This window comes from Enhydra lutris, unplaced genomic scaffold (genome assembly GCF_002288905.1).
Source record: "Enhydra lutris kenyoni isolate GAN:26980312 unplaced genomic scaffold, ASM228890v2 scaffoldscaffold4, whole genome shotgun sequence".
Taxonomy (NCBI): Eukaryota; Metazoa; Chordata; class Mammalia; order Carnivora; family Mustelidae; genus Enhydra; species Enhydra lutris.
This window is the reverse complement of record NW_019154088.1, coordinates 26,556,920-26,629,008: the sequence shown is the minus strand read 5'-3', so window position 1 is coordinate 26,629,008 and position 72,089 is coordinate 26,556,920.

Below are 72,089 nucleotides of genomic sequence, written 5' to 3'. Positions count from 1 at the left end.
CTGATACCCAGACTACATAACACAGGAATGAATCAAATGATACAATAATAAGTATTTTTTTTTTAAGTTCCCCTTTCCTTGATGTGGTTGTATTTCAGGGATACACAGAAACCCATGATTATCAAGAACAATATTCCATCACTATCATGTGTTTCAGATTGATAAGATTCCACTATTTAATTTTTTAAAAATGAAAATGTCTAATATTATTCAAAACATCTAACACTTTAATAATTATCAATAATTTTCAATATAATTATCAATTATCAATATCAATTATCAATAAATATCAATATAATTATCAATATAATTATCAATAAAAATCAACATTTTCTTTTCTAGTGTCCTCAAGTCCAGCATAGTTAGTGATTTAGAAACTTTGTTCTCTCTACTTCTGAAGTAAAATGAAGAATATGTGACCACTATTTGTAATATTTAAAAAAAATTATGGCCATTTTTAAATTATTATTATTCATATTACCACAATCCTATAGTAGTACTTCAGTAGCACTCATACTAAAATTGGAAAGATACAGAGAGGTTTAGCATGTCCCCTGCACAAAGACAATGTGCAAATTTCTGAAGTATTCCACAAATGCATGCACATATGCCCCCATACAGTGCACACACACACAGGAGCAACTATATAATACCCTGGTTCCCATAATGAAAAAAACTTGATACATCTTTGAAGTCATATGCTTATGACCATAATTTACAAATACAGACATATTTTGAAATTTTTATAATTTTCTAAGATTTAAATTATTCTTTGTAAATTTTTTTTTAATTCTCCAGAAATACTTGATTTTTCTCTGTATTGGTGGAATTCTATAATCACATAATCCTATATTTCAGAATGTTTTCTTCTCTTTGAAATATTTTCTTATTTCTTTTTCTGGTGTTACAAAATTGCATGATAAAGTATACTCTAGTTGAGACTTATAATTCATTGGGCTGGTACTTGGTGACTGCCTTTTCCTTTCTTGGGAGTCTCACAAATTATTTGTTAATTTCCATTTTTCCCTGATATCCTAGAACTTCTATTAGAAAATAAATACGAGGATATTTTCTCCACTATTTTTTATCTCTTTGACTTCTTTCCTCCTTTTCAGATTTCCCCTACTTTTAAACTTTCCAGAATTTTTTTTTTTCAAATAGCCTTGTTTTGGATACAATAAACACCTTCCCTTTTCTTCTTCAGGTTATGACTTAACGGGTTTCTTGCCTTTTTGTTTTCTTCACTTCCTTGTATTCCCTGTTTCTTCTGGGGTTTTTTTGTTTGGTTTTACTTATCTGTTTTCTTTTTTTTTTCTTTTGAAGATTTTATTTATTTATTTGATAGAAAAAACAAGCAGGGGGAGCAGCAGAGGGAGAGGGAGAAGCAGGCTCCCCGCTGAGCAGGGAGCCCCATGCGGGCTTGATCCTAGGACCCAACGATTATGGCCTGAGCTGAAGGCAGACGCTAAACTGACTGAGCCACCCAGGAGCCCCCTTCGCTTTTCTTGGTGGAGACTTCACTAATTGCAGCAGCAAAACAAATTTCAATCACTCACAGGACTTGCAATTACCAGAGCTTAAGCATCTACAGGTCATTGCGGAAAAAAATACAAAATGGCAGCAGCATTGAAGTAGGAGCTTCATCTCGAAGGCTGCCTCACAGCACAGATCAGAAACCACAAGCTAGCTCTTACTGTCCTCCATCCGCAGGGCTGTAGAGGGCGTACCTTCCTTCAAGTCACAAACCACCAAGATAGGTACAGAATACCTCAGACCAGGGCACCCAATAGAGTATTGTGAAGTAACCAGCCCCAGTGGCAGCGTCAGGGTGGGGAAAGGTCACCTAAACCAGGTGTAAACCATCACCTCGCTGTTACCAGTTTTCATTAAGTCGGCGCAAACCAGCAGAAACTCACCTTGGCCCTGCGGTGGAAAAGCAACACTATTAATCAGTACAAGTCAGGCCTTGTCTGGAGTCAATACTGTCTTGGTACATATCTTACTTCAGCAAATCAGCTCAGACTAATTCCACGCATGCCGGAATTAACCCTTACGGAACAGACTTTCCTTCAATAAAAGCGTGAATGAAAATTTTAACTGAAAATCTGAAATAGGCATGCATGGCTTACCTTCCAATCTGCGTGAACAGGCATTTGCAGTGGAGACCATCAAATGGGAAACTGGAGCATTTCATCACTTCAGGCTATTCGGATTCTCCACGGAAAGCTGTGGCGGGGAGAACCGAAAGTGGCCCGACTTCCTGCCGGGCAACCTCTCGCGGGATAGTGGGAGGCAGCCGCGAGATGTCCCGCGTGGCTATGGGCCCCTACCCTCCAAGCTTACAGCCCTCCCACTGCTCTGTGACTGTGCCTTTCCTCCTTCACTTGAAAGGGCCTTAAGTGATGGGCGGTTGCTGGAGATCTTTCAATTGTTGCTTCTGACACTGGATTTAGTGAAGGGTTTACGGATCACACCTGGGATGGCCCCGAACGTTACCAAGTAACAAAGCAGTCATGGAATGCAGCAGTTTTCACAGAGACTGCCTTACCCTGGCAAAGATTATAGAGGCACGAGTGAAGATGTTTCCAAGTGTTACAATATTAAGGCCAGAACTATGGGGCCACTGCTGCAGGGCCTTCTACAATCCTCTATTCAGGGTGCTTCCTTCCGTACTTCATTTACAATATCCTCAGGGTGAATGTTGCGATATATAGCTTTGATCCAGTGGAGTCTGTTGGTTTGCAACTGGTTATTTCCCCCGAGTGAATTCAAAACTCGCCCATGTATATGAGAGGGCAAGATGAGACTGCAGAGGTAGACCAATGCAGATTGGTAGGTGGCAGTTTTAATAAGCAAGAGGAAATTTTCAGCTGTAGTTTGTGCGGTCTGCTTCTGGGCTTCTAAGAAAGCTATACTTTAACATCTATCAAGGTCAGAATGACTGGCAAAACCTCAAAGCAGGGACTCTAGTTCTGCCCCAAGCACATGTCTGTTTTGTTAAAAATAAATAGCCAAAAAGGAGCATTCCTTTTTTTTTTAAGGTTTTTTAATTTATTTGAGTTGGGGGGGGCGCGCAGAGGAAAGGGAGAGATCCAGACTCCCCGCTGAGCACAGACTGCCAGGTAGGGCTGCCCAGGACGCTGAGCAGAAACCAAGAGTCTGTGCAGCTGTCAGATGTCCCCAAAAAGGAGCATTCTGAACACATGATAAGAGAAAGAAACTTCCCTGGTTCTCATAAGATTAAAGTCATAAGCCTTGCATATACTAAAAACAGGAGATAAAAACGTAAGATGAACTTTCTGGAACGTTCTCCAGCATGATGGTTTGTAACTCTTTATACAAAAAAAAAACAAACAAAACAAAACAAAACAAAAAACACACCAAAAAACCACATATAACCCTACATCAAATGTTCCTTTTCTGGAGCACTCTCTTCTTGGTGAAGATTGTACATCCCAGGCAGCTGTCCTAACTTGGGCTCAAACAAAACTCTTTTCCTTTCTCTTCAAAAATTTTTAAAAGATTTGTTGATTTTGCATCAACAAAAAATTTACAAACCAGGCTTGTCCTGGGTTGTGGCAAGAGGAGTAGCTCTAGTTGCCCGCCAAAATCTTAAGAGTTTAGAGACCTTAACAGGGTTCAGGCACATGGATAGTTGAGATGGTCTCAATACCACAAACTCTTTTAGGGCTGCAACCTGAAGTATTTCCTAATATGGGAGTACAGAACATACATTCCAAGAATAGGGGAAGGCATAAGGAGCCTCTGATTACTGGGTCCATCTCAGGAATCAACCAGCTGTCACATCCTCTTGATGACCTCCTCTAATACTCCACCCCTCCTGACCAGCTCTTACAATCTGGCATGTCCCCCCACTTTGAAAATGTACCCTGGGCAGTCAACTGGTTTGTTAGCATGGGGTTAGTTCGTTTGACAACTATCTAGCTGCACTGTGGGCAGATATCATAGCAACAATATAAGCACATGCAAGAGAAATACAGACTTAAATGATGATCCCCAAAATAAGTACCAATATTTTTTCCCACCAAGAGCCCCATGACCCAAACCACTGATTTATTAAGTCCCATAGTCTGGGGTTGAATCATTCAGAATATGCATTTGTGTCCTTGTGTTCTAATAAAGATGATATAACATTAGAACACCATATATTAATAGCTTGGCCAAGTCAAGGTGGTTGTTAGTAATTTAATCTGATACTTTAATATTTCATTCTTTCTTTCTATGAATTTCTGCTTGTATGTTATATGGAAGATAGAACCTCTCTTCAATGTCATGTTCTTTGCCTGCTCTTGTATATCATAACCTTCGAAATGTGATCCCTATCACTATTCAACAAGGGTACCCGTAGTTAGGACTCACCTTCTCAAATCCCCTAATGGTGGCAGCCTGGGTTGTATGGCAATAAGAAAAGCTTGGGTTAGGTCAGGCACATGTCCACACAAACCAAGATATACTTAGAACCCTCACTAGGAAGGTGGGAGCCAATACAATCAATTTGCCAATTCCTTCTGATGGTCTCAGACTCCTTTGGCAGTTACCTTGGCCATTGTTTAGAACACACAGGTCATGATCTTACTACATTAATCAAGTCACCATATTTTAAAGGCTATCTGGTATCTTTGGTAATATGCCATCCCTCTCAGGCACTGTAGTGGTCACTCTTCCTGTGAACCCGATCTGCTGTATCTCCTGAAAGGTCAGTTGCTAGGACAGGTACCTGGCCTAGGGTATCAGATTCCTGATTTCCAGGGAGTGTTGGCACTTTATGAGCCAGGATATAGAAGACAGTGAGGACAGTTTCAGGCTCTTGCAAGAAAAACCAAATATTTTCCACATATCCTAATTCCACAAGGACTTATTCGTGATCATCCACACCTCAGCTTCTCATTTTCCAAGACATAATGTCAACCCCTTTAGAACAGCCTGTCAGTGCAAAGGGTTAACAGCCAGGGCTTATGAATGATCACCAGCCAAGCTGCTCTTGAGTTCAGCCCACTGACTGCTACAGTTCATTCCTGTTTCCATCCAAAGGTGTCAGTATTGGGCTGAATAGCCACTACAATCCAACTGGGCTCTTTGCCCTGACTAGACCAATCTGTATACAAGGCATCATTGGGAATTTTTCCCCATTCCCTCTCTACAAGCCACAAAAGCCACTACCGGAATAGGGGTGGGAGCATTTGGAGGATCTACATATTCTACAGGGCCTAATAGTGTCCACATTTCTAGAGAAGTTGGTTGGTTGTCAAGGAACTTAGATCAAATAGGTTTGCCTTTTAGTCAAAGTGGGAGTTCTGAGCCCTGGCAGAGGTAGATCAGTGGAACATATTCTCAATCCACCCCTTGATTAGCAAGATAAGTTCTTTCCATAATATGCCGTTCCCTTGTAAGAGGCTCCACCTGGAGGAGCACAATGTATACTGTGAGGAGCTGCTGTTCTATAGGCAGAAACTCAATAGCGTTGGGACCAAAATCCTGATGGTATTCTCTCCTTTTTTATTGTCTCCACCACAGGGGCTAACCCATGTCTTCCAGTGTCACAGATACATCTAACTCAAATGGTAGTCCTGTTTGGGAGATGCCCAGAGCTTTAATCTTCTTTACTAGTATTTTTTGCTTTCTCAAAGGCAGCTTGTTGCCCTGATCTTCTGACCCTATGATTTCAAAAACTTGGCGGTGTCTGGGCCTTGAATTTTCTGAGTTCACCACTCATCCTCTCCCTCACAGATGTTCAGCAAAGTCTGCAAAATGTTCTGCAGCAGAGACAAGTTTTCACATTCAACATTATACGGTCAATGTAAAGGGCCCACATTTTATTGATGCGGGGAAGGAGAACATATCTTGGGCTACCATCCCATGATATGTCATAGGGTTGTGTAGGTAGCCTTGGGGAAGCACTTGAAAGATCCATTGTTGTCCCTTCCACTTGCAGGCAAATTAATCTGTGACTCTGTGGCCAGAGACATACTGGAAAATTTTTTTTTTTTGACAAGTCCACTATGGCATGGTATTCTCCTAAGACCATGGCCATGGTATCTAAGATGGTGACAGTATTGGGCACAGCCGTATCAACAGGAGGCACTACCTTGTTATCAGTAGCCCACAGTCATCTACCATGAGCCATTTGGCTTTTTCACTGGCTATATCATACTGCTAAAAGTATTGTGGACAAGGTACATAATATCTGCTCAGTGCAAATCTTAGTTTCTATTTCCTTATGCTCTCCAGGCAATTTATTTTGTTTGACAGGTACCACTCTTCCAAGGAGGGTAGACTTACTGGTTTTCAGTTTGCATTTATCCTCAGCACTGGTTTGATTATTCTAATCTGAAGGTAGAATTCACTGATAGAGGTTTGAAGAGTTTGACCTTTTAGGACATTATGACTCAATATGTTCTCAGGTATTAGAGAAATAGAATTCCTTGTTCTTGGTAAGGAGAATGCCCAATTTGCTGTGTCTAAAGGACCTTCTTGACCATAATGTTTGCCCTGGGAATATTAGAGATACTCACACCCTATAGGTGGTATAACTAGTTTAAAAAGCAGGGTAGACATTTCTACTGATGTTGATATCACATATACCAAAAGTACGTTTATGTACACATGATGTATGGATAAAATATTCTTAGCAGCATTATTTATAACCTTGGAAAAATCCAAATCTTTATTTTCATTAGAATGAATAAGTGAATCATTGTACGTTCATAAATTGAAGGCAAAACTCTGATACTGACATATTATTATATTCATTTATATATTTGACTGGTTTCAAAAATGTGCTTTGGCAATGAGATGCATGCAATAAAATAAAATAAATAATAAAGGAAGAAAAGCAAAATAAGGATAAATAGGGGCAATAGATCTATATAGAAGCCATTCATAAAGTGGCTAATGTTCACATAGACTATATTGGTATCAAAATTCTGACATTTGTGTGAATTTAATTTTATTTTCAGAATATTACAAGGTTTACATTCTTATAGCTATGTTTAATCATTTTTCAGTACAATCACTTGAAAAAGCGCAATTAATATCTGGAAGAGTTTTCCCCAAATTTTCTTGAAATTAAGACTTTCTTTAAATACCTGAGTGCCAGACTCAGCTTCCTAGATCTGTTGTTTCTACATTGGATGACACAAGATGACATCAATATATTGTAAATTTTCCCCACACCCCCATTTGTATTAATGTTATCACATACTTTGAAGTTGTACGGGATGGGGGGACATAAATTCTCATTAGCAGCTAATGAAATCTCTGCCTATATGGATTTCTATTTTATTCAAAAATTATCACTATATTTGGGAGAACATATATAAGGTCTCAGCATAGCCATAGCTTATGTACATTGTTATAAATGTAATTTAATTATGTAGCTGGACTAGAATGTCAGCAGGCTATGAGAATTTTAAGAGAAAGTGATTTGTTTTTCTTTCAGTAATATTCCTATGAATTTTAGATTAAAATGACACCAGGATAATCTATACCTAATGCTTCCTTTTGTCAAGGAAAAGGTGATTTTCCTTCTTTCTACTCCTGATAACCTTTTCATTGGACTTTTATTCTTTCTAGCCTTCCCTCTGAGATCTTGCCCAGGTAATTATATCCTCTCTTTTCAAAACCTGCAATCTCCCCTGGCTTCTCGGTCTAAAAAACATGCTGAATTCTCCTATTAAAAATAAAAACAAAACAAAACAAACCCTTGATCCTTAATCTATTTTGTTTCTCTATTCCCTTCTCTTCCAACTGCCTAAATGCTCATTGGCTTCTCCACAAATTAAATTGAGAGTAAATACCTTGTATTCCTCAAACTCTTTCCTAGACTTCTGTTACAACATTATCAAGACTTTTGCATCATATTTCAAAGTGCATGATGTAAAGCATGTTGATATTGGCATGTACATAGAAATCAGGGAAATGTCTGTTAGTGTAGTCCTTGATTTCTAAAATTTTCAAAAATATAGAAAAATAGATTTTATGAGAGAAAGAGGTACCGGGGAAAAGTAACATTTCTATATTTTAAGTACATATTGTAGTATGTTGAAGTTTTTATTAACAAATTACATTTACATAAATTATTAATTGCACTATGTTTTTCTAAGTCAGTGGTACTAAACTTAAAATACTGTTGTTCCCCAAAGCCCTAAAAATGTCATGTAGAGTTTAGCATTGTAGAGTTTAGCAATTAAAATTCTGTAAATGACAAATGTGTACTATCAGTATTTCTTGAGTTATTATTCAGAATAAAGTAAAATTTATCATAGTATGTTAGGTCTTGGAGGCTCTCTATATATGTATACATATATATGAATGAAAGAAGTGAGTCAAAGAGGGGTTTCCTCAAGTCAGTGCCAACACCTGAAGTCAGTGATATTTTTTCTTTTAAAGCCATCCAGTGCTGTGATAAATGATGTCAACAAAGCTCTTTGTTTCAGGCCCACCCCTAATAATTATTTGGCCTGGGGCCAAAGTACAAATCGACATGCATATTCCAAATATTTAATGTATAAATCCTTCTACATCCATGATCCAGTGGCATTTCTACCAAGGATCCCTAGACCATTCAACAAGGTTTAGAACTCCAATACAGATTATTTTTCTTCCTCAAAGGATTTCATGGAGCAGGGCTGGAGAAGGTATTATATAAAGTGATGCTGAGTTCAGAATTTCTGTGGCTGAACCCAGTCCCAGTCCAGATGTTGACTGACTTAGTCCAGCTTCCGAATGAGCCAGGGTGAACTAGGTTCCCTCCACCACCTTCACTGCTTCAACTCAGAATTTCCAAAGCAGTTACAAGTGCTTCTCTAAACTAACTCAACCAAGAGGAAGTAGTGAAAACCTAGGAAACACTAAGGGTGTCTTAAGGCAGCCAATTTTTAACAAAAGTAACCACCATTTCATGGGTTTCCTAGGGCAGAAGCTCAGATTCTTCTACTTTACCTTCATTTTGCAGCCAAGTGGACACTTACAAATTTATAATCCTTCATTTTCTTGTCTGGGGCCCCCAGTTTGGTTTGAGCAATTCTTCAACATAATTGCAATTTGTGAGGAAACATTAAAAGTTTCCATATAGGTATAAAAGAAATATAAAATGTGTCTCAGTGCTTGTGAATTGCAGAGGATCTCCAAAGTATGTTGCTTCATGGGAGCGTGGGTGGCTCAGTCATTAAGTATCTGCCTTCTGCTCAGGTCATGATCCCAGCGTCCTGGGATTGAGCCCCATATGGGGCTCCCTGCTCAGCTGGGAGCCGCCTTTCCCTCTCTGGCTCTCCTGTGCTTGTGTTCCCTCTCTCATTATCCCTCTCTGTCATAAAAAATTTTTTAAAAATCTTTAAAAAAAAAAAGTATGTTGTTTCTGATACCTGTAACTAAGAATGGTTTTGCCCTAATTTCTAAAATTGGTAATCTTTAAATATAGTTTTATAACAAAATTCATAATGAAGGCTTTTGACTTGTGTATGTGGTTCACACTGATTCCAGACTGGGTGTAATAAGCTAAGAACATGGACAAGGTAAATTAAGGTTTTCTTAGCTTTTTGAGCACATGATTATCTGCCAAAAAGACCTGCGTATGTAAACTATGATGTTCTTTCCCAGCCACTGAAAAATCGTATAAATACAACAACTATAATAATTAGAAAAATACTTACAAATCAAAGCAATATCTCTACCACATTTTTAAAATTGTGGTACTATTTACATGTTAAAAAAAAAGAGGTCTTTTGTAGCTCAGTAGACGAATTGTAGTGTGCACACGAATACTTTGGCTGAGATTAAGATTCCATTGCTAATGATTATAATTACCATAAAATTCATTGCAGTTGGGCTATTTTAAAAGTAAAAATAAAGACGCATTGTTCTTTCAAATCCTAAAGGCTGGAGTTAGAATAACTATTTCTAGACTTAGTCCCAGTTATGCTAAATATTATTAGGTTGTCTGTCCTTGAAATTTAGATTCAGTTTCATCCACTGTTTAAATCTGATTTTACAAATCAAACTCCAGTAAGGAAACAAATGGAAATGCATCTTTCAGCAGCATCATCTGACAGTATATGATAAACAGCATCATTTACAGGACACTGCATCATACCATTTACATTTAGAAGGAAGAAAAATGCTGATTAAGCTTGCATTTGGCCCAGGCTTTCCAATACATAGCGTGTTAAGCAATTCAATCTTTTCAGCTTTAAAGCCACACACATCTCTAATCATAACACGCCAGAAGCAATAAAACTACCAGAATGGGTGGGGGTGTTTACTTCTGACACATTATAACATCTCTGAGCCAGCAGTATTCCAAAAAACATGTGTTATTATTATCTCTGGATTGACAGCTCAGCACTCAAGGGTCTCTTCCTCCCCACAAGGTTTGTTTTTAAAACTCACAAAGGGCTCCCTTAAAATAAGTGTAAAATTGCATTTCCCATTCAATGACGCACCACTTGTTTCAAAGGAAAAAAAAAAAATCAACTGACTGTTTTTGCAATTAAATAATCTCCATGTTCGGAGCAGAAGTAAAACAAAACAAAATTGCTAAACATTGTTCAGTTGTTTTTTTTTTATTATTAGGTTTGGTGGAAGTTGTGTATGCATTAAAATTGCTCATTTTTATTTTTGAACATACTAGCATTGGTGATACTTCTAGAGGAATACCAAAGATCTGTAATATAAAGATAAAAATACAGGAGCACCTAGATGGCTTAGTTGGTTAAGTGGCTGCCTTTGGCTCAGGTCACCATCCCAGAATCCTGGGATCAGGTCCTGCTGCCGGGGGGGGGGGGGGGGGGGGGGGGGGGGGGGTGGGGGGGGGTGGGGGGGGGTGTTTCCTGCTCAGTGGGGATTCTGCTTCTTCCTCTCCCTCTGTGCTCTCTCCACTTCTGCTCCTCCCTGCTTCTTCTTTCTCCCTCACCTGATCTCGCTCTCAAAAGAAATAAATAAAAATCTTTAAAAAAAGATAAAAATACAAAGAGGAAAACTTCATTACTTTGTAACTTCAGATGATTAAATAAATGTCTTAGTTAGTCTTTTTACTAATTATGAAAAAAAATCTCTCTGTGTAAAGCATCAATAGTTTAAAAAAAGGATTGTAGATCATTAGATTTAAGTAGTCTGTTATTTGGATAACTTTTTAAGCACACTTTAGTATTTTAAAGTAATTATCTTACCAATCTGTCTACTTATAAATCATTCTTATCTGTTCCTTAAAGCAATTGCCAATATGTAGTCCTGACATCCAATTTTTGTTATTGAATGTAGATAAAATAACTAAAATATATACATTTAAAATAGTTTGCAGTTAAGACTGACTTCTAGTCTTCAAGTCCGAAGTACAGAGAGGTTTTTTGTTTTTTTGTTGTTGTTGTTGTTTTTTTCATTTTAGAAACTCTTGCTTGGAAGCTAATATTCTTTCTTTATCATGCCCCATTTACTTTAATTATCCTCACAAAACAAAGAAACAAACAAACAAAAAACCTAAAGGCGAGAAAGGAGAAAACTTGCATCTTAAATTATCCCTTGTTAGAACTCAGAAAGAAAGAAGACAATATGGATGGTCAGTTCCCATACGATAAAGATTGTAAAATAGGGAATTAAAAAAAAAACTATATCCAAATATGAGTAAAATATTTTATATCAGTAAAATTCCAAGTTATCTGAAAAAATATTTTAGTTATACTACATTAGATCTCATGGCTGAGTTGTGGTAAATGTGGCAAATGTGTGCATATACATATATATATAGAGAGAGAGATGGACAGATGACTGACTTAACCTGGATTCCCTTTAAATTCGTTACTAGGATAATAGACTCTAGCTCTTTCCTGATCTGAAACAAAACATGGCTTAAGTCTAAGCTTATACCACTTCTGGATATTCTGATTTTTTTTAAAACTACAGTTATTATTAAATGTGCATTTATCATACACTGTCGTGTGGACAGCATGTTTGTGCATGTGTGTGTGAGTGATCTATTTAATATCTTTTCACCTATGCATTCATCCTTCAAGTAGAAGCTTAAATGCCACTTCCTCTTTTAAAGCTACTGAGATCACTCCCAAATGAAGTCAAATATATTAATTTCATATGCTTACAACATTCTATGCTTGTCTTTTAATCCCTTTTTATTTTTTTAGGTTTTATTTATTTATTTATTTATTTGAGAGAGAGAGAGCAAGCAGGAGGGAAAGGGAAAGAGAATCTGAAGTAGACTGCACTGAGCACAGAGCCCCAACTTGGGACTCAATCCCATGACTGTGAGATCATGACCTGTGCCAAAAACAAAAGCCAGACCCTTAAATGACTGGGCCACCTAGGCATCCTTTAACACCTTCTTAAAAACTGTACTTGAATAAGTATTTGTGCGTGAATGTCTGCTGTTTACTGCTCTTGACTCTATGCTCCATGAGGCGGTGACCCTTCCTGCCAATCCATGTCTGTCTCACTAGGGCCTAGCAAAATGCATGTTCATAAAATGGGAATGGTTTCATGATGAATGAACATGAAAATGAAAGAACACATGAATGAATAATACTGAAGATCCTTGAGAATTCTAGGATAATAGTTTCTTTCTCTTTTTTTTTTTTTTTTTTTTTTTTAATCTGAGTGCATATTCCTTGGAATTAGTACTAGAAAAGAGTTCTGAAATCTGTGCTAGAGAATAATAGACCTATGGTTTGGTGAGGAGATAGAAATTAATCAAGTAACTACATAAATGAATATAAAACAACACTGTAATAATGTGTGATAATAAAAGAAGGGTATATGATATTGTAGTAGATGGAGCAATGAAAATGTATAGTAGGTTGATTTCTCTAAGTCAGGAGGAAATCATGCCAGGCTTTTCTGCAGATTTTAAGATAGGGCTGAGATCAGGAATAGGCTTTGGGTAAGGTAGATTTAATATTACCCTATCTCTCTGATAACAAAATTAGGGCCAAAGAATGTTTATAAATTTGCCATATATGCAACTAATTTGTATAAAGGTCAAGGCTAGATCTCAGGGAGAAGTAAAATTAACATTTATTGAGACACTATCACTATCAACTATTAGGAACTGTTTTGAAATATTACTTGGTTTTGCCTCATTCATCTTCTTTCTCTCTCTCTCTCAGGAGTTTCAGTTCTCTTTATTTCTTGGCTCCCACTACAGGGAAAGAGAACTGATAATCTGAATGATCAGCAAAACATTATCTATTATTCTACATTCATTATTAATTATGTTCACATTGTCTAAAAAACAAATCATACTAATTATGGATGATCTCTTTTATACTTCCTCTGGGCATCTAGCTGTCTCAGTAAACTACACTGTGGCCAATTCTGTAGTTGGAACAGCTTCATTCTGCCCATTCTCATTTCATTTACTATGGTGGCTCATTGGGTACCCACCTGTCTTCAGCAGGCATGCCAGCATTCTTTATCTCTGCATGATTGTCACTGTTTCTATTTCCTGTGCTGTGTGACATGGAGGAAATCGATAATATACAAAGATTTAGATTCTCTTTCAGTGTAGACAGAAAAGAAGCTTTCATTTGGCCCTATAGGCTTATTTGTGTGATTCAACCAAACAGATCAGATCCATGGCTTTGCATTGGATGTTGTCCAACTCCTACCCTCCTAAAAATCAAATACCTGTGGGGTATTTGATTCCCCATATGCTACTACAACTGTGTGTATTCTTCTAGGGGACTTCTTGAGTATTGGATATAAAATTTATGACAAGGGCGCCTGGGTGGCTCAGTGGGTTAAGCCGCTGCCTTCGGCTCAGGTCATGATCTCAGGGTCCTGGGATCGAGTCCCGCATCGGGGTCTCTGCTCGGCAGGGAGCCTGCTTCCCTCTCTCTCTCTCTCTCTGCCTGCCTCTCTGTCTACTTGTGATCTCTCTCTGTCAAATAAATAAATAAAATCTTTAAAAAAAAATTAAAAAAATAAAATTTATGACAAGATTCAGTCACCCTTGATTTCTTGGCTATAATAGCACCTAATCCAGGGGATTGGCATGTAATGCTCCTGAGCCAAATTCTATCTGCTTCCTGTTTTGTAGATAAAGGTTTATTGGAACATAGCCATGCCCATTCATTTGTGTATCAATTCTGGCTACTTTCATGCTTTGTGGAGGAGTGGAGTAGTTGTCAAAGATTGTATGGTCTGCAAAGCTGAAAAGTATTTACTGTCTGATCCTTTACAGAAAGAGGACATTGATCTGAGCTATTCTTTCTTATAAGTACTGTTTACTTAACATTTCCTACCAAAAAAATCTTAATTGAATCATCTAATAAAGATACTAAAGATTTACAGTAACCTAACACTTGGCCAATAAAAAATTGTGTGGTTGAGTTAACCGTTTTGGCCAATAACGGATACATATAGGAAAGAGTAAAGGGCTTAGAGATACTAGAATTTCCCTCTACAATGAGTGAAAAAATAGAAAGACCCAAGGTACACAAAGGAACCCTCGGATCCCTGTGTTCCCTATTTTTATACATTAGCCATTTTGTGATTTTATTTATTCCCTTGAATCTCTCCTTAGCATTTATTTCAGCTACATTTCCCCTATCCACCCTGGGCCTCACTCTACCACAGGGAGGCTTTGCCTGAGAGGTCTTGATAAATAGCATTTTCTGGAGCTGGTGATAAAGAAAATGTTCCATAGCATGTATGTAAGAAGATCAAGGATGATCCTTGGCTAGTTGGCTCTGCTGACTATAGTCATCTAGACTAAGTACTGTTGGAATAATATAAAATGACATGTCAAAACAAAACAAAATAAAAAATCAGAGATATATTTTTAAAATACTCTATGAATCAAAGATTTTTCATGCTGACACTTTCAAATTAGATTAATGGAACTATCATGCAATATGATATGTTTATGAAATATTCCAAGATATTTCTATAGAGATACAGCTTCAACTTTCCATGAAAGCAATCTGAATTAGAATTTAAGCCCCTATTTTTATTTGGTGTGAACAGAGAATTAAAAAAATATGTGATTGGATGCCTCTGTTAAGCATATGATAGTACTAAAAGACTTTATTATCATTACGATTATTTGTCAATAGAAATTCCTCAGGCAAGTCATTAACTTCCAAGGGTCTCATTTAGTTCTCCTCTCAACTTTTGATCAAATGATATATACAATTTAAATTACTTACAGTTGATCCAAATAGATTATATTTATATCATGTGATATGCAAAGTATTCTCAGAACATTCATGCAAGGAATATAAGACTGCATCCAATTATATTTATTTTATAGGTGGAGAAACCAGGAAGATTCAAGTATGGGCAAAAATGTACGTTTACTTCAGTTGATTATTAAGGATACAAGTCTACAAATAAAATGCAATATAGAATATCAGTACTTCAAGTACTCTTCTGGGAAAATGCCATATTTATGAAACTTGGTGCTATTTCTTTTGATTTAGCTTGTATTTCTTTTTTTTTTTAATTTTTAAAAAATATTTTAGGGACGCCTGGGTGGCTCAGTTGGTTGGACGACTGCCTTCGGCTCAGGTCATGATCCCGGAGTCCCGGGATCGAGTCCCACATCGGGCTCCCAGCTCCATGGGGAGTCTGCTTCTCCCTCTGACCTTCTCCTCGCTCATGCTCTCTCTCTCACTGCCTCTCTCTCAAATAAATAAATAAAGTCTTAAAAAAAATATTTTATTTATTTATTTATTTGACAGACAGAGATCACAAGTAGGCAGAGAGGGAGGCAGAGAGAGAGGAGGAAACAGGCTCTCCTCTGAGCAGAGAGCCCAATACGGGGCTCGATCCCAGGACCCTGGGATAATGACCTGAGCCGAAGGCAGAGGCTTTAACCCACTGAGCCACCCAGGCGCCCCTAAATATTTTTTAAATTTCTTTTCAGCGTAACAGAATTCATTGGTTTTGCACCACACCCAGTGCTCCATGCAATACGTGCCCTCCTTAATACCCACCACCTGCTTGTATTTCTTTTTTTTTTTTAAATTTTATTTATTTATTTGAAAGACGGAGATCACAGGTAAGCAGAGAGGCAGACAGAGAGAGAAAGGAGGAAGCAGGCTCCCCGCTGAGCAGAGAGCCTGATGCGGGGCTCGATCCTAGGACCGTGGGATCATGACCTGAGCCGAAGGCAGAGGCTTAACCCACTGAGCCACCCAGGCGCCCCCCTGCTTGTATTTCTGACTAATATTTTCAGTAGTCTTCTAAAGGCTCAAATAATACTATAGGACTTATAGCAAAAGTTAGCAGTATTTTAATCCCCACTTCAATTTACCAATCCCCAGAGGCAACCACTTTCATATCCTGCAATTTACTCTTTTGATAAATATCTCTATATATCTAAATAAATTCTTTTATTACCATTTTTAAAAATGTTGATTTCTAAGCATTCTCTGTTCACTTCCTTCCATGGAAGATGAAGATCGAGATGTCCTTTGTACGCTGCCACCTCCTTGTCACCACCCCACCCCCATACTCACACACACTTACTAAACCCTCATTCTCCCAATATACCTACTTCATGATGGTCATTTAGGTTACATCAGTGTTCCCTATACACTATTCATGAATATGTAAATGCTATTGACAGCTGAGTACTGCCTCACAACAAAGAAGGTCCAGGTATAAATATTAAACTTTCAACAATCCTTTTTATTTGATTCCACATTTTCCCCCACTTCAAAAGGCACTTGATGTCTTTCTGAGTGTTCCACAGTATAACAGATTTTTTTTTAAATCATCTCTGCTTGTTGCCAGGTAGAAAATATCTCTTTTAGGTTTCTAAAGGCCTTTTTAATGTGCATTTTAATGTGCAGAGTCAGAGTTCTCCTGAGAAACAGAATCAGAGAGTAAAAGAGAGAGACTGATTGATTGATTGATTGATTGATTATGAGGAATTGGCTCATAAATTACAGCGGCCAAGGAGTCCCATGATCTGCCATCTGCAAGCTGGAAATCCAGGAAAGCCAGTGGTGTAGTTCTAGTGTGAATTCAAAGACCTAAGAACTAGGAGTGCAGATGGTGTAAGTCCTAGTCCAACAGCAGAAGACCAGTGTTCCAGCTCAAGCAACTAGACAGACTGAAGGAATTCTTCTTTCCTTCACCTTTTTGTTCAGGTCCTCAACACATTGGATGATGCTAACCCACAGTGGAAAGGGTAGTCTGCTTTACTCAGTTTACCAATTCAAGTGCTAATTTATTCTAGACAAACCTTTACAGACATACTCAGAAATATGGTTGAACAAATAAATTTGGGCATCCCATGGCTCAGTCAAGCTGACGCATAAAATTAACCATCACACCATGGATGTATCCAGTTCCCACTTTTCCTAACCTTCCATTGTTATAGTCTATCATCTTTGTCATTTTTGGCTTAAGTCTTTTTTTTTTTTAATAAATTCTTTTGTTATAAGTCTATCGGTATTTTAATGGGGAATAGAAGATGTGTGTGTGACCAATCCACCATCTTTAACTCTACACCACTAATATTTATTTAAATCTTCATTAATTGAAACTCTATTTTATTGAATGGAGAACATGCAGACTACTCACTCCTTGGAGGTACTCTTATATTTACACTTACGTTAAATGAAATAACCACTCCAGAGGAAAGTATCTATGAATCATTGAGTATTTTTAACTCCCAGGAAATCAGCTGAGAAGTGTTAGGAAACTTGTGAGGCCACAGATGGGAAGTAAGGGGACTATTTTAGGTCACTTGTTGATACCAAAGGAAGGTGAAAATCCTTAGTATCCATTAATATGTACTAAATGCTGTGTCATGCATAAAGTCCTTCCACAGGTCCTTGTTAATATCATACCACCCAGATAAATATGGATTTGCCTGCCTTTTCACATGCTGTACCTTTTATCTAAGAACTTTATCACTTTGCTCACGTAACTATTAATAGTCTTTTACAATTCAGATATAATGTCATCTTTCTAATCAAATATATCTCCATCAGCTTTTACTATAGTGACTCTCTTCTGTACTACCAAAACACCCAGAAAATATCTTATGATAGCCCCTTAGTGGGTTTTTAGACTTACCCCAAACATTTGTTATCCAGGATAAGAGTACAAAGGGAAGTACCCTGCTCAAATTCCATGTCCTTTCGCTTTCTATCCTATCTCTATCCTGTCCCCTTCCCTCTCAGGGAGGCTAATGCAGATATTTTCTCCAAAGTTGAGTCACATATCCTTTCACCCACTCTTTAGGCAGAGGAAGAATGCACAACGTAGGATAATCTTCTAGAAAACAGTCATGTAGATGAAGCTCACACAGGTTCCTCCTGCCATTTGGAAGGCTAATTCTCTGCCAGGATATCCAGAGAAAGCTCTATGACATCTGGGCCCTGCAGACTCCTCACCCTGTTGGGAGGAGTTAACAAGAGAAGACCAGAGTAGATGTATCAGAGCCACTGGTATTGTATATATCCCTTGAAATTGATGATTTGTTTTCTTCTGCTTCCCCACTCCAGTTTGAGCTCCTTAGATACAAGAACTATGTATTGTTAATCTCCACATGTGTCAAATTAACATAGGGTTTTCCCCATGGGAGTGCTCAAATAATACTTGAATGGGAATATATCAGAATATGTTAGAAATGCCAATGTTGTCTCAAGGGAGTTCTTACCTGTCCATGAGCCAGTTTCATAGATAAATTTTCCTAGGAGGAGAAGAAAGTTTCCAAGTCTAATCAAGGGTAATCACCATAACTAAAGTAGGTAGAACAAATTGTCTTAGGAGTTGGAATTGATACACAAAGAGATTCTGTCAATTAGTTATTGTTATTGGATATGAAGGTACATATACTTTACAAACTATATTTGAACGTTAAATAAGTCAAAGAGAAAAAGAGAAAAAACAATGCCAAAGACCTACAGAGGAAAGCTGTCATAGGAAATCCTGTGACTCCAGAGAAAGAGAAGTGGGAAGCCCAGACTCCTCATATCTTTTCAGCACTCTCCTGGATTTGGTCCTTGAAAGATTCAATTATACTTCCTTTTCTTGAATTCTATTTGATATATCTATAACCGAATAGCTCTCTCCACATTCCCTATCCTGTGTATGTGTGTATCTTTACCTATAATTTCAATATTAATTTGTCTCTGCAAATAATGATTACTTTCTTTTTACTGTTACATCTTAGAAGTAAGCATATTTTCTTATACATTTATATCAAGTCTACACCATACTACATGAAATTCTGAGTGTGTTCAACACTCAGTTGTTGTCTGAATGGCTAGTGGATCCTTTACTTTCTCCAGTGAACTTACTATCAGGTGGTGAAATAGGTTTTTGAAATTGTATTTTTAACCTTTTTAGGGCTATTTGAAATGGATTACTCTTCTACCTTAAATATAATCCTAGTGACACTCTAAACAACAAATATATTTCTAAAAAGATTTCACTTTTTGAATTAATTGCTGGAAATGAGTGATTTAAGGCTCATAGTAATTCATTTTTAATATTTTTCTGTAACATTTAATATATTTTTTCTTTATGGACAAATAATTAGCACTATTGGAGATGTCTGATTACCTAACCAAATGCTGGGCATTTCCTTTATTTTGAGTTGTATTTTGTGGACTACACACTAAAGATTAAATGAACATCAGGATACCCTTTAATGGGAAATATGCTACAGAGAATTATCACACAGCCTGTATTTCACACAAGAGCAGGAGGGCATGCTATACACCATCCGTGATTCTAAGGGAATGGATATTTCTAAATGTTTGGTGTGAATGCGTGTTTGCACGAGACGGTGATTATTTTTTTTTCTAAACATCATGTGATAGCCTCTTCTCTGTCACTTCATGAGTTAACTATCACTAATTGCACCAAAGAATTTCCCCAAGTCCAATTTTGAACTGTTTGTTAATTTGCTATCCTCCATAATTGATTCTGGTTACTGGTTTACTTTGAGCATACTTATTAAGCTTTCATTACATGGGGATGCATGTTTTTCAAAACTGATAAATTATAATTGGGACACCTGGGCAACATTAAATTGTGTCCCAAACCAAAGCTATCACAGGCAAAGCACTTGAACAGAAGTCCAGAAAGCTGAACCATATTGATGTGCTGTTAACCTCGGGCAACTTAAGAGAACCAAGTTCCTTATCTTGAGGTCACTAACAGCTCTTCCATTTTGAAGACTAAATGGTTTATCAGAAACATATATTGGCATCGTTTTATGACATAATTTAAACAAAAGAAGACTTTGCATATTTAGAATATATAGGTTTTCATTTCACATAATTGGGTATAATGTGTTCACAAGTGTACTAGTCTCACAGGTGTCTTACAGGACTGTTGGAATTCACAAAACTTTCATGTGGATTGGCTTTCTGAGGAATTCAGAGCCCAGGTGGGCAAATTTGCAATAAGAGTTAAATATATACTTAAATTGATACAAATAGGGAAAGATCAGATAAAATTCATGAAACATTTTCCCCAAATCTCAACACATTTCTTATCCTCCCACACCAAGAAACTGAATGAACAAAACAAGGACAGTGAAGAGGGATGGGTAATTATGATTCTTCTCAATAACATCTATATGAACTCAGTACTGCCTTTGTTAACTCTGGGTTAAGAGCCAGACTCATTACTGAAGCCAGCATCAAGTGTTCACCCCTTTGACAATTACAATATGTCAGTGACACATTTGCTATGGAATTACAGAGCCTAGATTTTAATTCATTTGGAAAGAGAAAGGGTATTAGGAAAGACCTCTTTCTGAGCTCAGTATATCGCTTAGGCTGCGATGAGGGAGAGGTAAAGAATAAGATGGAGAATACTCTATTATCTTTGAAAAATTTAAGGGACAGAAAAAAAATGGAGTATCTTCTTGAAATGCCTTGCTCTGAGGCAATCTGAGCAATTGTTATTTTTAACTATCCCTCAGTTAAATATGCTTCCATCATGCTATCTGTATAGAACAATGATTTGTTTTGCTTTCATTGTTGGCAAAGCAGGAGGTGTAAATATACTTTCCAAATCCTCCAGGGGACTGTTGAAGTCTTCCCCACCCCCAGCTGAAGACTAATTTGAACTACAGCCTCTCCCTCTTTGGCGGGCTTCCATGTATGAGCCAGAAAGTAGTTCTCCATCTGGAATTCTCAGTGATGCAACCCTACCAAGCCCTTGGGGAAGGGGGAAATTTAAAAATCAGTCTTTTGACACTCAGTCTTGAGAATGTTGAAACTGTACGTGATAATGCACAGACAATGTACAGATAATGAACCTCTCTTTCACAACGAGAGCACTACTGCTGGCACATACACATACACACACACCTACCATTTCTCAAATGGATATCACAAATGTGAAGGAGGGACAATCACATGTATGATTGGGAGGGAATCCTTGGGTAGTTCATGCATAGTTCTTAACAGCCACTTGGAGAGCTGCTTTAGTTTTCACGTAACTCCAAGGAGAATGCATGAATCACATAAAATGCTCCAAAGGCTGATACATAGAGATAGTTAAATAGACGTGGTTATCACTCCTTCATGTTTGTCATCTAAACAAAGAAGTATAAGTTTCTGCCCGTCAGAAGAAGTAACCTGCAAACAACAAAGTACATGATACAGTCTCTTTTAGATAAATGGATAAATACTGTTGTTCTTTGATTATAAAATATACATACTCATTTAAACATTTCTGAAGTGAGAAGTATCAGACAATCAATATATGCACTTACTACAATGTTTGTTTCATCAACATGCTATCATTAAAGAGATGGGGTGTCGTAATCATTGGCATCTTAAAATGAAAGCCAAATGGTATGTGGGAATAATCCCCATGACAATGCATTGAGTGGGTAGACAGTGGCATCATCCCTGTATTCAAGAGCTGAGGACAAACTAATGTTGGTGAACAGTGATAATTCTGGCACAGGTGTCACATATTTAAAATGTCAAAATATAAATATTCTGTGGCTTCTTTCTTAATCTATAGTATTCAATAATCAAATATTATATAAAGAGAATCTTCCTAACTGGTGAGATATGAAACTGATATGCATGTCTTGAATGAACTATTTTGTGCCCAAATGTGCATCTAATTTGCCTGAATCAGCAGGAGCCCTCAGCTCATCTCTGCAGCATCTACCTTCATTTATGACATTAGTTTATATAAACACAAATAATTATATGTACGTGCTATGTTATAAAGAGTTAAAAAATCATGTATATAAGAAGGAAAGGTGGGAGGAAATATTAAAAGTTTATTATATCTGTTTTGCGAAGTACCTGGTATTGCCAGCCACATGTACTGAAATCCAAAATCAACTTTTGAGTCTCCCTCACAGAGTCAAGTGGATAAACAACCTGGAAGAAGCCCTCAATGATTGAAGAGATGCTACACATATATGGTTGGGAATAAGTCAAAAATATGTTCATACACATATTTTTTTTCTGAAGACAGAAATTAAGCTATATTTTATTAACAAATCATAAATCAAGGATATTTTTAAACCAAGACATAAATGGCACTCATAAATGGCAAAATCATAGGGAAACAAAGCAGGAACTGGCATGAAAGTGAATGTGTAGGATCATAATGGATTGGTGAGTCAAGAAACTGTGGTATGTTATCTGGTTTTCCCAACACCATCTGTTGAATCACTATATTCTATACCTGAAACTAATATAACCCTCTATGTTAACTACTGGAATAAAAAAAAAAAAAAAAAAAAAAAAAACTGTGGTAGGGCTTTAAAAAGAAATTTTGCCTGGAGCACTGGAAATATATTAGATCTGAAAGAGAAATTTTATATCAGGGCCTTGGTGAGACTATACAAAGATTACTCTGCTAATTTAGCTACTAGAGGAGGGGAACTGAAAAGAAAAGATCCAGTTAAAATATAATTTCAACAGCCTTACAAGAAATAATACCAACAGGAAGAAGAAGATGGACATGAATATAAGGGGCTGATGTTAGTATCTTATTGCATGTAGACAGCAAGGAAGAGGAAAGAGAATTAGAAGCAATACAAAGTTTTCATGCTTGAGTGACTCAGAAGATGGCAGTGGAAATATGAGGTGGTAAAGAAAATGGAAAAACAGCTATGAGGATAAAATGATGAAATCAGCTTTAGAAATACATTTTTAGAGGTGTTAATGGAATATGGAGCTGGAAATTATTAACAGGGATTGAGAATCAATAGCAAAAGTATACATTCAGAAAGATAGGGTTTAAAGACATTTTCACGTGTGGTTATCTCTAAGACCCTCTCTGTGTTTGTCTTTTCATTATTAGTTGAGATTATTTTTCCTTTCTTTACAAAAAAATATCTTCATTGCTCATGATGTATCAGACATTGCTACTGTAATAGCGGTGATTACTATGTTATTCATGGAATAGATGTACATATTAGGTGACAATATATATGAGAGCATCATAAAATGACCAGCTTGTAGTAGGCAACTGAAATTAGTTTCTGACCTTGAGAAGTAAGAGAAAAGGCTCTCAGATATGGTTTAGGGAATTATTTGCATGGAATTCCATGGAGGAAATGAGAGATATAAAGGAAACAAGACACAGACTTGGGAGAAGTTATCTTAGGACAGGGAACAAATGTAGAGGGAAATAACAGATTATATAGATTTTAGAGAAGAACCATTAAAACTCAAAATTAAAACTCAAAACAACAAGACAAAGAACAAAAAATTAAAAAGCAACAATATAAAAAAGGGGTAATAGTAATTTCTTCAGAGATACACTGATGTATAGAAAGAAAAAAAATTTTTTTAAAGATTTTATTTATTTATTTAACAGAGAGAGAGAGCATAAGCAGGGGGAGCAGCAGGCGGAGGGAGAGGGAGAAGCTGGCTCCTCGCTCAGCAGGGAGCCTGATGGAGGGCTCAATACTATTAGGGAGTTACATCAATGATCATAATGAAAGGAAATTCAATGAAAAGGCAGAGAAATATCGGAATTTCAGAGGTATTGACTGTGGGTACCAAGAAATAAACTATATTTGTATTAGTTTGCTAGGGATGCTATAACAAAATAACACAGACTGGGTAGCTAAAACAATAGATTTTTTTTTTTCTTTTAATCATGATTCTGGAGGCTGGAAATCCAGGATCAAAATGTGGGCAGATCTGGTTTCTCCTGATGTTTCTCTCCATGGCTTTCAGAGGGCAACTGTGTCCTCACATGGCCTTTTCTGCATGTCCTCTCACTGCTGGTATCTTTGTTCTTATAAGGATCCTAATCTTCCTGGATTAGAGCCCTACTCTTAAGTTCTCATTTATTAAAGCTCCCTACTTCAAAGAGCAATCATACTGAACATTAGGGTTTCAACATATGAATTTGGGGGGATATAACTCATGTATCCTTTCATTTTATATGTATATGTTTTACTTTATCCTATTTAATATATTCTTAAATTTTATTATATTTGAGATATACCTAAGAACTTATCAAAATATAGTGTGCACTAACATACCCACTTCACAGTTTAAGAAAAAAGAAACATTTTCAAACAGTCAAATCTTTTGCATACCCATCTGTCATGCCTCAGAGTTAACTTTTATCCTGAATATGGGATTATACTCATTATTATCTTTAAACAATATGTAATATAATTTGCATACTGCTAAATTTTATATAAATAGGGCGCTTGGGTGGCTCAGTGGGTTGGGCCTCTGCCTTCGGCTCTGGTCATGGTCTCAGGGTCCTGGGATCCAGTCTCACATCGGGCTCTCTGCTCGGCAGGGAGCCTGCTTCTTCCTCTCTCTCTCTGCCTGCCTCTCTGCCTACTTGTGATCTCTCTCTGTCAGATGAATAAATAACATCTTAAAAAAAATAAAAAAATAAAAAATTTTATATAAATAACAGCAGCAATTTATATTTTTTGTGTGATATTTGTGTTTGGTAGAAGTAGCTCTAGTTCATTCATTTTCACCACAGTCCACTCTTTTGTTATATGAATAAGGCACAAATTTCCACTCTCTTGTTAATGAATATTCAAGAGATATGCCATTATTTACACTATCACAGAAAAGCTGAGGTGAATATTCTTATGCATGTTTCCAAGTGCAAATGAGTGACTTTCCCTGGGGTAATTTATTTCAGGGTGGAATTACTGGTTTGTAGGAATGCACATTTCCAACTTTAACTAGATATTGCTGAATTGCTTTCCAAAGGTTCCATCAATTTACATATCCAGTGGTCATGTATAAGAATTGCTTTTGAGCTAAGTCTTGCTAACGAGACTTTTGTCAAGCTTTTATTTTTTTTTTCATTCTGTATGCCACATGGTATCCTATTCTGATACCAATTTGCACGTAATAAGAATACATGATTCCTCTCCCTTCTCTTGTTCTGTGCTTCAAGAGTCTCCCCCCTTATGGGATTTCTTGCTCTCTGGCTTCTGGTTGAGTTTGTCCAATAAAAAGCATAGGAGAATATCAGAGGCTAAAGGGAAGCAAAAGAGGAAAATTTCTTCCCCCTTTCCTTTGCTTCCACACAGGGATTGTCAGTTGCTGTGTCCCACTACAATTACAGATCTGATCATACGGTACTGTGAGAGAACGCCTAGCCTAGTCTAGCCTACGCTGGCCTACTCTAGCCTAGCTTAGCCCAGGCTAGCCTATCCCCTCCTGTTTTCCATGAATACCAGATGATAATGGCTTCTCACTGCTGTTAATCTCTATGTGCCTCAACCTGTCCTGTTAACTTCTTCAGCCTTGCCTAATACTTAGGTAAAACCTCTTAGTTAAAAATATCTTCAGTTTAAGCATCTGTTTGAATTTGGCTTCCCGATATAACCTTGAATGATACAAAGATAGATTATGAAAGTTCTCTCTCCAGAACTCAATTCCTATTGCCTGCTATTAATACTATCTTTTTGCTAATGCTATCTACCAGAGATTTTATACCTATTGAAGCAATTAAAATATGTGTTCTCATTCTTTTTTTAGTCACAAATGGTAGCATACAGAGTCACTGTTCCTTAACTTGTGTGTGTGTGTGGGTGTGTATTTATGTGTGTAGGCAGGTAGTCCTACATACATAGGGAGTACATACGGAGCTTCTTCACTGTGATTTTTAACAGATGCATGATTATTTATTTATTTATTTATTTATTTTTAGGTAGGGCAAGGCTCTATTGGAAAGGACTCTTGCAAGAAGGGAAAGGGACTATGGCAATCTGGCAACCCCTCTGATTGGGAGATCCAGGAGTGGTCAAAGATTAGGCAAAGAAGGGCTTCCCTTTACTGGGGAGGAATGAAGATGTTTCCCAGGTGTGGGGAGGTGGACCGGACAGTAGATCAAAGCATGCAGACCCTAAGCTCAGTTTATTCTCAGGAGGGCTCTTCAGAAGGGGCTGTTTGTTGTTTGGGGCAAAGGTGGGTCAAAGTTCAGGGGTGTCAGCAAGGAGAGAAGTTTCAAGTTTGGTCAAGTCAGGTACCGTCCATTTTGGTACTGTATATTTTATGGATATACCTTAATTTATTTAGCCCTCTAATAATGGACATTTAGGTTTTTTATATCATATAATCTTTGAAAAATAATTTTATGTATAAATCAGTGCCCACGTAGATTTGCTGGGTCAAAGTTATATAAATCTGTTGTTTAAATAATTTTGTCAAATTGCATTCTTTAAGGATGGCAGCCATCTGCAGTACCATTTGCAATGTGTGATAGGGTTTATCATTCTACTGCCTAATAGTATGGTATATCATCTAGATGTTTGAAATTTTGTTAGTTTGATATAACATATGGTATTTCTTAGTTTTAATTTGCATTCTTTTATATTGATTCAGTAGAATGCCATTTTATATATAAAAGGAATTTGGGGCACCTGGGTGGCTCAGTTGGTTAAGCTGCTGCCTTCAGCTCAGGTCATAATCCCAGGGTCCTGGGATCGAGTCCCACATTGGGCTCCCTGCTCATCAAGGAGCCTACTCCTCCCTCTCCCTCTGCCTGCCGCTCTGCCTACTTGTGCTCTCTATCTCTCTGTCAAATAAATAAATAAATAAATAAAATCTTAAAAAATAAATAAATAAAAGGAATTTGTATTTTCATTCCTGAGAACTACATGTTCATTTCCTACACCCAATTATATTGAATTTTAGTCTTTTTTCTTTTCAACTTGTAGGCATTCTTTATTAATTAATGGGAGAAGAAGGTTCATCTTTTTTTTTTCTGTGATATGAGTTTTATTTTTCCCTCCATTTTGTTATTTTTCTTCTCACTTTGTTGTTGTTGTATGTTACCATATAGAACTTGACTACTTTTCTATAGAGGAATTTTTCAGGCTTTTTTCTTTGTAAAATACTCTTCCATGATTTTTCCTAGTACTTTGGTCATGTCTTAATTTACACTGAAATCTTTGCTCCAGTTGGAATATTTTTCTGCTAAAAATGAAGTATGGATGCAACATTTTTTTTCTTTTTGAATAGTTGTAGGTACATTTTCAAAGTGTCTTTTTTATTTACTCAACTATTTTATTTATTTAGTTAGATCTTTTAAGCACATTTAGCTTCTATTCTGTTCCCAAATTTTCAGTATATGGCATTTTGGATCTTTTCATTTTGCTGCTTGTTATTTCTACTAATTCTTAATTCTGGTGGCTTTTTTTTTTTTTTTTCCTACTTTTGGAAATTTTGTATTGTGAGCTCAGCTTTGGCAGGGTTTTACGTGTGGGAATCTATGTATCCTGAATTGAGGCTGAATCCCTTCAGAGAATATTTATATTCTTTTCTGCTAGGCACCACTAGGCAATAACAACTTTTAAATTAATGTTTCAACTTAGGATTTCTTGGCCCATATAGGTAATATAAATAACAAATTTCAATCCCCAGTGAAAGAAGAAAGACCTGCATATGTGAAATCTCAGGAAAGATGTTATTTTCCCTAGGTTCTAAGTTAATAGAATCTGCAAACAGCCTCAAGGCACCTGTGGTTTCAGCATCCTCGTAACAAACATTTTCTACTCCATCACTCTTACCACCTGTACCCTTTACTTGCTTTCTTAAGAGCACAAAGTTTGTGACTAGATTTCACTTAGCATTTTTAGGATGTCTACAGTGTGAGGGGGATTTTTTCTAGGATATTGACTCAACTGTTTTCCTGGCATGATACTACAAGATGATTTTTGGTATAAAGAAAGATAGTGAAATAGTTTAAAGCAAGAACAGTATTTAGGCTGCATTTATTTTAGAACAAAAACATTTTGACCATGTTTTTAGGCAGAACATAAGATGTAAAACTTTAAAAAACTGAAATATTCCAGCAAGTAACATCAGTTAAAGGGCATTCTAGACAAAAAGAACATAAAGAACACATATAAATGTGCCAAAAGGATAGAGTATGCTAGAGTAACATGAAAACGTCATATTCATGATTAGAAAAATATAGTTGGTACAGATCATGAGGAGTTTGGAATATGATGCTCAAGTTTTTAGCATTTGATTTGAATCTAAATAAAAATTTTAGTTAATGCTGGCATTATAGGGATTTGGGCTTTAGTAATCTTGTTTGATGTCTCACTATTACCTGCACTCTATTTTTTTTTATTCTAAACTGTGGACGTTTGAAATGTACACTGCTTTCTCCAGAACTAACCTGATCTAGTTCTAATGTGACAAAATAAGTTTAGGTTTTTATTTTGTTTTGTTTTGTTTTCCATCCAGATGTGTCTGCATGCTTGTATTGTTCACGTACCCTTTGGTATTAAAAGATGATTTGAAAATGAGTTTATATTAAGGATTTCTCAGCAAATACTTAGTAACTTATGTAACTATTTCTTACAATGCCTTGAATCACATGAATGTGTATCTAAGAGTTTGAAAGAAACTCTAAGGTTACTCATTGAATAAAGGTAAAGAGAGATAAATGGATTTGTTAGAAAAATTAGTTTAAAAGATAAAAAGCCAAACATTGTGTGGACTGATTCCATTTAGAATGGGGTAAGAAATAACCAGCAGCTATTTTTCATTAAGTCATCTTGTGAGAATAGTTTGGATTGTTGCTATAGATATCTGGTGAGCATTATCAAAGATTTGGGCTTGGGCCCAAATCTGTCTTTTACTGCAACCTACTTCTCTTCACTCTGACACACAATTATGGCTATACTCAGTAATGATCAGGAAGCTAGAGCATCTCAGGGAAGGCCTCATTTTTTAAGACCTTAGAGTTGCTCTAAGGAACAAAAGGTACATTTTATGTATGTATGTATGTATATATTTGTACTCTACCCTGAACTTAAAAGCAAAGATCTTTGGTTTAGTAGTTTCGATGTCAGTGATAGTTATGTGTCACAGATTAGGAAGAAATCTAGAACTCTCTGACTCAAAGTTAGCTAAAAGTAACTACAGCATAAACACTAGAGCCTTAGACTTCGTTATATTCTATCCCAGTTCTCATAAGTAAGAAACTGTCTTATTAATGGACCCAAATTCTGTCCCTGTATGCTAAGGCTGTTGTCACTCATTAGAATAGAGCCCCGATTTTGTGCAATATCACTTCTTAAATATATTTTTTAAAGATTTTATTTATTTGACACACAGAGAAAGAAATCACAATTAGGCAGAGGGGCAGGCAGAAAGAGAGGGGGAAGCAGGCTCTCTGCTGAGAGAGCTGAGAGCCCGATGCGGAACTCCATCCTAGGACCCCAAGATCATGACCTGAGCCGAAGGCAGAGGCTTCACCCACTGAGCCACCCAGGTGCCCTCACTTCTTAAACATTTAAATGTTGTTCCTGGAAGCCAATTTCCAGCTATGAGTTTACAAACCTGGCAACCTAAATGGTCTGCTTAGATATCAAAATGTGCCTACTTCTTTATCCCGTACACTGTACTTGAATACATTGTGCACTTGTTGCCAACATGCATTTGCTTTTGTTAAATGTCTGAGTCAAATCTTTACTGCTTATCACTTGGGAATTTCTCTTAGCCCTGCTCCTGCACAGGTTTCAACTCTCATTCCAATTTCTGGACATTCTATGTTTGTCCCATTAACTTGTAATTAAATGCAGCCTACCCGTCCACTTTTCAAACTTGACAACCAGACCAGTCTTCCATGTTGAGGTTAGAGAAGAGGTTGGTGGCAGGGATACAGCATTAGTTATCTATTGCTGCTTAGCAAATCATTACACAAAGGCTTAGAACAATATACACTTATCTCTCAGTTGTTGTGAGGCAGGAGTCAGGCATGACTGAACTGGATCCTCTGCTCAGCATATCACAGGTTGCAATCTAGTTGTTTGCCAGGTTGCTCTCATGGCTGTCGGAAGATTCTAAAATCTTGTGGTTGCAGGATTGAGGTTGCTGCTTTCTTGCTGGCTGCCAGCTAGGTGCTACTCTCAGCAGCTAGTGGCCCTTGCAGTCCCTTGCCACTTAGCTCTGTCATAACAACGCAACTTATTTCCTTAACGCCAGCAGAAACTTATACTCCAATCTACTAAAACAGAATATTATATATATAACATTATCAAGGGAATGACTTTCCAATGATCTTTGCCATATTCTATTGGCTAGAAGTGAGTCACAAGCTCAACTCACACTCAAGAGGAGGTGATTTTATGAAGGCATGATTCATTGGGGCTCATCTTAGAATTCTGCCTACCAAAGATATCAGTCGGAAAACCTGGAGCACAAGGAATCCCACCTATTACCAAGAGCTCTCCTGGACAAACAGAAATAAAAAATAATAATAGAAAAAAATGAAAATACCTAATAGATACATGTAGTAAATGCCTATTGTGATGGTTAATTTGACATATTGGCTTGACTGAGCCATAGGTTGCCCAGGTATTTGGTCAATTATTACTACGGGTGTTTTCATGAGTGTTTCTGGATGAATTTAACATTTAAATCAATGCCTTGAGTAAAGCAGATTGCCTTTCCTAATGTGAGTGGTTTCATCCGACAATAGGTAAGGCCTGAATAAAACAGAAGACTGGCCCTCTCCCAAATAAGGGAGAATTCTTCCTGCCTGACAAGTTTCTAGCTGGGCCATAGGTTATTTTCCTGCCTTTGGACTCAAACTGAAACAGTAGATCTTCTGAGCCTCAAGTCGGCTGGCCATTGGACTGGAACTATGCCATTAGCTCTCCTGGGTCTCCAGCTTACCGACTGTGGATCTGAGCATTTACACTCCATGACTGCATAAGCCAATTACTTATAATAAATCAAAACTCTCTCTTTCTCCAGTTCTACATCCTACTGGTCCTGTTTCTCTGGAAAACCTTGTCCAGTACGCCTGTTAAATTGAACATGTTATATTAACTAACCACCAACTAAGCATCATCTAACATCTAACATAGTTAATTACTAATCAAGCATTACTAAATAAGCTACATTATTTAGATGGAAAACTTGTTTTAAAATAAGCATCTTACCATCTTTGTGGCTGTCTGTTTTAGTAACATAACCCATCTAAAAACAGAAGTCAACACAAATGCTTTTATTGTAACAAACTGGGCAGAGCTGACTTGGAAAACCTTCAAGAGGCCAATGGAATCTTGTTTTCTGCATAGCTAGGCTCAGGCTAATGGACTCTGACTTATCTGACCAAAATAAGTTTTAGATGTTCAAAGAGGAGAATATAGTCACTTTTAAAAGAAAATTCAAATTCTTGTTCATCCTTCAAGCAATATGATGCTATAAAAATTTATTTATATTATTATTATTGATTTTATTAAGCAGAAACTAATTATTCAGATGCTTAAGTATTTTGTTTAATGCAGGATAATGATGCCTGTGAAGACACAAATGATGATGATCAGGGTCGTTAGAAATCTGGCCATACGGATGGTCCTACTATGACTATGTGTTCCATCAAGGCATCAGCAAAGCAACATCATAAATAAGGGTAAACAAATGCAAAAAAAGTTTTGTAAGAAAAATTTTATATTTTATAGAAAAAATTTCCAGCTTTATTAATTGGAACTGTTACTAAAACTGGTATACAAAATGTATTCAGGAAATAACACTAGAGTGGGTTTATTCATTGATACATTCATCCAACAAATATGAGTTTTGTTACTTATAACAAGAATAGAAGAAAAGAAGAATAGAAGACTAGAAGAAGGTAGAACAATTTCTACCCTTACAGATTTCCAGTCTAGTGGGAGAGGCAAAAAAGTAAACCACCAATTACATTCAAGGGTAGTACTTATTAGCATCTTGTGAAATAATTGAGCGAGCATACTTAACCTATTAATAATGGATGGTGGACAAAGGAAAGTTTCATACCAGAGTGCAAAATGAACAGACTGCTTGAAGAACTGAGTGTAGAGGACTCAAAACTCGAGAGGTATAGACTTGAAGGAGGTTTAATATGACAGAGGCACCGAGTTTGGTGTATCTTTAGTTGGGGTGGGAAATGCCAAGAAATGCAACTCAAGTTACATAGAGATTACCATTAAAAAATGTAAGAAGCTCATGCCAAGGCCTTTGAAGTTTATCCTAAAGACAAGAGGAGGCCACTGGAAAGCATTAAAAGAAAAATTAGATCTCATAGGGTTAGATTTTCATTTTAGACAAATTGCTTTGGGTTGGTTTTATTTTTATGATAGTGTTATTGAGAAGTGCATTGCACGCCATAAAACTCACTCTTTAAAATGTACAACTGATCATTTTTTTTTTTTTTTTATTTATTTGACAGACAGAGATCACAAGTAGGCAGAGAAGCAGACAGAGAGAGGTGGAAGCAGGCTCCCTGCAGAGCACAGAGCCCGATGTGGGGCTCGATCCCAGGACACCAGGACCATGACCTGAGCCGAAGGCAGAGGCTTTAACCCACTGAGCCACCCAGGTGCCCCCAACTGATCATTTTTTAAGAAATTCACAGAGTTGTTCAACCATCATCATTATCTAATTCCAGAATATTTTCATCATTCTAAAAAAGAAACCTCATGGTCATTAGCACTCACTCTGCATTCCTCCTCCTATTCAGCCCCAACAACCACTGGACATTTCACATACATTGAAGAAAAAAATATGTGGTTTGCTATGACTGGATTATTTCATTTAGCATCGTGTTTTCAAGGGTCATCTCTATTGTAACATGTATTGGAACCTCATTCTTTTGTATGGCTAGAAATACAGCACATTTGTTTATCTGTTCCTCTGTTGATGAACATTTGAGTTGTTTTTACTTCTTGGATATTCTAACCATGCTGTTTTGAACATTCATGTACAAGATTTTATATGGACGTGTTTCCATTTCTCTTGGGTATACACCTAGGAGTGGGTTTTACGGGGTATATGGAAACTCTATAGATTTAACAATTTGAGAAACAAACTGTTTCAAAGGAGCTGCACCATTTTACATTCCCACCAACAATCTATGAGAGTTACATTTTTCTCCACAGCCTTGTCAGGACTGATATTGTAGATCTTTAAAAAAAAATTTTAAACCATCTTAAGGGTACAAAGTGGTATCTCACTGTGGTTTTTGTGCATTTCCCTGATGACTAATGATATTGAGCATCTTTCATGTGCTTGTTGGTCATTTCTATATTTTCTTTAAGAAATTCCAAGTCTGCCCATTTTTAAATTGGGTTATTTGTCTTTTTATTGTTGAGATAATAGGCTACATATATTCTGGATACAAGTCTTCTGCATTTTTACTTTCCCGATGGTGTCCTCTGAAGAACAAAACTTCTTAATTTTGATAAAGTCCAATTTATATTTTCTTTTGTCACCTATTTTTTTATCATATATAAGAAATTATTGCACCATCCAAGGTCACAAAGATACTTCCTTATGTTTTATCCTAAGAATTTTAAAATTTTAGCTCTTACATGTAGGTTGTTTATCCATTCTGAATTTATTTTTGTATATGGAGTAGGGAAGGTAAGGATCTAACATCATTCTTTGGCATGTTGCTATTCATTTGTTCTGGCACCATCTATTGAAGAGACAATTTTCCCCATTAAAAGGTTGTGAAACACTTGTTGAAAATTATTTGGCATATTGTGTGGATTTATTTTTGGAATCTCAATTATATTCCATTGCTTTATATGTTGTCTATCCTTATGCTAGTACCACAACATATTTTGATTAATGTAACTTTTAATAAGTTTTGAAATCATGAAGTGTAAGTCCTGGTTTTGGCTATTAGGATCAACATGTCAATTCTGAAAAAGAAAAATAAAAGAAACTGGGACTTTTATAAGGATTGTGATAAATTTGTAGATCTGGAGTATAACGCTTGCTTAACAATATTAAATCTTTCAATCTATAGACATGAAATATTTTTCCATTTATTAAGGTCATATTTCTTTTCTTTCAATGAGTTTTGGATATATAAAACTTGTACTTCTTTGTTAACTATATCCTCAAGTTTTTTTTTTAATTCTTTTGGATGTTATTATTTTAATTCTTTTGGATGTTAATTCTTTTGGATTTATTAATATCATTTTCAAATTGTTTGTTGTTAGCATACAGAAATACAATTGATTCTTCTATATTGATCTTATATCCTAGAACCTTGCCAAACTCATTTATTAGTTCTAAAAGCTTGTTTAGTTTTTTGTGGATTACCCTGGATTTTACATGTATAAACCATGTCATTTATGAAGTAAAAATAGGGATAGTGTTACTTCTCCTTTCTAATCTTGATGCTGTTTGCTTCTTTGCTAATTCCTCTGCCTAGGGAATCTAAAACAATACTAAATAGAAGTAGTAGTCATAGTGGACATCCTTTTCTTATTCCTGATCTTAGAAGAAATATATTTGCTCTTTGACATTAAGCATAATGTTGTCTGTAGGTTTTCCATTGATGCCTTTATGAAACTGAGGAAATTCCCTACTATTTCTAGTGTGTCAAGTGTTTTTATCATGAAAGGGTGTTGGATTTTGTCAAATGCTTTTTCTGCATCAACTGAGATAACTATGTTGTTTTGTCCTTTATTTCACTAATATGGATTACATTGATTTTCATATGCTAAACTAGCCCATCATTCCAGGAATATATACCACTTGGTCATGATATATAATGATTTTCCTATCAGATTGTTAGATTAAGTGTCCTAGTATTTGGTTAAGGATTTCCTCATCCATGTTTATAAGGTATATTAACATGTCATTTTATTTTCTTGTGAAGTGTCTTCCTGGTTTTGGCATCAAGGTAATAGTGGCTTCACAGGGTGAATTATTTGAGGTTTGAAGAATGGATCCAAGGGAAAAAGATAGTGCTAGGTGGACCAATGAAAGAACTGTTTCAATAACCCAGGTGGATATGGTTAATATATGGTTTAGAGTAATGATAATGACAGTGGAATGAGAAAAGATATAAACATTTAATATCAGGGGAAAAAAAGCTGAATTTTTTTTTTGGTAATCAAGGGAGAACAGTACATGTAAGACACAGCACCTTTGAACAAAACAAATTGCTGATCTTATAAAGGCTTTGAGAAGCAAAATGTAATAAAATAAAATATTCAGGACTTGGCCAACTTTCAGGAGGTAGGTGTGTGGACTGTGGCATCAGTAATTGGCTGCTACTAATTGGTTAGTTTTCAGAAGCATGGTTCCTGACATGAAGTTGTAATTGATCAATTAGCTTGGGTTTAAACTTATTGACATGGGTTTAAAACTGATTCTAGTGATTACTTAATATTATAGACAAAATAGAATAGGAATATGTTATTCTCAGAGAGAAATTAACACACTTACAGTGAATCCAAGCCATAGAACAAGAATATATTAAAGATGCCATTCAGATTTCTGGCCTGGACAATCAAATGTAAGCTCTACCTGGTCAAGAATCTATCTCTTTTGTTACCCGAAGTATTCCAAGATCATAGGAAATAACCTAGTATGTGGCAGGCACTTTATAAATATTTTTGAATAAAAAAAATTTCCACTAGCTTTGAGTAGATTAATGTAATTATAAAATCAAATTCAGATACCTACAAGGTATTCAAAAGAAGATAATTTATAGTAAACTCGATGTAAAAGTTTTGAACTAGGGGGACCTGGTATTGGGTCCATGATCAAAGGAGTGAGACTGATACAAAGCGAAGGTCAAGCAAAGCTTTATTTCGCGCCAAGCATCGAGAATCAAACTGGCCAGGGATGTCTCTTGCAAAGAGGCGACGACCCTTTGCCTTACAGACTAGCTTTTAAGGACAAAGGCCATGTGCTTGGGCCTGGCCACGCACAGGTGGCCAATGAGATTGTAACACAGAGAAAGCTGCACAGTCCTGCTAGGTCACACATAAGTGACCAACTGAATTACAATTTACCCTATAGTAGATATTTGAACTAGCCTATCACCTTGTCAGAATGGGCGCCCAAAAGGCACCCAAAGGGCGGGGCCCATACTCCTTGGTAGCTAGGAGACAGTATGCACCCCCACTGATTGAATGCCTCCACCTGGCCTGACCCACCCTTGTATTTGGGCTTTGTTACCTGGGACTGGTTTCTGGGACTTGTTTTTAAGTAAGCTTCCTGAAGTGGGGGAGGGCAGGGTCAGGATGGAGCTGCTCTGGCTAAATAGGCCCTTACAGTGGGTGACTCATTTGGTTAAATGTCTGACTCTTGATCTCAACTCAGGTCTCGATCTCACAGTCGTGAGATTCAAGCCCTGCATTAGTCTCCATGCTGGGAGTGGAGCTTACCTTAAAAAAAAAAAAAAAAAAAAAAAAGTTTTGAATTAGGACAGACATTTACTCTACTTAGATTTTGTAGCCACATATACACATATACCAGCATATAGATGGTACTGAAAACATAAGGTTAGATGAAATATCCAACTATCAAACACCATTAGGACACACATCTGTCAATCACAAACATTTAAGGAACCAGGGCAGCTATAGAATCCGCAAAGGAGACTGACAATAAAAGACCTAAAATAATGAGGGAGATGTGGCAGCTACAGGAAAGTTTTTTCCTTGATTTTGCCCTCCTGAATGAGGAATTTAACCTTGTCAAATGATCTCTAGAGGGTAAGCAAGAAAAGAGCTACAAAGTACCCATTGGATCAAGCAACATTCAAGTCATTGGTGTCTTGACAAAAGCCATTTCAGTAGTGTTAAGTGCTGTGTGTGGAAGAGATCTCAGGTGAAAAGAGTGAATAGGTTTAGATGTGAAGGATGAGAGCAGGATAAGTGGTATCTAGAGGCAGGCTTTGGGTTGAGAAAAGGGGTTTATTTTGTCTTAAGTCAAGTATAACATGTTAACTGATGATTGAAAAAAGAAAAACAAATGGAGAGAGATTTAAGACACAGGAAAGCAGAAAGATGACCAAAAAGCTAACATATGTGAGAACTTATGATTTTATAATTTTTTCTGCCTCTCAAAACCCTTGCAACTTTAAATTTCTATAAGTATTTGAATTGTTTACATAACTAACTATATTTTATCAGAGAATTATTGGATATTTTATTCTAAGTAATATAAATATAATTTAATATATACCAAAATTGATAAAGTCTTTTTTATTCTTTTATGGGAGATATATAACAGAGAATAAAAATCACTGCACTTTTTAATTCTTTCATAAATTTTATACTGAAAGACTACATTTATCAAAAAGTTGCAGGAACTTTTTGATGTTTGAATAACAGATGCCCTCACCCTGTATGTGTCAATTATTGGTATTTTAGTCATTTTCTCCCTTTTTCTCTCTTACTCTCACCTGTCTTCTAGCTTTCTCTCAATCTCTCTCAGTTTCTCTCTCTCTCTCTTTCTCTGTCTCTTTTCTCATATTCTTTAATACCATTTTAGGATTAGCTGCAAGTATTGTGACACTTCATCTCTAATTAATTCAGCATGAAACATTAATCATCTAAGAATAGGGTCATTCTCTCACATAACCATAATAAAATTGTCATAGAAAGGACGTTCAACATTGATACAATGCTATTATCTAATATAGTCTATATTAAATTCTGCTCACTATCAATTATCCCAATAATGTGTTCTATAAACTTTTAAGACCCATAATGCAAATAAGGATTGCAGATTTTATGTAGTTGTCATATATTCTTCAGCTTCTTTTAAACTATAGACTTCTTACAGATATTTTTTTTAAAAAGCACAGATTAATATTTTTAGACAGTTTATTCTAGATTGTTTTATAGAATGTCTCTTAATTTGGGTTTTCTCATTGTTTCTTCATTTCTTTTTTCATGATTAGATTCAGGTTAAGAAATTTAGGTAAGAGTACTACCTGAGTGATTAATTCATCATATTGCATAGTACCTAACGTCAATTTGTATGATAAGTGATGTTAAGTTTAGTCACCTAATTAAAATGGTCTTCACCATATTTATCCACTGAAAATGTACTTTTTCCTTTTGTGACTAATAAATACTTTTTGAAATGATGCACTGACCCAACATGAGTATCCTATTTTTCAAAGATATCTTACCCAGAGTTTTTACCATCTATTGATGACTTTTTCTTGAGTCCATTAATTGCTATGGTGGTTGTGAAATGGTAGTGTGTTATCTCTGTAAGTTCTTCTGTATTTAACAGTGTAGTTGGCTTTATTTTTTTGCAAATGAGATATTTGTCTCTATATCCCCCCAATTTTATTTTTTAAAATAATTGTCACTATAAATTAGTGGATTGGTTTTTAATTCAGTATTATAATTTTTCCATTATTGTTTATTTTGAAACTTAGTATCTTCTAAATTTGTCCAGTGAAAGTCCTTTTTAACACCCTTCCTCTGCCAATTCATTCCCAGTATTTGAGTATTTCATTATACAATTATAAAACTACATTCTTATATTTTTAGAATTATATATATGTATGTGCACATATATGCATTATGCATATATTTATGAGTTTATTTTGTCTTTAATTCAAATAAAAGAGCAGGAAAGTGGTTTCTTTTTCCTTTTTCCATTTCCTATCCTGTCTCCCTTTTTTCATAGTGGAGAGTTTAATTCCCAACAATATCAATATTTAAAATCATTTGCTCAATTCTATTATATAAATGAAATAGTTTCAGACTTACTACACTGATGCCACTATTAACACACTTAGTAGTACTCAAGATTTCTTTCCATCCCTAAGAATGTATTCTCCCTGTTGGTAGGAATAGTAACTAAATAATTCACTTAGTTTTTTAAAATAAACCTATATTGTTATATCATTAAAATATTTTTATTAAAATAAGCCCTGTAATAGTGTAGTTGATCACAAATGTAATTATAATGATAGGTTAATGAAGAGAAAGCCAATCAAAATGTAAACCAATATTACAGCGCTCCCTCTCTTATTTTTATTTTGTGAGTGTCATGTTGGAAAATGTCTTACTTGCAAGAAATTGCTTTGGAGTTAAACTCTGATGGCAATTCGGGGTACAAAAGGGAAATATATATATATTTATATATATATATATATATTTCTTTATATATATATATTTCTTTTTCCAAGTTTATTAAATGTCATTCCAGTGTTAGGTCTTGCTTGGAGAGAGAAAAGAATTACTGGTGCTCATTAAAAATAATAATGTCCTTTCTGAATGGTCTTCAGAGATGTATACTTTGGGGGACAAAAGCCACCTCTGTTCTCAAAGGTATGGCTAAAAAGGGATGAGCCCATTTAACAGGCTTCATTTCACAGTCTATGTCTTTATTATTTCAAATTTCAAAATGACACCTTTGCAGTTTAGAGGGACCAGTAGGCAGTGTTACAACTAAAATTGAATAAAATTCCAAGCTGTGTCAAAGACATTGTTTGAATTCACTTAAAAGTGTTTTATGTCACTGCTCACCAACTCCCCTTCTCTAGTCATGATCTGCCTGTGGCAAACTGTTTCTCTCTGGGACTGAAAAGATTACTCCCACTGATACTCCTCTGACAGTGTGAATATTGACTTGCACTTATAAAGGTCAGACAGTTCCACTAGTTAATAGGAGTGAGAAGAGCAGTTCCAACAAGTCTCTTTCAAAGGAATTTAACCTTCAAATTGCAAAGCGTGCTGCTCCGTGGAGCCTATTTTGGCAACTAACAAAATACATGCTTCTCTGCTTTCCAAAAATACCAACAGGAGCCTGAAAGTTAACATTACAAAAGGGAAACAAGCATGCGATGTAGCAGACAAGCGTCCATTGGAACACCATCCAGCATGTGTCTTGTTATTTTTATTTTTTAAGGAGAGTTGAATGCTGTAGAGTAATTCTCTGGGACTTTAACTTTCTTCAATGTATAATAGCCTTTTCGACTTTTAAGAGCCATGTGCTGTAAGATGATAAGACACCGCATATATTTTTCTCAGCATTATTCTGACACAAGATCAAGAAAGAGGTTTAATCCCAGTGGAGCATGGCATCTCCTTACCTATCCTTTGAAAAGTCCTCTGCCTTCTGTTATTGTCTCATGACTGAGAGTTAGGGAAAGGCTGACATAATTTAAGGTCTCTGGGAATGTGGCCTATCTGTTTAATAGCAGTATCCTGAGGTACAATGCAAGAAGGATGACCGTGAGAAAACAGAACTGAAAATGGGAATGAGACTTCACTTTTCATCCTGATGGAAAGTAAAACCAATATTTTTAATTTTTAATAAAACACGTTTATATTGTGGCACCAGCAGCAGAAAGATTGTGCTGCATATAAATGAAGATTATTCCCTAGTTTGTCTTGAGCAGTGGAAGACAGGAGACAGAATAATAAAGAGGGCCTTTTACAAGTAATAAGTAGGAAGAAGAATAAGGCCTGGGTATCTTGGAAAGCAAAGCTTTCCTGATTCCGGAGCATATTTTAGAAATGGCATGATGGCTTTCACCGCTTTAAGTTTGGCATCAGCGAGATTTTAGATTGTGCTAAAATCATCCTTAATGTCCTTTCTGCCTCATCAGTGGGGGACCATTCAAGTAACAAAGTGCCAATCAGGGGCTCTTGTTCCTCTTTAGCTTGGAGATATTACTGTGGAGGTTGTGAGAGCATGATCTCTCCGCTTGAGATGCCCTTTATTATAACTATAGTTAAAGGTCTGCTGACTTAGCCATTATAAACCCCTAATGTTCTCCACTACAAAATTTGCCTTAAAATAAAGCTTAGCATACTAAGTTGGAGCCCACAGGAACCCTGATTTTTAGAAATTTGAAGTGAAAAAAAAAACAAACCAACAGTCATTTGAATTAAAAAGAGAGTAACAAAAATAAAAACATCAAAGCTATGTGAGTTATGTGTGTCACTGCTCTGGTATCTCTAAAAATAGCATCGTTAATTAAAATGAAGTTGGAAAGTAATTAGCTCATAATGTACACTAATCATTTTTGTAAGTTTGGAATATAAAAATGTAATTAAGAAAAAGGAAAATGGGTTACAGAGAGGATCGTTTCCTTGATTGAGAAAATTGTGAATTTTTAACTCAAATGTTTTCTGAAAATATGACACCTGTATTGCTCTTGTAGAATCTTTGCAGTGTTTTAGTCAATGAGTCAAATACTCCTTGTGCTTAAGCTTTCTTTAAGAGCTTATTAATTGAGTTGAGCAAGAAATAGAAAATTGTAAAATAAATAAATAAATAAAAGAACAGTCAAAAGGCAAGGTGTTACAAAGGAAGAAGCAGGAAATAGATCTCAATATTTCTTATTTTTTATTTTGAAGACTATTATTATTAGAATGTACACTTTTACTATCTTGTTTTTAAGAAAATGCCTAAAGAAACATGCACTTTTCTAATAACAGTCTTTTCAGATTTTTTTTATAAATCAAAACATGTTAATTAACCTTCCTGCAGATAAACTCAGACAAAATTAAACAAAATAAAACCAAAAAACCTACTATAAGCCTCCAGAGAATAAACAATGGGTGGCAGATTCTGGAGATAAGTTGATATTTGGAAGAGGGGCCTCCACAGAATGAATTTGGAATTTCTACAAAAATTTACAAAGTGATAAGCAAGGCAATTTCTTAGGAAGTTACTGTCTCCTTTTAGGTAATGTGGTCAGGAAAGGCCATTCTGAGGATTCATATTGAAGCTAAGAAGTAATGGATATGAATTAGCCAACTAATAGAATTTCTGAGGAAGAATATTAGAGTCTAGAGGAAGAATAATTGCTGAGGTAGACTAAGGCAAGGCTTGGCATGATCCAGAAGCAGAGTAGAGATCCATGGTGCTGAACACTTGTGATTAAGAGGTTGAGTGATGAGAAATGAAGTTGAGAAGAAGGGAGAAGCCAGATCATACATCAAAAAGAAATGTACCTAAGGCCTATTTCATGCCAAGAATTGCATACAGAAATAGAAATAAGATATGATTCTTGCCCTACTCTCCCTCTGTGCTCTCTCTCAAATAAATCAATGAAAATCTTTTTTTTTTTTTAAAGATTTTATTTATTTGTTTGACACAGATGGAGAGATCACAAGTAGGAAGAGCAGCAGGCAGAGAGAGAGGGGGAAGCAGACTCCCCACTGAGCAGAGAGCCCAATGAGGGCCTTGATCCCAGGAGATCATGACCTGAGCTGAAGGCAGAGGCTTAACCCACTGAGCCACCAAGGTGCCCTGAAAAATCTTTTTTTTTTTAAATGTAGTTTTTTTTTTTTTTTTTTTTTTTGGATGGATGGATGGATGACTAGATCAATGGAGGGCTAGATGGATAGGTGACACACTGAGAAAGTCCAGCTGGCTGCTGAAACAACAACTCAGAATTGATCATTTCTTGGCACTGTCACCATATGAAGATTCCCAAATTGAGGTAGAATTTGATAAAATTTTATAAATGTACTGCTTTCAACTTTCTTGAGTGAAGTTAAATAGTCCCAGCAGCAATAATCAAGAGCAGGAATGGTATAAGGCATGCAGAAAGTTGAAATTTGGTGGTCACAGAAAAAATTAGGTGAAAGGAATTTCTCAGTTGCTAGAAACCAGTCATCTCTTCTGAAATTCTGATACATGTCCACACCACCCCTCCTACCCCTGACACACACACACTTACTTTATTGTATTGTAATCCTGTTCTTTTGTTGACTTTATATAATAAATGCTCAAGTTTTTTCACATCTTAAAAATGTGTTCTTCTTTTAACCCTGTATTTTCAACTACCTCCTGCACTATTTCTATGCTTTCTTTCCTAATCAAGCCTCTAGAAATAATGACACTCATCATACTCACTTCTCCACTTACCATTCATTCTCCAATGATTAAAATGTAGTTTCTGCTTTTTTCCCCCTGAAATTGTTTTCTTTAAGGGTTCTATTGACACACTTATTACTAAACCAATTGCACATTTTTATCCCAATTAAACTTGTTTTTTTTTTTGTAACTTTTGCCTCTATTAACTACAGCATCTTTCTTAAAATTAGTTTATCATTTTCTGTCATGCAAATTCCTCCTGATTCTCTTCCTATTCTTTCTCTGAGGCATTCCTTAGATCACATTTCCATTGGTATTTCTGCAGGCAACTAAAGAAAACAAACAAACAAATATCTATTTCTTTTCATTATGCAATTTTCTTGGACACTATTTTAAAATTACACAATGTTAACTACAACATATCCTTAGAGGACTCATTCATGTATATCCAGCACCTACAATGGTTCTTGATACTAAGGAAGCATTTAATTAATATGCTTTAAAAATAGATGGGTGTATGGATGGAGCTATATGAGAAGTCACAATCCAGAAATCTTTGGGATGAATGTGAACCACATGCATTTTGGGGGATGACATAATTAACAACATACTTCATACCAGTATTTCGAACTTTTTAAGCTAGATTACAAATTCTCTTGGAAAAAAGAAAAAGGAGATCTAACAACATCAATCCACATTCTAGCATGGCAACAGTCAGCTGTCGCTGAGTTATACCTGTGCCCTGTATGTGTTGTCCAATTTGTCACACTCAGGCCAAGTCCATCTTCCTCATTTAGAGTACCTGCCTGGTCCCAGTAAGCATTCAATTAAATAGCTTAAACAAAACAAAACAAAACAACCACCTTGCAGATACATAAATCCTATATGATCCAGATTATGTTAGTTATTTTTCCTCCAATTTTCTCCTTACTTATATATCAAATTTCAATGAAGAAAAATATTATCCATGTTACTTAAGCCAGAAAACAGGGACCTTTGATTTTGCTCCAATTTACTTATTCCAACATCTTATTGACCCTACAACATATCAATATACATCATAAATCTCTGTAATTTATCTCCTCTTCTCTCTAGTTTCGGCACACACCTCCTTTCCCCTACAAATGGTGTATGCTCCTAACTGCTCTTCTGTATTCATCCATCTAAAAACCTCCTATACATCTATCAGGTCTCAGCTCTAGTGCTATGTTCTTTGAGAAGCTTATCAGACTTAGAAGGAACTGTATCTATTTCTCTCTTTGTCTAGTAAATTATTATTAATGCAATATTTTATTAAAATGACAATTATAGACAAAATACATTAAGCACTTTATAAAGAACAGCACTATCCTTAATGACTTAATATGTGTGTTATTTGTGCAATATTATGAGGTAGATAAGATAACTATCAATACATGGAGATGAAGAAGCAGAGATACTGACAGATTTATTAATCAGACTAAGCTAGGTTTGAGGTTTGAATTCCGCTATTCTGATTCCAAAGCATATAGTTGCTTCTAAATATGTGATTGTTCAACTATTAAACAAACAGCAGCAGTTTATTTTCAGGTTTTGATGATAGTTTCTGTAATCTGTGTGATTAACATAGTGATTGATATCCAAAAGAAAGTCAGAGAAGTTGGATGCCTATGATGAAGCATTTGCATTTATGTCACTGGCTTTTAATATGCTGTTTAATGTGTTGAGTGTCTTGTATCTGGGCAGCCCAAGTTCTAAGAGCCTACTTAGTAGCTTAACCACAGTTTGCGATTTTTTCTTTTTCTTTCTTTCTTTCTTTCTTTCTTTCTTTCTTTCTTTCTTTCTTGTTTTGGCTTTTTGTTTGTATAAATAGCCAAGTCATATAGAATGAAAGGAATCTGTTTCCTCACCCTCATCAATAACTAGAAACTTTATGTTTGATTAGACCTATTTACTGACTAGGAGATCCAGGTACAATAGAGAAATACATATAGCCAGGAAAAGGCCAACAAGTTAGGAGAGACTAAAGTTTAGATAGGGACAAAAACAGAATAAAGGCATTGCAAATTCAATTTTTTGTGGTTGAACAATTCCAGATGTTGATATGTTGCCACTCTGAGTCTGCTTCTAAAAAAACTAAATTGAAGAGGAATGAAGATCATAGGGTTAAATAGTTTGTGAAAATATAAGGTCAAGGTAATAGCCGTAGGTGTAAATGTTGAAGATACAGCACTTGTTGCCTCTACAACATACTTGACATTAACATGCTATACTCTTAAGACACCTGCTCTTTAACATGTAAACTTCTAAGTAAGCTGGTCTTTTTTTATTGGTATCATTAATAAAATTATAACTACCTGAGGGCAGGTACTAATTATTATACCTCTTGTATCTAGCGTGGTGCTTAGCCCAGTACACCCACCGGATCCTAGAATATCAGGGTGAACTACATACGTCAATCAATGAAGAAAGAAGCATTTTCAGTGCAGGGAGATTCAATATATTTGGCTCTCAACCTGATAATATATAATTCAGGATTTGTTTGTCTCTGAATTTTTTTTCGTTTTTGATATTCTAACTTTGAAGCAGGAATTTAATGATCCCAATAACTCTAGTTGAATAATTGTATTTGAAATAAATTTGATTTGAGAAAAGCATTGGTTAAGCCCTATTTTCTTCCTGCAGAAATATGTATTTAGACTGTCAGAGCAAACTAATAATTTTCCTTCAAATTTGTATTAATTTCTCACAGAAGAACAAGAAAGTAATCTTTGTTTACAGAACTACTTTTGTTTTGCTGGGATGATTCATATCAAACTGCAGATTCTGTCAGAATCGTCATTATAATGGAGGACTTCATCGTTCTTCCTGTTAAATTATAACATTATGATATGTGAAGATGTTTTAAGTTTTTTTTAATGACAATATAACTTTGTGAAACATTATTGCTATTAAGAGAATAAATCCATACATTAGGGAAGTTCATGACACATTTTGAAAATACAGACGTTATGACTCATGTATACTCTAGCTTAACCTCCAGTTTAGAGTTGCGCAATTAAATTCTAAAAATAGTTTATTCATCTTCTATATAATGCTGATCCCACAGACAAAAGTTAGAAGGGTAGTGCTTAGTAGGAAAGTCAACTCATTTAGATGATGATAGAAGTTGATTTTTAAAGGGAATTTTGTCTTATTTTATAAATGAGGAAACAGAGACTCAGGAGATGCATCCCAAATCAAAACATTCACTGGTGCTAGAAAATGGGTTAAGAACTAACCTGGAATTTTCTGCTCCCATCTATGATTGCTACTACCATTGGCCTAACTCTCTAACAAAAAACAACCATAAGGAGGAGGGCATTACCATCCATTTGTTTTTTTAGGCATTAGATTGTAGGCAGCAGAGTACTATATCATGAGAGAAGGGGACTCAGAGGTGGACACTACAACAGCTCAGCCTTTATTTCTGGAAGAGGAGGGTGCCATATTGAAGCACAGAAATCCATGTGGAAAGGTCTCCTGGGGATCTTAGGTTATGAACACACAGGGTGAGAATATCAACTGGTTACCAGAAAGCAGATGCTACAGAGTTGGGAATAGAACAGAGATACTGAAGTAGGAAAGCTGAAGGGACTCTGTTTTCGAAAGGTTCCATGTCTGCTGTTTTTCTGCTAGGCCCCATTTACTCATGTTCCATATTTTGCCTCTGACTAAGCTAAAGAAGCTATGTTCCCACTTCATGGGGGAAGCAAGAAAGTTGATCATTCTCTGAGTTTTGTCCTAGGCCCCAAACACCTGATAACACCTAAAAAGAGCGCAATCGCAAACATGTTCCAGGATATTAGCTTCAAACCTTGGCTGAAATCAATCTCCCTACCTTCAGTAATTTATGGAATAACACCTATTGTTCACCTGACATTCATCTCTGATAGGATCCTACTGTGGATTCCTGAAGAAACCCGTACCCTAGGCCGTTTTCCAATATAAACTTCTAGCCCCAAGCAACAACCAGATTCACACTCTCTTCTTCCTGAGTCTCCCAGACACTCCATCTGCACTATTCAATAAACCATTTTCACTTTTTCTGGCTTGCATTTGATGTCTTTCCTGCATGAAGCCAAGGACCCTCTTGGCTGGCCCTGTGCGACCCTTCCCTGGAGCCCTGGACCCAGCCTGCCTGCATCAATATCTGAGAACAAGCCTTGCTGGGAGATACTGGAATTCTGACCACACGAGAGCAGAGAGACTTCAGTGATACTTCGCTGCTCTTGGGCATGACCATAGGTTTATTTAGCTTTTTAACTTTCTACTTCACATAATTATAGATTCATTTCTAGTTGTATATAAATATAAAGAGATTCTGGAAACTCTTCACTAGTTTCCCTGCTAGTTTTAACTATAGTAATAATATCACAACCAAGGAATTGACATGGATACATCCACATAACTTCTCAGAGTTCACCACTTTGTATGCATTCTGTGTATGTGTCTGTATTTTAGCTCTATGCAATTTTATCACATGTACCAGTTTATTTTACCTGATTCACCTACTAATGATCAGTTCCTACTGGGTATGCATACACCAGTGGTAGGGGCTCAGAGTGCCAACTAGCCCTGCTTCTGGCTGCCTTATTTAGTCCTATTGCTGCCAGGTGAGCATGGAAGCTCAGACCACTGTTCAAATCCATTGCCATTATCTTGATAGGTAAATTGGGACACAATCTACTTCGTCAGAGAGCAGGGCAAATTACTTCCTGGCCCAGCTCTGCAAACATTACATGGGGAGAAAAGAAGGAGCACTGTCTACTTCTGGTTCAAGGATGGAAAATAAGCTCCCTGCTTGCTCACCAAAACTCACCAAAATGTGAGGTATGGAGGTCTAAGCTGAGAATTAGGGGTTCCCAGAAAAAGAAAGACAACACATAGCTTTTGTGACTCAAGGGAAATCATTTTAGCCTTCCAGCTACTTTCCCTGATCTAAGCATCTACTTGCTTAAACATACTTTTTGCAGAACTTCCTAGGAGGTGTCAGAATTACAAAGGAATGCAGAAGTTGAGAATTTCAAGGAACAAAGGGGGTGCAAAAACTAACAGTCTCTACCAGGCCAGGAAATAGCCTAACCATATCATAGATAATAAATCAGTGGTAGAATTCCCAATGCTGTTTCAAAAGTAAGCAAACCAGGTGGTGGGTATTAGAGAGGGCACGGATTGCATGGAGCACTGGGTGTGGTACAAAAACAATGAATACTGTTATGCTGAAAATAAATTAAAAAAAAAAATGATTAGGGACGCCTGGGTGGCTCAGTTGGTTGAGCAGCTGCCTTCGGCTCAGGTCATGATCTCAGCGTCCTGGGATCGAGTCCCACATCGGGCTCCTTGTTCTGTGGGGAGCCTGCTTCTCCCTCTGCCTCTGCCTGCCACTCTGTCTACCTGTGCTCTCTCTCTCTCTGACAAATAAAAAAAAAAAAAAAAAAAAAATTGATTAAAAAAAAAAAAGTAAGCAAAGCCCTGTCTGTATCCCTTACCTGAGAGAAGGAGCCCAATAGCCATTCTGTTAATACCTGCTCTCAGAACATGGCCATAGTCCCTTTCCTTTGTCTGACAATTACTTCTGCTTCATTATAATGTTAAAGTCTCCAGCCTAGGAGGAGCACAGGCTTCATTGATAGAATGCATATATAGGCATATTTTCTAAGTATGCTCATGCAACCTTATGCCTGCCTTTACATGCTATGACAAAACTCTCCTTTCTGGATATTCATCCTAAACTCTAAATAAAAAGATCCCACACATTCTTGCTTGAGGGCATGGCTTTGCAGTTATTCCTGTGATCTCCTTATTTGCTGCAAATAAAGTTTCCTTTGTGTGACCAGTCCATCTGTAACTTACCAAGGATCAAACTCATGTAAGTTCAGTTACAGAGAGGAAGTTCTGGCCTTTTGGGTATTGCAGCTGGAGGTCTAAAGTGTTAGAATTATGGGAAACAATTATGGGACTTCTGATTAGGAATTATGGAACTTCTGATTAGCCAAGATAGAATAATTTCATTTCTCCTAGGATCTTCTTCAGACAACTAAATGACCCTGGCATAACAGACCAAATGAACATAGGAATAATTTGAAAGGTGAAAGAAGAAGATAGAAATTTGAGATTTTAGGAGCAGCACGGTGGTACATTCTCTGTGTTTCTTTGTTGCCTCCCATGCATCCTGGATGGGGGAAGGGGAAGCCTTTAACCTGGAACTGTCGATAGATCAAACAAAAAAGCCTCTTTCTCTTAGCCAAAGGATAGGGAAAAGGATAGCCGAATGACAGGAAAACTTTTTGGCAATAACCACCCTATCTCAGCAGCAAAAGAGTGGGTATACAGAAAGTCTGAACTACATTAACAACTAATCAGAATTAACTGACATTTACAGGACACTACACCGGCAGATAATAAACATACACACACAATCTCAGTATACATGGAACATTCACCAGAATAGGTATGAGGCCAATGAATTAGTCTAAATATATTTCAAAGGTTAAATCTTATTAAGTATGCTGTCTCAGCACAATAAAATTATATTAGTGAACAGTAACAAAGATATTTGGAGATTAAACAACACATTTCCAGATAATCTATAAATCAAAGAAGAAATCCTAGGGTGAACTAGAAAATATTTAGAAAAGAATAATAATGTAAGCAAAATATATCAAAATATATGGGAAATAGTGAAAGTGGTACTGGGAGGCAATTTTAGAGATTTTAATACCTAAATTAGCCAAAGTAAATGATGTAAGTTTCTATAAATAAAAACCAACAAAATAGAAATTGGGCAGCAAATAGAGAAGATTAACATATAAAAATCCAGTTACTGAAAATATTAATAAAGTTTATAAACACCTGACAATGTTAATCAAGAAAAAAGAGTAGGCATAAATTATCTATATTAGGAATGTAAGAGGATATACCACAAAAACTCCTACACATATTAAAAGAATAAAAAGAGAATATAAAAAAAATTTTATGTGAATAAATCTGATAGAAAAAGTCAACTTAAGAAAACTATTAAATAAGTTTAACTCAAAACAAAGGTCACTCATAAATAAAACTCCAAGGTCAGATAAATACATTGCTGAGTTCTTAAATGACTTAATTCTAAGCTTTTACAAACTTTACCAGAAAATAGAAGAGAATTGATTGCTTCACACATTATTTATGAGACCAGCATAATCCTGATACCTACACCTGACAAAGAGAATAAAAGAAAACAAATGATTGATCAATATCCCTTATTAGAATGGACATATAAATCTTCAACAAAATATTGACAAATCGGGGTGCCTGGGAGGCTCAGTGGGTTGGGGTCTCTGCCTTCGGCTCAGGTCATGATCCCAGGGTCCTAGGATCGAGCCCCACATCAGGCTCTCTGCTCGGCGGGGAGCCTGCTGCCTCCTCTCTCTCTCTGCCTGTCTCTCTGACTACTTGTGATCTCAGTCTGTCAAAAAACTAAATAAAAATCTTCAAAAAACAAAAAACAAACAAACCCCCAAAATATTAACAAATCAAATATAGAAAGAGATGAATGATCCATCATGAACAAGTAATTATGCTCCCTGAATTAAAATACTGATTCCATATTTGAAAATCAATCATTGCAATTCACCATTTTTAACAGAATAAAAGAGAAACATCATGTGATCATATAAGAATGTTCATCCTCACCACTTCTATTCCATATTGAACTGGAGTATTACCTAGCATGGTAAGGCAAGAAAAACATACATTTTAAAAATTAGTAAGGATGGGAGTGCCATCCTTACTTAGTAAGGCTCAGTGGGTTAAAGCCTCTGCCTTCTGCTGGGGTCATGATCTCAGGGTCCTGGGATCGAGCCCTACATCGGGCTCTCTGCTCGGTGGGGAGCCTGCTTCCTCCTCTCTCTCTGCCTGCCTCTCTGCCTACTTGTGATCTCTGTCTGTCAAATAAATAAATAAAATCTTAAAAAAAAATTAGTGAGGATGAATGAAAATCTCTCTATTCATATGGACAGCATATTTATCTAACTAGGATATCTTAAGGAATATACCAAAATATTGCTGGAATTTAGCAAGACCACAGGAAGCTCAAGTACAATAATCAATTTTATTTCTGAGGTCTAACAAAAAGAAAAATTGGACAATAAAATTCTGAAAAGTCGGTAGCATCAAATATGTAAACTGGGAAAAATTATCTAGCTATATGAAAGATTTTTTCTCTGAAAATTATTAAACACTGCAGAAAGAAATTTAAAAATATCTAAATAAATTGAAAGCTATCCATTATTAATGAATTGAAGATTTATTATTTTTGTTATTCATTATGACCAAATTTTTCTACAGGTTCTACAAAATAACAATCCTATAATATCAGTAGCTATTATAGAAACTGACAAAGTGATTCTAAAATTTATATGGACATGCAAAGGACATAGAATAGCAAGCATTTTAAAAAAGAAAGGACAGGGGCGCCTGGGTGGCTCAGTGGGTTAAAGCCTCTGCCTTCAGCTCAGTTCATGATCTTGGGGTCCTGAGATTGAGTCCCGCATCGGGCTCTCTGCTCATCGGGGAGCCTGCTTCCCCCCTCTCTCTGCCTGCTGCTCTGCCTACTTGTGATCTCTCCCTCTCTCTGTCAAATAAATAAATAAAATCTTTTTTAAAAAAAAAAGAAAGGACAAAATTTGAAGAATTTTGAATTTGTCCTCTGAAAAGGACAAAAATTGAAGAAATTACACTACCTAATTTTCAGATGTATTGTTAAGTTACAAAAAATAAGATAGCCTATACTTTGTGTTCCATTAGAATTACACATTAATTAAACAGTTTAGAAATAATTGTCAATTAATGATATATGATCAAATGATTTTTGACAGTGGCTATACGTAACTTGAGGTGAGAAGAGTAATCTTTTCATAAAGTGGCTCTAGATCAACTGAATATCTACATTGGAAAAAAAAGGTAGAAGAACCTCAACTTCTACTTCAACCACTGTCAAAATTTTGAATTGGATCAATAAGAAAGAAGAAAATCATCACAAACTTGGGTTAGGCAAACACTGCATAGACAAGAGACAAATAACACTAAGACTTAGCAATATTCATAAAAGAGTTAAATATATTTCATTCAAATTAAAGCTATTGCCCTTTTAAAGATACAATTATGAAATTAAAAATAGAGGCCAAAGGATGCAAGAAAAAATACATAAATATATGTATTTGTAATATAGTTGACCGTGAACTCCAAGGGGTTATGGGTACTGACCACTCCCTACCTCTCACACACAGTCAGAAGTCCAAGTATAACTTCTGACTCCTCCAAAACTTAGTTTCTAATAGCCTACTGTTGACCAGAAGCCTTACTGATAACATAAACAGTTGATTAACACTTATTTTGTATATTTTATGTATTATATACTGTATTACATATCCTTATAGTAAAGTAAGCTAGAGAAAAGAAAATGTTATTGAGAAAATCATAAGGAGGGGAAAATACATTTGCAGTACTGTACTGTATTTATTAAAAAAAAAACAAAAAACAAAAAACTGTGTATAAGTTGACCTGCACAGTTCAAAGCCCTGTTGTTCAAGGATCAACTATATATGTATACACATACATATAAACAAACAAACTCACACACAAAGGACTGTATCCAGAATTCACAGGAACATTTAAGAACTCAGTAATACAAAGACAAATAACTAAATAAAACAATGGGCAAAATATTTGAGCATAATTTTCATTAACGGCATTAAGCATGTGCAAAAATGCTCAGCCTCAGTCATCAGAGAAATGTAAATTAAATTCATATTAAGCATATTTTTTTCAGAGGTGCCTGGGTGGCTCAGTCAGTTAAGAGTCTGCCTTCAGCTCAGGTCATGATGGAGCCCTGCTTTGGGCTTTCTGCTCATAGGGAGTCTGCGTATCCCTCTCCCTCTGTGCTCTCTTTCTCTCTCTCAAATAAATAAATAAAATCTAAAAAAAATATATATGTAATCTTAAAACATAAATACATATATAATATATAAATATATATAGGATATATATATTTTTTCACACTCACTAGAATGCCTAATTTTTTTTAATGGGAACTATTTGATAATTTAATGACAGTTTAAAATTAAGTCCTGGCAAGCAGGTTGTATAACTGGAAGACTCATCAATGCTGGGAAACCTAGGCATTTCACACGAGAATTATTAAAATATAATTCCAGAAAAAGAAGACCTTCAACTAGAATCAATTCTAATATTTATCAACAAGAAGAATGGAAAACAAATTGCAGTATATTCTCACAATGGTGTAATACTCAATAATAAGGAATAAACTACTGATAAATGCAGTAATAAGAACACATGAATCTCAAAAATAGTATACTGTGTGAAAGAAGCCAGAAACAGAAGAGTATGAATATTTTTCTATTTATATGAAGCTCTGGAAAGCTAAAATGAATCAGTAGTGATACAGCTGATAAGTGATGGCCTGAGATAAGACTGGAGATGGGTAGGAATATTTGACTATAAAAAGGAAAAAGAAGCTTTCTGGAATGATGGAAATGTTTTAAAATCTTGATTGGGTGCTGGCTACATAGGTGTATACATTTGCCAAAATTCACAAACTATATATTTATAATGCATACATTCTATTTTACATATGTTATAATCCAATAAATTCTGTTATCCAACAATGAAACAAAACAAAGCAAAAAACTAATCTAGTCTAATACTATCGCTGCTGGAAAAAATTACCTCTGGCTCAGCTTTCTTAACTCACAAAGTTTTAGGGTTAGAAGGATCATTGCATATTATTGCAATGAATACTTTTAATATATAAAGAAGGGCAACTAAATCCTTAATGTGTTAATATCACCTCTCTATTCAGAGTTTTTAGCAGAGTTGGAACTAATGTCCAAATTCTTCAACCATTTTCTAGTATTATTTCAATGATATGATGCAGTCCCCCAATGAATCAGCACTGTTAGGGATATGGAATAATTTATTATCAATGTTTCACTATGGCAAGTATTCATGCACTAAAAAGGAAATGTGGTTTGGTCTATCTCTGTAGTTTATGAAAGAATAAACTATATTTTTAAATTTTATTTTTAGAAAGTTGCCAATTTTGTGAAAGCAAAATTCCTATGGCAAAGAAAATGAATTCTACCTCAGGTATGAGCATTAGCTTGCAACTTGGACTGCTTTCTGACCTGCCCTCCTGTGCCCAGGTTGATGCAGGAATAAAGCACCCCAGTCACTCCATCTTGTATATCCAGATCCTTATTTTTCTCACTATGCACAAAAAACACATAGACCTCAAGGATATATAAAACGAAGCAAAAATAACTGGATTGAGAAGATTGCTTTTAAGCACTTTCTACAGATATGTCACTTCATTTACAGACCATTAGCAACAATCATCACTTTTTCCCTGAGGAGAACTTTGCTTTTTTCCCTTATAACTTTGATATTATCTTCTATTTTGATGTAATACTCAGTTTTTCAACCCACCAACAATGTTGTCAGCTAATTCTAATTTTGTAATATCCAACTTCGCATATAAAAATAATTTGTGGGAATATCTCTCTTAATCACTCCTTTTTTTCCCAAGAACTGTTGCCTCATTCATACAATAATCCCTAAAGTAAATGAAAAGAAAATGTAATTGCTATTTCTTAATTTTATATTTTGACTATTATTACTAAAGGGCTAGATTTAGTTCACATATCTTTATATTCTTACATATTTTAATCCATCACAATCTTTTTTTTCTCTTTCCTACCACTCTAGAAATGCTTTTACTAAATATATGATGACCCCCAGTCGCCAAATCTAATTAATGTTCTGTATTCAATCATTAATCTATTTGACTTTTGTTAACACAATTGTCACAATTGTCACTGTTTACCACTCTAACTTTTGAAATTCTCTCCTATGAATTCCAGGCATCAGGTTTGCCTAGTTTACTTCCTATACAATTGAAAATACTATTTCTACTTAATTTATTGGCTCCACTTTCAAAATTCATTACCATATTTTAGTATTCTCTGAGATTTTATTCTGGGCCCACTTATATTTGTCTGTACACACTCCCTGGGATAATTTCATAAGATTACTTCTATCAAAACACAACTGTTGACTGTTAAGATCTTCATCTCCTCTTTGTTCTCTCTCCTGAGCTCCAATCCAGTCACTTATGTGGACATCTCCAATTCAATAATTTCACTGGCAATCAAAGCATAGCAAACCACTATCTCCATACTCACTTCAGTATCTTCATACCTACTCCAATCTGTTTCTTCCTTATTTATTGTCTCAGTTACTGGTGTTCAGATGTCCATCTAGACATGATGGTGTCATCTTTGATGCTCCTGTGATTTTCATAAAGGACATAACATCAGCAAACTGTCTTATACATTAAAGCATTAAAACATTTCATTTCTATTTAACCCTCTCTATCTCTGATGCTACTGCCTTTGTTCAGATTTTCATCATTTCTTTTCTGAATCATTATAGTAAACTTGTTTTTGGACTTCCTATTGTCAGTATTTCCCCTTTCTGTTTTTTCCTCTCCCTGCTGCTAGAATAATCTTTGTTAAAAACCTAACCTAGGGGTGCCTGGGTGGCTCAGTCAGTTAAGCGGCTGCCTTTGGCTCAGGTCATGATCCCACGGGTCTGGGAGGAGCCTTGCATTGGGCTCCTTGCTTAGTGGGGAGTCTGCTTCTCTCTCTGCCAACCACTCCCCCTGCTTGTGCTCTCTCTGACAAATAAGCAAATAAAATCTTAAAAAAAAAAAAAAAAACCCTAATCTAACTCCCCTACATAAGAGCATTGTGGGCTATAAATTTCAAATCCATCATTTCTTACAAAAGACTATTACCTGTCTTTAAACTACTTCTTCAATCTCATTGGCACTTACTTACACCTGACATTTCAAGCAATAACCTTTTGTTTTGAATACCTTGAATAAACTAGTGTTTATATACGATTGTGTCTTTGTGCATACCAGATCCTCATGTTCACATTTCTTCTCTTTATTATTCCACCTGGAATCATCTATTTACTCCTCAATACTTAATTAGAATGCTTTTCCTTTCAAGACTCTAATATATGCTATCTATCTATCTATCCACACAAACACATATATGCACTCATGATTACACAGAAAAGGAGAGATTAAGAGTCTTGTATTTCCATCTACTTACAAAGCAAAACATTTCTCAGAAGAAATCCCCTCTAAAATAGTATTGAATGGGTGATTTTCATACCACTATTTATCAGGTCTTCTCAGAAGTTCAGGTCTCCTTGCCTTTAAAATATGGATGCATTACTTAACTAATTTCTATTATAAATTACTTCTGTGATAAACAGATACAGACAGACAGACACAGATGGATGGATGGATGTGATACAATCTTAGGTAACTCACTGCACTTTTCTGGACCTTATTTTTCTTTTCTGTAAAATGAAATGTTTATATTAGATCTCTAAGTTTGCTTTCAGTCTTGAAATTTAAACTTAAATAGCTCTAAATATAACCTCATGTTTTTCTCAGAAGAAATCATTTACATTAATTCCATTTCAAATTATGGTCATTTTCATGTGCATAGATTTGATAGTCAAATATATACATCTCTAGACTCTCAATATATTTTAGTATTTCACCATAATAAGATTTTATTTTATTTTATTTTATTTTTAAAGATTTTATTTTTATTTATTTGACAGAGAGAGAGAGATCACAAGGAGGCAGAGAGGCAGGCAGAGAGAGAGGAGGAAGCAGGCTCCCTGCTGAGCAGAGATCCCGATGCGGGGCTCGATCCCAGGACCCTGAGATCATGACCTGAGCCGAAGGCAGAGGCTTTAACCCACTGAGCCACCCAGGCGCCCCCATAATAAGATTTTAAAGCTGAGTTTATAACTAGAGAGGAAAATACGGATATGGGAATACCGGAGGATTATATTTCCATCTGCAGCGAGATGAATTAAAGTCATTCCTTTGTATGCACAGTTGTTCTCATTTATAAAGCATGTCTCTGCCTTTGGAAATATGTCAACAAAAGGTTAAGTTAGATATCCTATTCTGTGCCACTACTGCAGTTAGCCTCTTTAGACCTTATTAACTTCTTAAATTACTAGCTCAATGAAGACATCACTTGTTTTTTCTGGATTGTGAAGAAATATATATTAGAAGACAAAATGGCTGAGTGTCAAGACAAGCAAGCTGGAAGTCCAAATGTTTGAATCTCTCTTTTGTCACTGTCATATGCATACTTTTGAGTCTGTTCCTTATCAGTCAGTGCCTCTGTTTCCAATAAATAAGACAATAGGTATGGAAACAAAGTGACCTTTTCAGGAAAAAAGCCACTTCATCATTTGGTAAAATATTATTTCATATTAGGGTGTAAACACACACATATATTGCTTTTTATCTTCTTTATTTCATCATTTCTATCCAGTTGTAAGCTAAAAAGATAGGAATACAGGAGCTAGTATCCTTGTTTGTCCTCTGCTTTCAAGGAGACAAACTGTTCTTTCCAATAGCTGTAATATATCCTTGGTGAGGAAGGAGGGAGAGGGAGCAGAGATGGATGGAGGCTGACCAGAGATATTTTTCTAATTGTTAGAAAAAGGTAATAGATTATTAGTTCTGTTACATTGTGACTCACACTCAAGAGAATAAGAGAGAGTGAGGAATAATCCTGCTCTGACATTGTCTTTTGGAAAAAACACGATGCACAGAGCAACAAATAAAACCCAAGACAAAGAGGTGGAGTAAGTGGAGAGGGATCTTGTGGGGATTCTCATAATTACTAAATATTCAAATCCTTTATCTCATGCCAACTAGTGGAAATGACCTCACTGTAGCAGAAAAAAAAAAAAGACTAACATATCCATTTAGGACCAAAATGGAAAAGAGGTAGAGTATTTTCATAAGAGTAAATAAATTTCAGGATAAATAAATTTGCTCCTCTCTAGAATGAATTTAATGGTCATTGTGGTAGGTCTTATAAACATACCCAGCCCTAACGAGACGTCTTATTAGTACAATAGTATTCACTAAAATGGAAAACATACTCATCTACCTCCTGAAGCACTTCACAGTTTTCTTGGGTAACAGTAGAAACATTTAAACACATGAGTCCTGTTCACTGACTGCAATGATAAAGACTGCATGGCATAAAACAGAAACCAAACCCATGAGGCAACAGAGAGTCAGGAGAAAAAGACTCTCTCCTCTTTATTCTTATTTTTAAATATTTAATTTAACCCCTCAACCATGCCTAGTTTCTCAGTATTGCTTGCTTTTCAAAGACTCAGACAGCACTCCTGCAACATTAGAATGATAGGCTTAAAGTGCCATCATTCTAAATGTAATGTTATGGTGTTTTTTCCTGAATTTTTAATGTGAAGAGCTAAACTTTGGCATTGATGTCTTCTGGAAACTGATCATTATGAAAACATCTTAGTCAATAAATTGTGGAAGCTCATAGATTCTAAATTGGAATAAATAATCATATGCATTGTGTCTAACAGAAGGTAATTCACCAGTTACCAGATAAATAAACCATAAACATGTTAGAACATTAATTCTTATTAAAAAAACAATATAGTTGTATCATTATGACACTAAATACTTTCCAGGGTGAAATCCTAAAATGAATAATTGAAATTTCTTATTTTCATCAAATCTATTTCTTACAAAGTAACACAAAAATAGCAAAAGAAGGATCTCTAAAATTATTATTGCTGTAGGGAATGAGCTGAGTAATAAGAAAAAGCCTGAAAAAATTGTGTATTTATTCCAAGAATCATTGAAATTTGATGCAGATAAAAATACAGCACAAGTTTCTTTAATTTCTTACCTTTTTAAGTTTCTTTTATAAATGCCTTCCATTTGTATCTAGAAAACACCAAATGGAAGAGTTATTATCACAGAATTAATTAAGAATTTCAAAATCACCAGATGCTGTCCCCCAAATTATATAGTAATTGTATTAGAGCTACTTAAAATTTGCTTAGAACTACTTTGATTTTTTTTATATGAAAAAAAATTTTTTTTAAGATTTTATTTATTTTTTTGACAGACAGAGATCACAAGTAGGCAGAGAGGCAGACAGAGAGAGGAGGAAGCAGGCTCCCTGCTGAGCAGAGAGCCCAGTGCAGGGCTAGATCCCAGGACTCTGGGATCATGACCTGAGCCGAAGGCAGAGGCTTTAACCCACTGAGCCACCCAGGCGCCCCTGATTTTTTTTTTTTTTTTTAATTTTCATCATCTACTGTTTATCCCTATGTGGAAGTTAGCCAGAGGTATGATTCTGAGATCTTACCATTATTGCTCTGCAACCTCAAAGCAGCTGGTGGAACTAGCTGTATCAGGGAATTTTTAACCCTCACTCTTGATCTACTTATTGAAGAAACAACTGAACACGGTTTTGGATGTGGCACTCTAGGATTTACAGGATGTAGATAAAACATCATCAATAGTCTTCGGGGGTAAAAAACAACAACAACCAGTATTTCCATGAAAGAATAATATACTTAAGAGACTACTCATGGGTCCTTATCCTATTGATGCTTCTTGATAAGCTCTACTACTTACCATATGACTTGGATTGCAAAGTAATTTCCTTCTGGCTCCAACTTGGCGATAATTTTGGGATCAAGGAGATAGTAGATATAAATATATATGGAAATGGAATGAAATTCAAATTTTCACAGCACTTTTAGAATGTTCTAAATATTTTATGCCCCAAGGGGAAACATGCCAAACTATCTCTTCCTTAGCCAAATTGTTAAGATATTTCTGGGAAGCATGTATCTGTGACCTATAACTACGAACCCAAAATGAAGAATACTTACTGAAAATCCTCATGGATCCCTGGAAGCTAATGACACTAAGAACTATCTTTGTCTGACCCTACTCCATCATCAAGGCTAACCTGGGCACAGACAAGAATTAGAGAACTTTTTATACACTTAAGTATATATGCTATTATGCAAATTCTTTTTGGAATTGGCGTGTGTGTGTGTGTGTGTGTGTGTGTGTGTGTGTGTTAAAGAAGTAAAGTCTTATTCCAATTTCTGGTGCACTGTTTCATTTCTCATTGTGATGTTTTTGGACTATCCTTTTTTTCATTTCTTTGGAGGGTGCCCCTTCCAATTACTGTATTATCACACACACACTCCTTCTTATTTCTTTCACATAAAAATAATAGTATTCTTAATGATATTTTTATTCAATTATATTATATTATTTAGGGTGTTCTCTTGTTCAAAAGATAGGGGCCTAGCTGACTTTCCATATTTTAAAAAGTTTATGTATTTATTTTAGAGAGAGAGCAGGAGCAGGGGTGTGGGGGAGGCAGAGGGAGAAGGAGAGAGAATCTCAAACAGACAATGAGCTGAGTATGGAGCCTGACGCAGAGCTTGATCTCATCCCCATATGATCATGACCTGAGCCAAAACCAAGAGTAGCACGCTTAACTGACAACACCACCCAGGTGCCCCTGACTTTCCATATTTTAAATAAGAACTGTATACATAAGTTAATAGTTTTGCTAGATACATTTTAAAACCTCTTTCCAACCCTTAATGTTTTGAATCTAAGAAAGTCAGCTTGTGCCATTTAGGAGTTTCCTATATAATCTTTGGGTATCCGTACAAATGATACCTAAGTTCAGATTGTTTAAGGGAAAATACAATCACCAGGCCATTTTCCAAGGTATTTTCTTTCTATGCTTAAAAAATTGTGCTAATAGAGGATTTAGTAGCCTGGGACATAGAGACGGATAGCTGTTCTAATTTGGGGCCCACTTGTTAATCAATTATTGCACACATGAGAAAGGCCCCATAGAGACAGGGTGTGGGAGAAAGGCATGAGGTGTCAAATGTACAAGCTGCAAATGTCATTTCTAAGAATGAAGTGATGGTGACCACATAGTTTCCTTCTTTTTCCTGGGTAATCTTGCAATTCTTTTTTTTTTTTTTTTTTAAAGATTTTATTTATTTATTTGACAGACAGAGATCACAAGCAGGCAGAGTGGCAGGCAGAGAGAGAGGAAGGAAAGCAGGCTCCCCGATGAGCCGAGAGCCCGATGTGGGGCTTGATCCCAGGACCCTGGGATCATGACCTGAGGCGAAGGCAGAGGCTTTAACCCACTGAGCCACCCAGGTGCCCCTAGTCTTGCAATTCTTAAGATTCATGAAGAATAGTCTTCATGATAGTTGCAAAGCATAACACTAGGCCCAAAATTTGGATGCATTCTTCCATACCACAGAAAGGAATTTCTGTTAGTATTCTGGTGAATTCCGTTGCATAAAAATCTGGACAGATCTTTAAAGATCTTTAAAAACAAAGGCAAAAATGGAAGCATCCTCTTCCCAAAATCCAAATACACACACATACACACACACACACACACACACACACACACACATCACCAACAACAAAAAAATGTGGGCCATGCTGAAATGGATTTTGGTTAGCTCTGTTATTCAATTATTTAATCTACTCAGAATCTAAGAAGCTGTACGTGTGGCTTGTCTGAGTAACCTTGATCAAGTCCCTGAAGTTCCCTGACTCTGTACTTCCTTATCTTTTAAATAGGAATGCTAAAGTCTTACCAATTATCACTCATTTAAAAAAATGAAGTGCTAAGGTGGCTGGCACTCTATAAGCCTGTAATAGGACACCATTTAAAACTCATCATTAACATGTGTCCTTAGGGTATGCAGCTCAGAAACTAGTAGACCTTAATTGGACTTTATTAGACTTAAGGGACTCCAAGGCTCTCTCCACGGTGAGAGCAACTCAAGTGCAAACCATGGAGTCAGAGCAGTCACAGAGAATGTCAGGAGAAGGACAAAGTAACATTCTGAGGGCTCTAGGAATAGAAGTGATTATCTTTCCTGTTTTGATATTATCAACATGCTTTCACAATCCCACTGGCCAGGATCACATAATCAGCAATTACTTGGGTGACCTAAAAGAACTTTTTGAACTTGTAAAATAAATTTGTAAAGTTCACACACATACACAAAACAAAAACCCACCAACTGATAAAGGTCCAGACAGTAAAATGATCATGCTTTTGAGTAAATGAGCAAATGTATACAACATTCCGAGACTGTACTTAAATTATAAAGTTACAGATAAATTTCAGTATTTATTTAAAGAGTTTGAAAGCATACAGGAATATAGAAAAATAAATTTACTGGGTATAAATTTTGTGGCATATACCGCAGGACTGAATGTAGGAGAGACTCTAATCAAGTAAGATAGAACAGTTTCCAAGAACATTTACATTTAAAAGTGAATATTATCAGGTCAAGGTAAGAAATTAATAGGAACATAATAATTGAATAAGAACAATCATTTATTAAAGATACGTGATTACAACCTAAATAAGAGATTTTCCAGGGGCACCTGGGTGGCTCAGTGGGTTAAAGCCTCTACTTTCGGCTCAGGTCATGGTCTCAGGGTCCGGGGATCAAGCCCCGCATCTGGCTCTCTGCTCAGTGGGGAGCCCGCTTCCTCCTCTCTCTCAGCCTGCCTCTCTGACTACTTGTGATCTCTGTCTATCAAATGAATAAATAAAATCTTAAAAAAAAAGATTTTCCATCTTCAGTTTGATCTATACATTGTTAATTAATTTATAAAGAGTCTCATAAATAAAAATATTTTCAAATATAATCTAAGATAAAGAAGAAATGGTTTAAGTTGCCATGTACCAGAAATCCCAATTACAGACTTCTACCCCTTTGTATGCCTCCTTTAAAACATTTCCATTTGACATCTCTGAGACTGCTCATGTTTACCAATATCTTGTTTCCTATTCTTCCCGAGCACACTACATTTCCCAGCTCCCACACATGTAGTTATGTAATTGAAACTTCTGATTGATTTCCTACTTTCTGATCTTCTGATTGTCTAGTGGAATAGCAGTTGAAATGATTTATGCCATATGGATGCCTGGCCATAAACTTTCCCATACAAACACTTTGTAATTTTTTTCACCCACCTATGCAGCAGGAAGGAAAGGAGTCTAAGGCCTTAAATTTGAAGAAATCACATCACAAAGAAATCTGGATTCCTGAGTCACCATGTAGTGTAGAACTGCTCTGGAGAAACATCAAACCGGGAATATTATACTTTAGACCTGTAAAAGTAAGTTTTACTTAAGAGATTTTTGTAATTATTATAGTAGTTAATTTATTCCCAATAATGCTAATATTACTGTCAAAACAATTCATCATTCTAGCTTCCCAAAAATTGTTGGGAGTGGTGTCATTCTATAATCTACTTAAGCCATATATGTTGATGTTATCTTTTGTTTCAGTATTTTATCAGATTTTCTGTAGTTTCTTTCTCAATATTGGCCAGATTCATCTATTCTTATTACTTCCTAACAAAACTTCTAAATTCTGGTTCTTAGTTGTCTTTTCCAGAATACTGCAATAGCATCCTAAGCAATTGCTCTTGCTTTAGTCTGCCTTTTGCAAACCATGCATAGTAGTGGATTGGACCAGATTAACCTGGCTTGAAAGGCTCTCGGTTATCCCATCTCTTTTATCTCATATCTCATCAATATGGATGACCTGTTTTAGTCAACAAGTCACCTAATTGCCCCATGATGACTTTTATTTCTATGAGTTGCATGATTTCTTGGCTGAGCCGGGCAGGATCCTGCACATATTTTATATTTTATAGTCCTCATAGACTATCCAATGTCCACAGTGAGAGAGAGCCCACTTATTCTGATGTCTTCTGCGTCCAGCTTTAATATGAAATATTCTCTTTGTTTCATATGTGTATTACAACCAATTCAACCCTTTATTTCCAGTATCATTGTAGACAACAGTCAATATTATTTCCAATAAAGGATCTCCGAATTCTATCCAATCTATGGTTTAGTTCTTCTACTTCTTCATTATATGATGAACTTATTATTAAAATATTAAACATTCAAGAGATGATGTTTTTGTAAGAAAAAAGGAAAGAGAGAACAAAGTTGAAAAGCTAAGATGAGATTGAAGAGAAGGAAAGTTACAATTGTGTAGGTTTAATGTCTAGAATAATTTTTTGTTCTCTTTTCTATAGAAATTATCAAAAAGCATATTCCTAGGCCTACTTATATTGAGCCCCCACACTTATTTTTTTTAAAAGTCTCCTCAAACAGATCTAATATATAAGTAAACATAGTTGACTCCAGGATGTCTCTAAATATTCTGTTAAAAAATAATTTTAACTTCTTAGTAAATAACTTGAAATAATAATACATGAAAAATAAATATCCCCTGCTATTCTAGAACCAGTAGGCTGAATTATTACAGTTCAGCATCTTTAATAATATATGTTCCACAGTATAGCAAAAACATTAGAAAGATTGGAATCAGATAGAAGTGGGATCAGATTCAGCCTCTGCACTTACTAGATTTATCACTGTGGACACATTATTTCATATCTTTCAGGATGCTTCTTCATATATAAATTGATGATAATACCTAACTCCCAGAATTTTTGCTAAGACTAACTAACAAATTTTAATGAAGATCATAATAGACTGTCTCTCTGATGTGCAGAAAAGGTCAATAAATATCAGTGCCCATCACCTTTGTCTTGATTTGTCAATGTAAATTGAAACATTTTTTACATTTAAAGACAAACAACTTTTAACAAATATCATGATCAAAATTTTCAATGAATTTTAAAGTCATTTAAATATCATGGTTTCTTTTTTTTTTTTTTTAAGATTTTTATTTATCCATTTGACAGAGAGAGAACACAAGTAGGCAGAGAGGCAGGCAGAGAAAGAGGAGGAAGCAGGCTCCCTGCTGAGCAGAGAGCCCAATGCGGGGCTCCATCCCAGGACCCCGGGATCATGACCTGAGCCGAAGGCAGAGGCTTTAACCCACTGAGCCACCCAGGCGCCCCAATATCATGGTTTCTTATGATGCCTTTTCTGTTTTGTATTCTACCCACAATGTCTTCATCTTTTCTCTCCCAGTAAATATTAGATAAGTGACAACTACACACCAACCTATACAGTAAATGAAAAAAAAAAAAAGAATTATTAGTTATCTCTTGCGGTGTAACAAATTCACACAAATTTGATGGCACGCAATGTCAAATATTTATTATATCAATATTTCTGAGAGTCAGAAATACAAGAGTCACTTACTGGATGGTTCTGGTTTGGGGTCTTTCACAAGGTTAGAGTCAGGATATTAGCTGGAGCTTCAGCCAGTTTAAGATTTGACAAGACTAAGCTATCAATTTGGCTTATCATATACCTTGATTAGGGACATTAGTTTCTCACTGGTTATTAGTAGGAGATTCCAATTCCTCAAAATGTGGACTTCATATAGTTGCTGCAATGACTTTACAACATACTAGGTAGTTTATCCAATCATGCTAGAATACTGAGGCTCAAATTACAAAGGCAAAATCACCTCTGGTTTAGACTGTCCCTTTCATTCCATGCTGGCATTGTTTCCACCAATATAATTCTTTTAAAACTGCTTGGATTTTCTATTTATCTTAATGAACCAAAAGTCAAACTGAAAAATCTCTTGTAATATGTACTTTCTTTTTTTACTTTATACTTAAGCTAATGGGTATTATCCTTAAGGCTTCTTAGTACCTCTATCACTTGAGTTAAAGGACCTGTGAGGCATACTCTCAAAATGTTTAGAGGAAATTTTTTTTTGTTCCTGACTGAATGGTACTCCAAGGCATCACCTTAGAGTTTTATGAAGTCTTAACAAATATTTTCCAGTCCCAGCTTTGATTTCATCTGTAGAGCATGTTTTCTCAGCAGTGTTTACTATCTGAAGTGGTCAAGAATTTTCAAGGCAATAAAATCCTTGCTCCTCTGTATTTAACAATACTTAATTCTCCATTCATCTCTTTATTCTCACATTTTACCATGAATATCAAGAAATTAGATGGCCTCTTCACATTTAGTCTAGAAAGCACCATAGTTAGATCTCCCAGATCATTAGGTACATTCTTTACTTTCCATGTTTTTGCAGGCATCACTATTGCTTACCTTTTTACTACTACACCAAAGGTCCCCCCTTCCTCCAGGTTCCACTAAGATAACTTTATTTTCTGCCCTCATGCACAGCTCCCTACATTGTCACCATTCTTCTACACAGTTTCTTCAAGGGTTCTAAAATCTTTTATTACTTTTCTTTTCCAAATCCTACCAGTTTTATCCACTGCCCAGTTCCAAAGAGATTTTACATCTTTGTCATGGCAGCATGATGAATCACTTCTAGGTACTAATATCTGTAATCATTATGATCTAGCCTTGGAAGTTATACTCTGTAATTTCTACCACACTCTATTTGTTAGATGAGAGTCATAGAGTACAGCCCATACTCAAGGAAAGGGGATATAAACTAACTCTTTGGAGGGAGGAGTGTCAAAGTATTTGATTTGTGGCCATATTATAAAACCCTGCAGAAATTTAAAAAAAAATAAGATATATATTTTTACTTTAAGGCTTTCGTAACTGGTGAAAGTAAAAAATACATAAAATAAGCATAATACAATATAATGTGTATTGAATAGAGTTATGTGAAATATTTTTTGGATACAGAGGAAGGAAAAATTATGTTGTTCAAATAAGTTTGCACACTTTAAGGGTGAATAGCATTCATAATGCAGAGAAACTGGAAAATGGTATTCTAGGGAGAGAGGACACCATGAAAAAATTAAGAGGTGCATGAAAAGCATAGGAAGTTTTGGGAATGGTGGTCCACAAGAGATATCTCATAAGAATGTCCATAGTATGGAGTTGCAGGATATGGTGTCATTTAGTGTCTAATTGTTAAGAGAATTATATACTATGGAGTTTGAACATAAAGTCCAAAGAAGATTGATTTTATTAAGCATGACATTTCTTTGAGGTTTCATATTTTATTACAAAATTCATATGGGTTTTCATGCTAGTCTACAATAAATCTGTATTTTATATGTTAAAGTTTACCTAACCCTTAAGTAAAATTTCCATTTAAGGAATAAGTGCAATTATTTATACTCTCATTTCACATACAGCTCACACATTGTCAAGTAATCTTCAAGCAATCCAAAGTAATGATGTAATCCATGGCATAGTCAGCAATGCTGAAACAATGAGATTTTTTAAAGAGGGTATCATAATAAGACCTGAATTTGAGAATGCTAATTGGGAGTAATGAAGACTACAACCTGCATTTTGGGAAATTAGGAAGGGCACATTATTGTAAGAGATGACTGATGTTTGAATAGTAACAACATAATTTAAGAGAAGGACTAGCTTTGACAAAACTTACAAGATAACAGACCTGCTTCCTGGAATTAACTGAAATATTTGTACTTCACAAAGTGCTGTTTTCAAACAACTGTCTCAGATAACTGTGCATAGAATATATTTCTCTTGGGGAGCCATTCAATAACCATTGGCGAAGGAATTGTGAACACGATAGAGTCAGTACACAATCTGTTCCAGAGATTCTACTTCCATTTTTCAATAATGACTAGCTGTTTCCATAACAAGTCTGAAAGAAGGCTAATTAAATGACTTTATCTGTATTTTTTTAGCCAGGAAAACTAAAGAGTGTAATTTGTAACTTTAAAATTGCTGTGTTGAGGAGGCCAGAACTAGTTCAGAGATTAGATGCTATACCTATAGACTTCTAATCTACCAAACTCTTAATCCACAAGTAAATTTTCACAGAAAAGAAATAAAATATTTATGTTGCTGAGACTGTTTTCAAATGGAAGTTGAATATTTTTCAAAAAATATCAAAATATGTATTAATTACATAGAAAACTGGTGCTTTTTATATCCCTATATCTTCAAATTCAGCAGCTCACTATTGGCCCTCAAAGTACTTAAGCAAAAAATAAAATCTGTTTCTCGATCCACCTCACAAACCCAGTTTCTGATGCGGTAGAGAAAAAAAACAGGAGACTGCTGCTTAAATCTTGTTTTTTAAGAGGGTGACATAAATCATGTATACTGAGGAGATACGGATGTATAAATGCCTTACTTATCTTCCATTAACAGTCAATTAGCCTGAGGAGAAAACTTTTAGTAGGTGTGGGAGGAATTGTCAGAATGCTTACCGAAGGCGGATCAAAAAGTAATAATGATCTCCATGCCAAGATGCCTCCTACTCCCCAAATCCCCATGAAATCTCAACAATCCCTGAGTTAAGCAGATATGGTTCTATATGCTTAAAACAGAGAGAAAGGGGAAAAAAACAGAACTAGCAATTTGGAAAGAATTCACTTAGGGAGGAAGAACTAACATTAAACATTTTAGAATGGAAAATAAGCTAGAGAAAGGTTTTTACAATAATGATTGCTTAAAATCAGAATCAGAACCAGAAAAATAGTACTGGATTTTGAAAGCCTTTCAGGAGGATAGAGTTATACCCATAAGACAGAAGACAGCAAATAGCTACATGGGACATTTTCCCCTAGAATTCTATTTCAACACAATTTAGACTTTAGTGAGCACAGAAAATGTGAATTGGGAAAGAAAAAAGAAATAGGTGTTTCACTGAAGTTATAAATCTAACTCTTCACATAAGATAGGGTTTCCCAAATAGTGAATCAGGATATATCGGAAGTCATGGAATTCTTATACCTAATATTAACTTTAATAACCTGGCATTGTCTTTTTACCTTCACTCCAGAATGTGACTTGCTAGACGTTGGAAGAAAATAGTATGGAATAAGGGATAAGTACTGTTTGTTGCTCTGGAGAGGCTAGAAAGTCAGTAATATGTTCTCCAAGCTAAGTAGGATTTTAACTAAATAACTGGCATTTTAAAAAATATTTATTTTGAAATAATTATAGTCTCACAGAAAGTTCAGGAGGAATGTAAAGGGAGGTCCAGTTCACCAGGTATCCAGCCTTCTCCATGACATCTTGTATAACAAAGCACAATTCAAAATCAGGCAATTATCATTGGTACAATTCATTTACTAGTTCCCATGCACTCACTTGTATATGTGTATATGCATGTGTGAATGTCTATGCAATTTTGCGATATGTGTGCTTTCATGGAACTGCTGCCACAATCAAGATGGGGGGCACTCTACCATAAATTGGGCCTCCCTTGTGTCACTTCTCATAGCCAAATCCACCCCCATCCATAATCCTTGCCTACTATTCATCTTTTCTCCATCTCTATTATTTTATTACTTCAAGAATATTATATAAATGGAATCATATGCAGGCTAGATTTTTTATAAGCATATATTATATGCATATATAATATATGGACATATATATAAAGCTAGGATTTGAGGTTGTATTTTTTTTTTCTCATCAAAATTTCTTTGTGGTTCATCCAAGTTGTTACATGTATCAGTCGCTTGTTCCTTCTAACTGCTGAGCAGTATACTATGGTATGGGTATATCACAGATTGTTTATCCATTCACCCAATGAAGGACATTTGAGTAATTCCCAGTTTGGCTCACTACAAATGAAGCTGTTATGAACATCTGTGTACAAGTTTTTGTGGCTTCAAGTTTTCATTTCTCTGGGATAAACTCCCAAGAATACAACTGTTGAGTCTTATGTAAAATCCATCTTTAGTTTTAAAAGAAACTACCAAATTATTTTCCAAAGCAGCTACATGTACCATTTTACATTCCCACCAGCAATGTATGAATGATCTAGTTTATCCACATGCTTACCTGCATTTGATGTTATCAGTATTTTTTTTAAAGATTTTATTTACTTATTTGACAGACAGAGATCACAAGTAGGCAGAGAGGCAGGCAGAGAGAGGGGGGGAAGAAGGCTCCCTGCCGAGCAGAGAGCCTGATGCGGGGCTCGATCCCAGGACCCTGGGATCATGACCAGAGCCAAAGGCAGAGGCTTAACCCACTGAGCCACCCAGGCGCCCCATCAGTATTTTTTTTTTAATTTTAGATTAAAACTGTGTTTGGATTAAAACTATTTGGATTAAAAATGTGATTTTAATCGCATTTCCCTAGTAACTAACAATGTTGAAAAAAACGTTTTCATGTACTTATTTCATGTCTGTAGATCTTCTTCAGTGAAATAGTTATGTCTTTTGCCTATTTTTTAGTTGGATTATTTGCTTTACAAATATTGACTTTTGAGAGTTCTTTATATATTCTAGAAAAAAAGTCCTCTACAAAAAAAAGTAATTTGCAAATAGTTTATCCCAGTCTCTGATTTTTCTTTTTATCCTCCTAACAGGATCATCAGCATGGTAAATATTCTATATTTGATGAGGCCCAATTTGTTAGTATTTCTTTTTTGGTGTGCTCATGACAGCTCTTGACAACTCTTCACTTAGTCCTATGTCATGAAGATTTTCTCTCCCCCCCAAAATCTTATACTTTAATATTTTAAATTTAAATTTGTTGCCTATTTTAAGCTAATGTTTTATTAAGGTGTAAGATTTAGGTAGAAGTTCTCTCTCTCTCTCTCTCTTTTTTTTTTTTCCTAAATGCCTATATATGAAATTGCTCTAACACAAATTTTCCTACATTGAATTGCTTTTGTAACTTTGTCAAAAATCAATTGAATATACTTATATGGAACTCTTTCTAGTTACTTTATTCTGTTCCATTGATCTGTGTAACTTTCTCTGTAATGGTATTACAATGTCTATTTCACTATGCCATAATACTATCACTACTGTAACTACAGAATAAGTCTTATTAACACTAGAAAGAGTGATTTCTCCTACTTCATTTTTCTTATTCAGAATTGCTTTGGGTTTTCCAGGTCTTTCCTTTTACATACACATTTTAAAGTCTGTTTATCTATGTTGCCAAAGATCTCACTGGGAATTTAATAGGGATTGCATTAAATTTATATTTCCTATGTAGAGGCCAAGGGAAGGCTGCCCCCAATTGGACCACTGTGGGATGAACATTACTTGAGTTAAAACCAATCAAATCCCAGCAGATTCAGAAGGCTCTTTACCTTTCCCTGAACTGCCTGATTGTATCAGGTTGTCCCAGGGCATTTTTTTCCCCCAGAACATTTTAACAGATTTCTCTTCACCTAAGAAACTTATCTGCATAATGCGTCAAACTTTCTTTTCCAAATATCTTTAACCTTTCAGCCAGTGGTCTTTCTCTCCTTTGTATCCTAGACGTTACCCGTCTCCTCAGCTCATATAAGCTTCATGTTGCTTCACTGTCTTTGTACCTTCCATGTTGTGTTGATTCCTGTAAGTACACGACTAAATTTTATTTTCTCCCATTAACCTATCATGTGTCAACCTATCATAGTGCAGCTAGAAGGACATTTGATGACAGAGTAGTTCTTTCTCTCTAACATGTATGTTGAGTCATCCAATCCATAAGCATGATATATCTTTCCATTTACTCAGGTCTTCTTTTATTTCTTTCATGAACATTTTGTAAATTGCAGCATACAGATCTTATATATATTTTGTTAGGTTTATACCTAAGCATTTCATATTCTTTGGAGCATTTGTAAATGGTACTGCAGTTTTGATGTAGATTTAACGTGCTCCTTGCTAATATATGGAAATACGATTTGTTGGGGTGCCTGGGTGACTCAGTCAGTTAAGCATTCAACTCTTGATCTCAGCTCAGGTCTTGATCTCAAGGTTGTGAGTTAAAAAAATACAATGTGTTTGTGTATGTTTGTGTGTGTGTTTTGATTCTGTATTCAACAAACTTCGTGAACATAGTTATTCTAGTTATGTTAGGAGAATTAGGATTTTCTATCTAAATAATCATATCATCTGCAAATAGGGATAGTTGCATTTCTTCCTTTCCAATATGTATGATTTTATTTGCCTTCCCCCGCTTTTTTTTTCTTATTAGGTAGTCTAGAATTTACAATACTATATTGAATAAGAGCAGTGAGAAGTGGACATCATTGAAATCTTCACAATCTTAGAGGGATAGTCAGTCTTTCACCATTAAGTATGATAGCTGTAGATTTTATTTGTAGATAAATTTATCAAGTTAAGGAAGTTTCTCTCTTTTTCTAGTTGGATTATTTTATCATTAATAGTATTAACTTTTGTCAAATACTTTT